This window comes from Pelecanus crispus, chromosome 18 (genome assembly GCF_030463565.1).
Source record: "Pelecanus crispus isolate bPelCri1 chromosome 18, bPelCri1.pri, whole genome shotgun sequence".
Taxonomy (NCBI): Eukaryota; Metazoa; Chordata; class Aves; order Pelecaniformes; family Pelecanidae; genus Pelecanus; species Pelecanus crispus.
The window spans coordinates 7869268-7938220 of NC_134660.1; the positions used below are offsets into that span (position 1 = coordinate 7869268).

The 68953-nt window shown below is 54.3% G+C and overlaps 4 protein-coding genes and 1 pseudogene across 5 annotated transcripts; all 5 read right to left on the reverse strand.

The window, feature by feature from the left end:
- Window positions 1-1484: 1484 nt before the first annotated feature.
- On the reverse strand, window positions 1485-1790 carry LOC142595183 (feather keratin Cos1-1/Cos1-3/Cos2-1-like). The gene has a single exon (XM_075722782.1). The coding sequence runs from the start codon at window positions 1788-1790 to the stop codon at window positions 1485-1487; it is 306 nt and encodes a 101-aa protein (XP_075578897.1).
- A 19132-nt stretch (window positions 1791-20922) lies between these two features.
- Window positions 20923-31929, reverse strand: LOC142595312 (feather keratin Cos1-1/Cos1-3/Cos2-1-like). Of its 2 annotated transcripts, none has more exons than XM_075723056.1 (2): window positions 31882-31929; window positions 20923-21249 (listed from the first exon to the last, which is right to left on the reverse strand). In XM_075723056.1, exon 2 carries the CDS (start codon window positions 21226-21228, stop codon window positions 20923-20925), a length of 306 nt encoding a protein of 101 aa, XP_075579171.1. In that variant the 5' UTR covers window positions 21229-21249; window positions 31882-31929. The 2 variants fall into 2 exon arrangements, with proteins under 2 accessions (XP_075579171.1, XP_075579169.1); XM_075723054.1 differs by lacking the exon at window positions 31882-31929 and adding an exon at window positions 21607-21685 and having other exon boundaries at window positions 20923-21230.
- Window positions 31930-38440: 6511 nt separating this feature from the next.
- On the reverse strand, window positions 38441-38746 carry LOC142595313 (feather keratin Cos1-1/Cos1-3/Cos2-1-like). Its single transcript, XM_075723057.1, has one exon. The coding sequence runs from the start codon at window positions 38744-38746 to the stop codon at window positions 38441-38443; it is 306 nt and encodes a 101-aa protein (XP_075579172.1).
- A 13657-nt stretch (window positions 38747-52403) lies between these two features.
- Window positions 52404-52709, reverse strand: LOC142595141 (feather keratin Cos1-1/Cos1-3/Cos2-1-like). Its single transcript, XM_075722627.1, has one exon. The coding sequence runs from the start codon at window positions 52707-52709 to the stop codon at window positions 52404-52406; it is 306 nt and encodes a 101-aa protein (XP_075578742.1).
- Window positions 52710-67601: 14892 nt separating this feature from the next.
- Window positions 67602-68454, reverse strand: LOC142595339 (feather keratin Cos1-1/Cos1-3/Cos2-1-like; annotated as a pseudogene).
- Between the last annotated feature and the right edge of the window lie 499 nt (window positions 68455-68953).

A 68953-nucleotide genomic window follows, 5' to 3' on the forward strand; every position in this document is an offset into this window, starting at 1 on the left:
CCAGCCAGATGCACACAGCCTGATGCAGGATGGCCCCATAGCACAGCGGGTTGCAGGTAGGCAAGCTGTGGCCATAGGACATGACAGTGTAGAGGGAGCAGTGCTCTCCGCCCAGCAGCTGGCAGTCCTCCAGCACCCTTGGAAGGAAGAGACCGGAGAAGAGTGACTGAAGCTTTTGGTCTTCAATTGTTCCGAGATATGCTTCATTAGTTTCTGTTAGCTTCATAATTCCCTCCGGGTGGAGGACATAGGTGTGGGGATTTCTGTTCTTCCACTTCTATACTTTTGTCAAGACATCTGGATTTTCATGCAGAAAATAGAATATGAGGCTATAGTGGCTGCCAAGAGGCATTTCCACTGATGAGAAAGGAGGAGATTTACATGGAAAACCAAATCCCTCCCCCCGAGAGCGGCAGCCAGTTCTGAGCACAGACTCTCTGGGGGGAGCAAGCAGTCAAGAGCTCTGAGCCCCCCTGCAGCTCTCTTGGGAAGTGTACCCAGTACCCTCGTCCTTGCTGATCTTCACATTCTCTTGCACGCTCTGTATCAGAGCAATTTGCTCTCCCTCAGAAATACACCATTTCACTGTCCCCATGTCTGTGCTGACTGCCCTCAGCTCCCAAATGTTTTACTCCAATTTCCAGCTTCGATGCAGTCCATGGCATGGGTGACTATTCCCTGCCAACGCCTGCTGGCTCGATTGGGTGGTGGAGGGGAGAGGAAGGTGGAACAGTAGCTGTGGTCCATCCCAAAGGCTGTTCCCTGCTTTACCATTTTTGACATTCTGCAAAGCAAATCGCCTGCTGGTGCTGCAAACCCAGCCCCTGCCACCGCAGTGCAGCTCAAACCTTAGCAAGAGGACATTCCTTCCTCAAGAGCTGACGGGGCTGCTGATCCCTCACCACCTCCTGCCTCTCTGGCCATTTGTGGGCAGAGGCACAGCAAGGCAAGGCCTGATGGCCACGAGCAGCCAAGGATGACTTCTTCAGCTCCCAGGGATGGTGCCCAAAAGAGGAGGCACTGCAGGGTGTCCCAACCTCCCAATCCTCTGTGAATGGAGAAGGGTCTCCTTGTGCCCTCACCTCCCTTCCACCCCTGAGCAACACCTTTTTCTTTTGGCACCTTGGGGAGTGTCGACAGAGAGAAAGACCACATGGAGGCCAGGCCTGAATGCAGCAGAACTTTAATGAGTTAAAAGAGGGGAACAAAGTCACTCTGAGTGGAGGACAGCAGCGCAGGGAGCCCCGGAGGCAGCCTAGAGTCTGCGGTCCTTGTCCATGGAGAGTTCTTGCATGACAGATGGTCCCCACCAAGCTGGCCTTGGTGGGACCTTGCTGCCAAGGGGATACAAAGCAAACAAAGAAGAGGGGGAAAAAAGGGAAAGCCATTCAGCTATACTGAAAACACCTCCGAAATCTCGATCCCGTGCCCAGCACCATGTTCTGACTTCCTCAAGGTGTGTTTCTATGGGTTTCCCAGCATCTTTAGCAGGGAGGGCACCTTCTGCCACAGTAGCGGTTGGTAATGCAGGAGAGGTCAAAGCCCCCAGAGGAGATGGGCACTCCCTCAGAGCTGAGGATGCTGCCAACAGCAGCAGAGGTGGAGGAGCCCACAACGGTGTTCTGCGGGAAGGAGCTGAGGATGGGTCCGGGCAGGGTCACCACCACAGGAGAGGGCTCAATGACGACGGTGGAGTTCTGGCACTGCCTGACGCAGGGCTCGTTGCAGCTGTTGGCCAGCGGGGTCGGGCCGCAGGGCCGGCAGGGCAGGCACTGGTCGTAGCAGGACATGTCTCAAAGTCAGAGGTGCACCTGGGAGAGAGGGCAGGGAGGAAGCAGAGCACAAGGGTGGGTGATGAGCAGCCTGGTTACACAATGACAAAGGAGGCAAGGCCACAATTCAGTGGTGAGAGGGATGCGCTAGGAGGAACACAGTCTTCATAGTCCTACAAAGAGCAGCCTGGCCCAGGGACACTCTCCTAATTCATGAGCCAAAAGCCCCCACAGCCACATCCCAGCCTCTCTCTAACCAGACCTTCTCCCCACTTCCCTCTCCCATGACCAGAAGATCTGAAATGCAGCAAAGAACAGAGCAATTTCAGCTGAGAGGTCCATCAGGGAGAGATCTCAGTTTGGAAGAGGAGGAGAAGGGGCTTCAGACTCACCTGGTTGCCAAGCAGAAGGAGGCAAGAGAAGTGGATGAGAGAGCAGGCACTTGCGCTGCCTTTTATACCTGCCCTTCATTGCCGCAGGACCAGAGGCACCCGCGGCAGAGGTAGCAATTCTCGGACAAGCTCATCTTGAATGCAAACCAGCGCAGCTAATGACATGGGCTGTGCTTTGGTTTCCTGCACTGATGCCTTTTCATTTCCAGATTTGTGCCATGCCCATTTCCCAGGAAAGAATTCTTCTGAGCAATTGGATGAAAGGCCGCGGCATTTGTAGGACAGGAATGCAGCAGTGCTGGCAGAAGTCTCAGCTCAATTGCTGGATGGGTCCAGAGCAAGCAGGTGACGTCAGCCTGGGTCACTGCAGTGGGGCTGTCTGCAGTGGTGTTCTGAGGAAGAAGGTCCAGCCACCCTCAGGTGAACACTGTGGGCTCCCATGCATGAGGACGTCCTATGTCCTTATCTTTCCCTCCCTCCTCACATCACCCCAATGCTCACTTGTTGTTGCCTCCCCAGGTGTGTGTGTTGTGCTCCTAGGTTTTGACCTCATCCTGCCTCACACTGCCCACTCCCCAGGGGACCTTAGCAGAGTCCATGGTTCGTTGTGTTCCTATGTGTGTTCTTTACTTGTGTCTACTGTCCATGTGTGTGTGTCCTTGTGTGCCCCTCATCAGGAGGGAATGTGCCGCTCATGGCAGGGACACTCTCCTCTGCCCTGTCCATGAGCACCACAGAGCAGCAGGTTCCCAGGGTCAGAAGGAGCCTGAGTGCAGCTGAGTGCTGATGGCAGCAGCCTGCTGGAGATCTGTCCAGGGAAGAGGCACGGAAATGCAACCCCTGCCTCCTGAGACCTCCTCTTCCTGCCCCTCCAAAGCTCACGCCCTGCTGCTGCCAATTTCAGGACACAACAACAACAGGTTCACTCCAGCTTGGATCCTGACTTTAGTTCAATGGTAACAGTATTGGGAGTGTCTCAGCGGAACTGGCAGTGCCCCCTCCCTGCCTCTCCAAGCCAGGACACCGCTGCCTTCCACAGGGCTAGAGAGTTCAAAAGGATGGGGATTGCTTCATGGGCAGGGAGAAAGGCTGAGGAATCCTGCCCACCTCGTGCTGGCCATCCCTCAGTGGATCTGCTTCCAATGCAGCGTCAGCGGTGCCTGGTGTGGGACACAGCCCCCTCTCACGTCCATGTCAATGCCAAATGTCCTTGTGCAGCCCTTCGACGTGCTGCTGTGTGAGGCAGGGGCTGAGACCTTGTCCTGAACAGGTACAGAATGAAAGGAACATGAAGCCTGATGTCGCTGTGCTGTGAGTGGAAGGACAGACCCTGTGGCTTGCGCAGGCAAAGCCAAAGACCTGAGGACTGCTTTGGGCTTCAGCCCACAAACACCTTCATGCCCTGCATTGGAATGTCAGTCTGAGTGCCCAGCAACTGCCCCTGGGAGGGAAGGGACGGGACATTGGGTTTGAGACCGCATCCCCCAAAGCCTGCTGCTCTCCCACAGCCATGTCCAGAACAGACCCTCTTTCTCACATGGGCTCTGCACACTGGGCAAATTTTCTAAGTGCATCTCCCCTCCGGAATATCTGTCAGCCTGAGCTCAGCTCCAGCTTGGGGGCACTGAGCTAAGGGCTTCCCCCGTTCCCTTGGGGACCTTAGTGAGCCAAGTGCCAGGGAGCTCTGCTGGGAGAGCTCAGCCAGGCCTGATTCCCCTCTCCATGGAGTCTCTTTTGAGCTGCAGCTCTACTGTTGCCCAAGGCCAATCTCATTGCTCATTCTCATGATGTGACAGGAAGTCTAGAGAAGAGGAAGGGCAGGGGACATGTGTGCACCTGAATTTTAGAAGGACCTTTGACTCCCTCTCCAGTACTTCCTGATGATGAATAGGTTCATTAAGAGGCTGATAAGGTGGGTGGAAAATGTGCTTGACTAGCAGGCTCCAAGGTTGTGACCATGAAGAAATGGTCTGGCTGGAACCTCATGAAGGCCAAAAAGAGCAAGGGCAAGGCTTTGCGTCTGGGCTAGAAACCACACCACGCACTCAGACACGTTGGGGACAGGCTGCCTAGGAAGCAGTTGCACAGAAAAGGATGTGTGGTTTTAGGAGACACTTAGCTGAACGTGAGACAGCAGCGTGCCCTTGCAGCAAAGAAGACCAACCACACCCTGAGCTGTGACAGCCAAAGTGTTGCCAGCAGGTGCAGGGAAGTGTCCCTGCCCCTCTGTCCCATTTGAGACCACCTCTGCAGTGCTGCTTCCAGACTGGGGCTCCCACATCAACGAAGGATAGCGACACAGCCATGCAAGTCCAACAAAGGCAACCCAGGGGTTAGGGCGCTGTCAAACATGACATGCGAGGAGAAGCTGAGAGAACCAGGCCTGCCTCTTTTGGAGAAGAGATGGCTCAGGGAAGACCTGCTTGCTTTCTACAACTACTTAATCAGAGGAGACAAAGACGGACCAACATACTGGAAGGTGTCAGTGATAGGAGTAGAGGCTGTGAAGAAGCAACTGGGACATGGGGAAAGCTGATTAAGCAATAGGCTAAAAGAAATAATGAGAAAAGGAAGGTGTTTCCCAATGAGGCTGTGCAATGTCCATCTGTCGTGGTTTAGACCCTGATGGGATGGGGGAGAGAATTGGAGGAGTAAGAGTGAGAAACACTCCTGGGTTGAGATAAGAACAGTTTAATAATCGAAATAAAATAAAATAGTAATGATAATAATAACAATATAATAATGATAATAATAATAATATTATACAAAGAAAGTGATGCACAATGCAATTGCTCACCACCCACCGACTGATACCCAGACAGTTCCCGAGCAGCGATCGCTGCTCCCCAGCCAGTCCCCCCCCACTTTCTATACTGAGCGTGACACCATATGGTATGGAATAGCCCTTTGGTCAGTTGGGATCAACTATTCTGGCTCTGCCCCCTCCCAGTTTCTTGTGCGCCTGGCAGAGCATAGGAAGCTGAAAAGTCCTTGACTGGCATAAGCAGTACTGAGCAACAACTAAAAATATCAGTGTGTTATCAACATTCTTCTCCTACTAAATCCAACACACGGCACTATGCCTGCTACTAGGAAGAAAATTAACTCTATCCCAGCCGCAACCAGGACACCATCCCAGGAGGTGTTCAAGGATGGACCGAATGTGAGTTTTGCCAAGCCAATCTGATTGGATCTATTTGAGCAGAGGGTTGAATCTAGATGACCTCTGGAGGTGCCTTCTCACCTGCATTCTGAGATTCACATCCTTTCCCAGCCCTCCCTGAGCCCTGCACACCCATGGGCTCACTTGTCCTCACACCCCCTCGGCCTCAGCAGAGCTGTCAGGCCTTGTGCCGGCACTGGGGAGAGGCAGCTGAAGGGAGGCTCTGCAGCCTGCTCCTTCCTTCCCCTGGGCAGGAAATGCGTGGCTGCTCTTTGCAGCCCCTGCGGTGGCAGGCAGCTCTGGGAAGCTGGTGCATGTGGCGGGTGAGGGCCCTGCAGCTGCCGCAGGCTGGAGCGGGCACTGGGCAGGCTTGTTGTTGGTGGGAGAGGACGGGCAGAGTGGGCTTCCAGGAGACAAAGTTGTGCCCGTGCAGAGCCGCTGAGCACTGGGAGCCCGGGCGAGCCCCCGAGCGGCGCCGGCGCAGGGCTCAGCCCCGGGGCGGAGCTGGCGGCAGCGGCGGCGAGGAGAGGAGAGGAGAGGAGAGGAGAGGAGAGGAGAGGAGAGGAGAGGAGAGGAGAGGAGAGGAGAGGAGAGGAGAGGAGAGGAGAGGAGAGGAGAGGAGAGGAGAGGAGAGGAGAGGAGAGGAGAGGAGAGGAGAGGAGAGGAGAGGAGAGGAGAGGAGAGGAGAGGAGAGGAGAGGAGAGGAGAGGAGAGGAGAGGAGAGGAGAGGAGAGGAGAGGAGAGGAGAGGAGAGGAGAGGAGAGGAGAGGAGAGGAGAGGAGAGGAGAGGAGAGGAGAGGAGAGGAGAGGAGAGGAGAGGAGAGGAGAGGAGAGGAGAGGAGAGGAGAGGAGAGGAGAGGAGAGGAGAGGAGAGGAGAGGAGAGGAGAGGAGAGGAGAGGAGAGGAGAGGAGAGGAGAGGAGAGGAGAGGAGAGGAGAGGAGAGGAGAGGAGAGGAGAGGAGAGGAGGCGGCGCGGCCGGAGCAGAGAGCCGGGGCTGGCGGCGGGCAGCGAGGCGCGGGCGGCGGAGCGGCGGGATGCGGCGGTGCCGGGGCGCAGGGCTGGCGGGGCTGGCCGCCGTGCTGCTGGGTGCGCGGGGCTGGCGGCGGTGGCGGGGGGGTAGGCTCTGTGCCCGGGCTGCTCCCCAGGGAGCCCAGCGCCAGCTCGGCCCTCTCCTTCTGCACCGTCTCTTTCCCCTCCCGGCCTCTCTGCCCTCTCTGCTCCCCCTTTCCCAGAGCTCTGCAGTCCCCCCTACGTAGCCTCCTTTGTTCCCATCATCTCTACCATCACAACTTGGCTGGCACGTGCGCCTGCTGCTCCGGGCACGCACTCTGGCCTCTGGTAATTCCGCACTTACTATTGCCCTGATTTCTGCCCTCCTTCACTGCAACACCCACTCTCGCTGGGTACTACTGTCTACTACTCTACTGTCTCTTCCTCTCTTCATCCGTGCATCCACCCCTCTTCTGAGCCATCTCTCCATGCATCTACCATCCCTAACCCCTCTTCCTACTCTGAGACCCCTCTCTCATCTCTCCCTCTGCTTCCTTCCTAGCTGTGGCAACAGGTTTGCTTTCCTGCACTGTGCCATACATCCTCTCATCCCCCTGTGCATTCAGCCTTTATTTCTGTTCTGAATTCAGCCCTCCTTCCTTCACTGGAACACACCCAACTCTCCCGTCGCCTCTCCCTCTCGCCGTCCGTCCATCCATCCATGCACCTGACTTTCTTCCCATCTCTGCATGCATCAGTTCCAAAATCCCTGCCAGCCTTTGTCCCTCGCTCCACACACCCACACCAGGATCACTCTCCATGCCAGCTGAACAGCTCTCCATCCGTTCCAGTTTGGCTCTGTCTCACTGCCACTCTTCACAACAGTTTCTGTGGGAAAATCAGAGCTGGGCGATCTTTGATGACCTTTGGGCTTCCCTTCTCCTTTCTGTGCAGTGGCTGTGGGCAGAGCCCAGGTGCAGCAGGACCCCTTGGCAGAGACCACCGAGGACACCGACATCAGCATCAACTGCTCACACCCCAACATGAACACCAACGACTTTATCCACTGGTACCGTCAGCTCCCGGGCCGAGGCCCCACATTCATCGCTTTCATTGTTAAAGACTCCAAGGTTGTGCAGGACCCTCCGGGGCGGCTGTCGGTGGCGGCAGACCGCCGGTCCAGCGCCCTGCGGCTCTCCCGGCCCCGGCGCGGGGACGCGGCGGTGTATTACTGCGGCGTGGGAGGCACGGGGAGAGGAGCCGGGGCTGCGGGCGGGCACGAACCGCGGCGGGCGGGGCCGGGCGTGTGTGTGGGGGGCGGGGGGACAGCCCCGGCCGGGACCGACAGGGGGCGCTGCCGCTCCGCCCCCTGGCACCGCCACCGCCGCCGGTACTGGGAACGGATTCGGCATCGACACCGGCACTGGTAGTGGCAAAAGCTTCAGCAGCATCACCAGCACCGGCACTGGTACTGGCAACGCCTTCAGCATCAACACCGGTACTGGCACCCGTCCTGGCAATGGCTTCAGCATCAACACTGGCACTGCCACCAGTTCTGGCACTGCCACTGGCAGCAGCCTCACACCTGAAGAGGCTCCACGGCCCCGGGATGTCCCCCAACGCAGCTCTGGAGCTGCCCACCAGGCAGAAACCTTCTCCCGCCCCTCAGCACCCAATCACCCCCACACTCCCACCTCTATGCAGACAGAAATCCCCTGCGACAGTGGTGGTGGCACGGGAGGAACCGCAACCGCAGCGGCCGTGGTGTCCCGCAGTGCCCGGGAAGGAGCGATTACAGCTGGCGGTGCCGCTGGCTCCCGGTGAAGAGCAGCGCCTTTCTGCTCTGTGCAGGGAGGCGGGCAGCAGAGATCCTCCTGCCCACGGGCAGCCGGCAGTCCTCGGGCCCACCACATGCACCGGCCACTGCTGACACGCAACACGCAGGGCCTCTTCTCGGGCTTCTGACTTTCCCCACTAGGACAGCCAAGGGAGCCCTGAGCAGGTGCTCTGCTCTGCGCTGCAAACACAGGGACTCCACGCGCCAGTTGCTAAGGCAGAACTTTCCTCGTGAAAGAGGAAGAAAGGGTTTCACATTTTGTTACTGTGTAAGAGCTCAGAAATACAATTAAACCCTTCACGCTGCAGGCTTTCAGGGAGCTTGCAGAACGTTCCTGCTAGTGCTACAAAGTCACCCCATGGAGTCAGGAGTTCAAGCTCCACACCGACCGGAGAAGGGGATGTTGAGGTGAGGGGCACGTTCAAGCGCTCCCCACAGTGGCTCAGTGTTGAGACTATGAGCTTGTTTGACAGGATTCAGAACCTTTGGAGCTGAGGCCCAGGAGACACGGCAAATGCTTGCACTGGCCACACGGACCCCAGCCTCAAGGGATGCCAGGTTCCTACTCGATGAGTGAGTCAGAAACAGATTTGCTGAGTTGCCCTAAGGGGCTGGAGGTGTGAGGTGAGTGAGAGCCGGAAGGAGGCCTCTGGGAAGAGACTGTGGCTCCAGCCAGTCCCCGGGGAACTCTGTGTGGCTCCAGTAGCTGCCACAGCTGTTCAAAGCCCATGGCCAGAGGCTTCAGAGGCACAGAGGGAAGGATCAGCCCTGCTCCCTGTCACAGCTGGACTTCATAGCTCTGTTTCCAGGGAACTCCTGGCAGCTGGACAAACATGGCAGAGCAACAGGCATGGCCAGGAGATCACATGGAGCAGCCACATGTTCACACGCCATCATCACCTTTTGTCACTGTCTCCACCTGTCTTCCTATGCTACTCCAGGCCAAAGCACCTTGATCTTTCCCTTTCCCTGCCTCTGCTGCTTCTCCTGGAGCTGAGAGGCAGCGCTTCTACAGCAGAGGGGTGTGTTTGAGAGGATGCTCGAGCACCTTCTCACTTGGAAGAAGCTATCAGCTCTTCAGCTGTGGCCTGTCTGCCCAAAGACAAGCCTCCCAGTGCTGAACGACCTCCTCTTGATCCTTGCAAACCTGGAACACGGTAAGGGTTGCGGTTTGGTGTCTTTCCTTGGGCTAAGTATTTTAATACCTCCCATTTGTTTCCCTACAGAGCCTCCTCGTGGCAGAGGTGTGGAGTCCCAAGCACACCTGACTCAGAAGACTCTCTTCTTCATGCCCCCCCATCAGCTGTTTACACACGTTGCCAAGATCCCCCAGGAGCCTTCTCTTCCCCAGGCTGAACACTGCCAGCCCTCTCAGCTGCTCCTCACAGGAAAGATGCTCCAGTCCCTGCACCATTTTGCTGGCCTTGCTTTGTCTGTATCTTTCCTGGGCTTTACCTTTCTTGTACTGGTGCACCCAGAACTGGACCCAGCACTCCAGAGGTGGCCTCACCAGCACTGAGTACAGAGGAAGGAGCAGGTCCCTTGTCCTGCTGGCAATGCTCTTCCTTCTGCAGCCCAGGATGCTGTTGGCCTTCCTTGCCACGAGGGTGCATTGCCAGAGCAGACTCAGGAAAGCACCTGAGCCACTGAAACTGAGTGGGACACAGCCGTGAGTATTCAGGAGAAGTAGCCCAGCTGCTTGTCCAGCTCTTACTCTTTCCTCAGCATCCATCAATGACCACTGTTGGAGAAGGGGGCTCTTGGTAGCAGACATGACTGCTCCTGTGGCTTTACCTCCTACTTAAAGAAGCCCAAGGAGGGAAAATGTCCTCCTAACCCTGCACCTGGGGATCAGCAAAAGCCTCAACATGTGACCAAGACCCATCAGACAGACACTGGACAAGATTCTCTGTTCAACCCCTTGAGCTGTCCCCCTGCTTTTCATGCCTCTCCTCCAGCTCTGGGGACTCACCAGTGCTTGGCTGGGAGGAGTCGCTGTGTCCCTGAGGCCCTGTGGATTCCCTGCCCAGCACAAAACTGCTGGTGGCTGCATTCCTGGGATGTGCGTTTCTGGGATCTAGTTTGTCCTCTGGGCAATCACCTCTTGTTATGCTACATCTGTTTTGGAAAGCAAAGAGCTGGCCCTGGAGAGGGGAAGCTCTGGGGAAAGCTGAGAAAAGCAGCCATGGTGGCAGGCCAACATGCTCTAATTCCTGGAGTGACGTCACCTCGGTAGGCCATGCCAGCAGGTGTTTGCAGTGAGGACTTCACAAAGGAAGTTCAGGCTTTGTGAAAGAGAGGGAGTGGGGAATACGTCCAAGGGAGACAAGGGCAGAGGGAAAGGGAAGGAGGCAAAGAGAGTGAGACAGCTGGAGAAAAGTGTCTCTGTGAGGTACCGGGAGGTGGATGAGAAGCCCCATTCCCACCTTGATGGGTAAGGAAACGATGGTCTGGAATTCAGGTCTGTCCTTGTGCTGTGCTTTACACAAAGACCTGTGAGAGAGGTTCCAGGGTCTTGCAGGAAACACAGGACAGCTGGGAGGGTAAACAAGAAATAGTTTGGAATATGGGGGTGCAAACTGTCTCATTCCAGACATTGTAAGTGACCTGGGTGCTTTTTTACACCCACCCATGTTACGTCTGCAACTGATTGCTCGTTTGGCCAATCTTTCCCTTTTTCTTCATGTTTGTAACTTCTCAGGTGTCCTGAAAAGTGACTGCCATGCTTTAGTGTTGCTGCAGGTGTTGCAGGGAGGCGCTTGAAAGAGTGAGCTCAACATGGGCTTTCCCCCTAGAGCATTTGTTACCTGTCATTTAGAATAACTCCCAAAACACACAAAGTATATTTAGAGAGGAGACGTTATTTTACTCTGCGCAGGGTGTATGGTGGAATATTTCCACAAATCAAGCACACCTGCTGAAGTTCATTTGACATTTATATGTGACCGTTAACACACCACGCCTTTCTAATACGGAATCATTGCACTGACTGAGCATCCTCTTCTTCCATGGGTCTGTACCTTTTCTGCTTAATTGTAAATCTACAGTATGATTTTTCTTCACTGCGCATGCTCAAAAGCAGTGGGGGGGTTAGTCTTTTCGTCCCTCAATTGAGTCAGTGGTGGCAATGTCCCCCAGCCGGAATTACCTTTCCCCCAGTGACCATGCTTCAGCAATTGCCCAGTTTCTCAGCATCTTCTGGGGCAAGATGTTCCTTTTATCACTGCTGACCCCACATTTGTGGCCTTCCCTTTACAACCTTCTTCGTAGGAGGATAGTTCCACTGTCAGTCCTTGAAGTTCTACAGGTTTGTATTCTTCTGAGAAGGTACGCGTTAGTGAGTCATGCATTGCTGATACCCTCTTATCTGGCCTAAGCATTATTTACTACCTTGAATATTCTAAAATTCTCATGTGTTAGTTCCCACTCTTCACTGTGATCCTTTCTTAACTACTAACTCCTGCACCATTTCCATTTCATCCAAGAGAAATATATACGTTTGAGGTAACACCTTGACTGAAGAGACACAATTTTCTCTGTGGACAGGAACCTTCCAGTGTCTTGAGGAACTCGCACGCCTGAGCAAGTTCAGCAGTGGTCACTGCAAAGGCTTGTGCAGGAAGGTGAGAGCTGATGGTTCACTAAGGCTGTCAGGTCAAGTCCCTTTTCCTTTCAAAGGGGGAACAAGTAAAAGGGAGAGTGACAAACAAAGCACACCATGACACCAATCTCTGAGTAAGTGATAAGGGAGGCAAGGAGGGAGACCAGAGCTCTGCAGCCTCTCACCCATGGGCCACTAGGAGACTGGGTGTGGCTCTGAAGTGGGTGAGGCTCAGCTTTGCAAGTGACAAGAAGTGACAAGAGGAACATGAGGACTATGGGTGTTTGAGGGTGGTCCTGTGGGACTAGGCAACACCTCTTCAGGCACCCTTAGGGGAAGGGTCAAAGGTGGGGGCAAAGAGGGCAGTGGGGAGGAGCAAGGGGAGGCAATAGAGAGGAGGAAGCTTAAAAGGAGGCACCTGCACCTTAGCAGGGGCTGGTCAGTGCACTTGTTGGGATGAGCCCTGTGCCTGACCACCACAGCTGCCGCCTTAAACCCTTTCCTAACCATCCTTCTGTGTCTCTTCACTCCCTTTCCCATGTGTGAGTGCTGCAAGGTCGGAGTGCCAACAGCTGGAGAGACTGGTGTGAGAGAGAGATCTGGGTGCCAGTAAGTGGGCAAACAACCAAAGGCCATAGGCATTGTAGGCCTGGGTGCCAGCAACTGGATGGACCGGGGTGTGTGCGGCAAGGTCTAAGTGCCAGCAAGTGGAGCAGGGGTCACTGGTCACAGGACCTGTCAGTCTCTGTGCCAGCAGCTGGAGCGACTCGGGTGTAAGCAAGGTCTGGGTGCCAGCAGCTGGAGAATGAAAAACATGTCACAGGCTGATATTACCAAGCCGTGGCAATGTTTGAGGGATCCAAGAGTGTGGGGGTGATTGTGAGAGGAGTGGGTGATTGCATGCATCTGTTTGGTAGTGAACATCAGGCTGGCCTAGCCAGAGAGAAGGAGGAGACCCAGGGGCTGGGGAAGAGGGCCCAGGCTCCAGGCAGGGCTATTAGATGGGCTGAAGGCTTGCGCAGACATTTGGTGGTGCACGAATGTGAGTGTGCTTGTGAGTGCCGAGGGTGGAGGTGTGTGCGTTTTCACTAGGGAACCGTATGTCACCGGCACACTGGAGACAGTCAGGCAAAGTGCCACTTAGATGATGAAGAGACTGGAGGTTCTCTCATACGGTGATCCCAGCTGAGGGAGCTGGGACTGTTCAGCACAGAGAAAAGTCTCAGGGAAGATCTTATCGATGTGTACAAATATCTCATGGGAGTCTGTGAAGAAGGTGCAGCCAGGCTCTTCTCCGTGGTGCCCAGTGACAGGACAAGAGGCCATGGGCACAATGTAAAACACAGGAGGCTCTGTCTGAACATCAGGAAATAACGTTTGACTGTGAGGGAGAGGAAGCACTGGTACAGGATGCCCAGAGATGTTGTGCCATCTCCATCCTTGGAGACATTCAAAAGCCAGACAACCAGCTCTAGGTGAGCGTTCCTGAGCAGGGGGTTGGACCAGGTGACCGCCACAGGTCCCTTCTAAATTTAACAGTTCTGTGTTTCTGTTACACAAGACATGAGGGGAGGCTGAGAGAAATTACCTTCTTCAGCCTTCATATGAGAAGCTAAAGGAAGAGTTTTCTAATCTACTAACACTTGACTGGAGGATGAAGAGAGGAGGGAGCCTCTGGAGACAAACTTGGAGGATGACTGGAGGAACCTAGAGGGAGTGAAACTCTTCCTGAGTGTAGTGATAGAAATTAAGGTAATGAACGCAGTCTGGAACAGGGGAAATTTATACTGGAAATTTGGAATTTATTTTGTTTTTATCCATGAGGTTGGAGCATGCGTGTAGATGGATCCCAGTAAGAATGTGTCACGAATGCAGGTTTGTGAATCCTGCTGATTGTGTCAATTCACTATGAATGAGTGACTTTACACAGTTTGATCTAGTAACAGTTAGAATTTACTTGTAGCAAATCGCAGAATTTGATTATAATATTTTTAATAGCACTCAATCATCAATGATTAATAAAGTGATTAGACAAAATTGATCAAAACCGTGACTTAGTTACAGATTCGCAGATGGCAAGGTTCACTCTATGACTACATAGAAGCACATAAAAGAGACTTAAATCACACTGAGTTAGAATGATTCATAAAGGGCTTGCGTGTATATGGAATAAGGGGGACCCTCCCGTTGAGTCACGAGGTTTAGACTAGACCCCCTTGCTTTCTAAACTCCTTCTCAGAGAGGAGCCTAGGTGCGGCTGGGTCTAGTCTTAGTCTCAGACTCGGTCAACAGTTTATATGGATAAGGATAATGTAATGTGTGTGTATATATGTATATATGTATATCTAGTACATAGGAAAAGTGCATAAAGGAAATTGTGTTATATGAGAGAGAGAGAGAGAAATTGTATGTAGGGGATACAGAAACCCTCCCGTTGGGTCACGAGGTTTAGACTAGACCCCCTTGCTTTCTAAAATCCTTCTCAGAGAGGAGCCTAGGTTAAGCTAGGTCTAGTCTCAGACTTGGTCAACGGTTTATATGGATAAGGATGATGTAATGTGTATATATATATATGTATATATGTATATCTAGTACTATATCTAGGATTGTGAGATGATTGACTTTAATCACCAGTAAATTTCCATCCGAGCCACAATTCGGGTGGGCTTGTTGTTGGAATTCCAGCAATGATGATACCACCCTGTTTCAAGGCTGTCCGGGGTAGCTGTTTGTTCTCGTTCCCCTCGTTAGCCATAATACGAATCTTGATAAGAACAGAGCCGCTCTCTGCTCCAGCCATGTACGAGTTTCTGGTACAATTAAGGGGCACTTAACTGACCAACTCGCTACACAAAAGCTGCGGCCTGGAATTCCTGAGATTGTAAAGCAGCCGAAGTGAAGGGGAAAAACAGAACAGAAAAACAGAGGGCTGGGGGGAGATGTACCACCACAGTCCCCCACAACATCCTTCTCTCTAAATTGGGGAGAAGTGGATATTATGGGTGCACTGTTCGGTGGGTAAGGAATTGGTTGGGTGGTCGCATCCAGAGGGTTGTGGTCAATGGCTCGATGTCCACATGGAGACCAGTGACAAGTGGAGTCCCTCAGGGATCTGTGCCGGGACCAGTGCTGTTTAATATCTTCCTCAATGACATAGACAGTGGGATTGAGTGCACCCTCAGCAAGTTTGCAGATGACACCAAGCTGAGTGGTGCAGTTGACACGCCAGAAGGACAAGATGTCATCCAAAGGGACCTGGACAAGCTGGAGAGGTGGGCCTGTGTGAACCTCATCAGGTTCAACAAGGCCAAGTGCAAGGCCCCGCACCTGGGATGGGGCAACCCCCAATATCAATACAGGGTGGGGGATGAAGGGATTGAGAGCAGCCCTGCCGAGAAGGCCTTGGGGGTCCTGGTGGATGAAAACCCGGACATGAGCCAACAATGTTTGCTTGCAGCCCAGAAAGCCAACCATATCCTGGGCTGCATCAAAAGCAGCGTGGCCAGCAGGTCAAGGGAGGTCATTCTGGCTCTCTGTTCTGCTCTGGTGAGACCTCACCTGGAGCCCTGCCTCCAGCTCTGGAGCCCTCAGCACAAGAAGGACATGGACCTGTTGGAGCAGGTCCAGAAGAGGGCCACAAAAATGATCCAAGGGGTGGAGCACCTCTCCTACAAGGCCAGGCTGAGGGAGTTGGGGTTGTTCATCCTGGAGAAGAGAAGGCTGTGAGGAGACCTTATTGCAGCCTTTCCGTACTTAAAGGGGGCCTACAGGAAAGATGGGGAGAATCTTTTTAGCAAGGCCTCTTGTGACAGCACAAGGAGGAATGGTTTTAAACTAAAGGAGGGTAGATTTAGGCTGGAATCAAATCCCACTGTCAGTGACATGACCCTGTGGAGCTGGGCATTATCTCCTCTCCCACAGCACCTTTCCAGAGCAGAGTTGCATTGCGGCACTTGTGGGTCTGTAGAGCTGCTGGGCCTCAGGAAAGCTGTGCTTGAGGCAGACAAGGCAGCACAGAGCAGCGCTGCATGTTCATGCAACAGTCACTGTCCTGGGCCTGCCTTCAGCCAAGGGGGTGTTGCGTTCCCAGGGACAGGGGAGTTTGTGAGACTGCTGACCTCCCCAGGGCCTCCCACATGCCCACAGTTCCTCTCTGGAGGACAACAGATTGCTGTTCATATGGCGTGCTCCAGGGCCAAGGGGGTAATTCTGAGCAGAGACGCAGCAAGGCAAGGACTGATGGCCATTGGCAGCGGAGTAACTAGGATTATCTTCCTCAGCTTCAAGAGGCAGTGCCTGGAAGGGGACTCGCTGCAGTGCGTCCCACCCTCCAATGCCTCGAGCAGTGATGAAGGGTTGCCCTGTGCCCCCACCTATTTCCTTCCACAAAGCAATGACTTTCCTCATCAGCACTCAGTATGCAGATGGACAGACCCCCTAAGGGACACAGGCAGGGTTGCAGCAAATTTTAATGAGTTTGGAGAGGGAAATGAGGTCCCTCCAAGTGGAGGCCCCCAGTGAGGGGAGCAGCAGGAGCAGCCAAGAAGCTGTTTCCCTTTTGCTGTGGCAGAGTTCCCACAGGGCATGTGGGGACCTGCCTGGCAAAGGGAGAGAGGCTAGCAGCTCCCTGCAGGCTGGTTTCTGGGGCCCTCACTGCAGGCTTTGAGAGGAGGACAAGACAACATAGAAAAGAAAGAAAAACGGTGAGTGGAATACAGGAAAGGTGGACATTGGCCATGTTTTCAGAGAGCCCAGGCTGGCCCCTTCCAGTCTGCCCTTGCAGGGCAAGTCAGACATGGTCAGCTGCTCTTAAAACAATGGCATGAAGTTTGATCCTGTGTCCAGCACCACGTTCTGAGTTCCTGGGGGTCCTTATCATGGTCGATTGCCAGCATCTTTAGCAGGGGGGGCATCTGCTGCCACAGTAGCGGCTGGTAATGCAGGAGAGGTCACAGCACCCGGAGGTGATGGGCACTCCGCCACAGCTGAGGATGCTGCCAACAGCAGCGGAGGTGGAGGAGCCAACAACGGTGTTCTGCGGGAAGGAGCTGAGGATGGGTCCGGGCAGGGTCACCACCACAGCAGGGGGTTCAATGACAACAGTGGAGTTCTGGCACTGCCTGACACAGGGCTCGTTGCAGCTGTTGGCCAGCGGGGTCGGGCCGCAGGGCTGGCAGGGCTGGCAGGGCTGGCACTGGTCGTAGCAGGACATGTCTTGGGGCCTGCGGGGCACCTGGGAGAGAGGGCAGGGAGGAAGCAAAACACGGGGATGCATGAGGAGCAGCCTGTCACCACACCATGAGGGAGCCAAAGACCATGCAGGACCGCGAGGTGGAGGCTGTGCAGAGATGTATGAGGGCTTCTTGGCCTCATCCTGACAGGGCCCAAAAAGACCCACCACCTCCTGTGCAGCTACTGCCCAGCCTCTTAGTCTAGAAGCCACCTCACTACAGTCCCAGCTTCCCTCCATGGCTAACTTTCTCACCACTTCCCTCTCCCACAACAAGCACCCACAAGATCGGGCACAGGACAAGGCTGGTGTCAGCTGAGAGGTCCATTGAGGTGAGACCTCCTTTTAGACAAAGCAGACAAGGAGAAGGGGATTCAGACTCACCTGACTCCCAAGGAGAAGGAAGCAAGAGAAGTGGATGAGAGAGCGAGGAGCTGGGCTGGCTTTTATCATGGACCTTTCCTGCCCCAGGCTGCCAGAGGCATCCCTCGTAGAGGTGTTTATTTTCTGACAAGCTCATCTTGAATGCAAGACATGCCAGCTGATGCTATGGGCTGTGTTTTGGCTTCCTCAATTGCAGCTTTTCATTTCCTGCTTTATGCCAGGCACATTCCCCAGTGAAGGCGTATTTTGCATGACAGGATGAGAGGCCCAAGCATTTCTGGTGCAAAATACATCAGCGTGGGCAGAGGACTCATCTCAACATGCCGGAAGAGTCCGGTGAAGGACACTGAAGACAGACTGAAAAACTGGCTTAGACAACACACATAAACACACACAGATCTAGACGTCCAGTCACCTGAGTTAATGGAGAAGACTCAAGGCACCCAAACAAAGGCTGTCTACACTGTCCAGGACCACTGCACAGTGTTGGACTTGAACAGAGTCCTCTTCTGCGTGTCCTTTTTGCAAGGGTTCAGCGTGGCTGAGGGAAGACTGCTCGGCACTGGGTGAGAGTGGGAGATGCAGGTGATGAGAGTAACGTGCCCAGCTTGAGCCCATCTGCCCACACCAAAGCCCTTTCCCTGCTCTCTGTCTGTCCCTGAGTACCATGGACATGGATGTGGGCTTTAGCCATGGGATGGAGGTGCTTGTAGGCTCTGGTAGGACAGCCTGTGGGTTCCCTTCTGATCGCGTGATGAAGCAAGCCATGCACACGTGACCAGGTAGGCAGGCCCTGCTGTGGGATTATGCCAGCTGGGGAGTGTAGAGGCCATGATCGCTCAGTTGCAGGATCAGTGTGTCCAGAAAGATGATTTGTCCCATTTACTGTGCACATCTGCTGTGGGATGGGATAAGTCCTGTGTGTGAATTGAAGAACAGGGCTCTGTTTTGGGGCCAGCCTTGTTTAATATCTTTATCAATGATGTGGATGAGGGGATTGAGTGCACCCTCAGGAAGTTTGCAGGCAACACCAAACTGGGTGGGAGTGTCAATCTGCTGGAGGGTAGGATGGCCCTGCAGAGGGACCTGGACAGGCTGGACCCATGGGCTGAGGCCAACTGTATGAGGTTTAACAAGGCCAAGTGCCGCGTCCTGCACTTCGGTCACAACAACCCCATGCAGCACTACAGGCTTGGGGAAGAGTGGCTGGAAAGCTGCCTGGCCGAAAAGGATCTGGGGGTGTTGGCTGACAGCCGGCTGAACATGAGCCAGCAGTGTGCCCAGGTGTCCAAGAAAACCAACAGCATCCTGGCTTGTGTCAGGAATAGTGTGGCCAGCAGGAGCAGGGAGGTGATTTTGTCCCTGTACTGGGCGCTGGTGAGGCCGCACCTGGAATACTGTGTCCGGTTTTGGGCCCCTCAATACAAGAAAGACATTGAGGTGCTGAAGTGTGTTCAGAGAAGGGCAAGGAAGCGGGTGAAGGGTCTGGAGCACAGGCCTTCTGAGGAGCGGCTGAGGGAACTGGGGTTGTTTAGCCTAGAGAAGAGGAGGCTGAGGGGAGACCTTATCGCTCTCTACAACTACCTGAAAGGAGGTTGTAGTGAGGTGGCTGTTGGTTTCTTCTCCCATGTAGTTAGTGATAGGACGAGAGGAAATGGGCTTAAGCTGCGCCAGGGGAGGTTTAGGTTGGAAATTAGGAAAAATTTCTTCATGGAAAGGGTGGTCAGGCATTGGAACAGGCTGCCCAGAGAGGTGGTGGAGTCACCTTCCCTGGAAGTGTTCAAACAACGGGTAGATGTGGCACTTTGGGACATGGTGTAGTCTAGTTTACCCTTGATTGGCTTAGAGTAGACTTGGTAGTGTAGGTTACTGGTTGGACTGGATGATCTTAAAGGTCGTTTCCAACCTAAACGATTCTATGATTCTATGATGTCTCTTCACTGACTGTGGGAAGAGTCTGTAGGGTATGTTAGAGCAGGTCCAGAGGAGGGCCACAAAAGTGAACAGGGGGTTGGAACACATCTCCTATGAAGAAAGTCTGAGAGAGGTTGGGGTTGTTGAGCCTGGAGAGGGAAGGGCTCTGGGGAGGCCTTCTTGAGGCCTTTCAGTACTTAAAGGGGGCTTATAAGAAAAAGAGAGAAAGATGTTTTGCCAGGGCCTGTAGTGACAGGACAAGGGCCAATGGCTTTAAATTGAAAGAGGGTAGATTTAGCTTGGGTATAAAGATGAAATATTTTCCAATGAAAGCGGTGAGACCCTGGAAGGTGTTGCCCAGACATGTTGTGGATGCCCCATCATTGGAAGTGTTCAAGGTCAGGTTAGATGGGGCTTTGAGCAAGCTGACCTAATGAGAGATTTCACTGCCCATGGTGCGGGAGTTAGACTAGATGTTCTTTCAGGGTCCCTTCCAACCCAAACCATTCTGTGATTTGATGAATTCTATGTATGGATACATATACTATACAGCTATTTCTATGAATTATGCCGGTAACAAAGATGGCTCTGAGGTTCTTCCCTGCAGGGCAGGGAGTCTGGGTGGAATAAGCTCCTACATGAAGATGTCTGGAATCTGAGCTGGTCCCACAGGGCTGGAAGGACATGTTCCCTGAAGGGATCTTGATCCATTTTGTTTACTAAGAGTGAGGTGTAAAGCACAGCACAGAAGTCAGAAGAGAATCCCTCTCCCTCGAGAGCTCATTTGGGCAGCGTGCATGGCAGGAGCGGGGTGAAATGGGAAGCACAGGTTGAGGCAGCTCTGTGCCTGCCTTCTGCACAGCAGAGCCACAGGATCACTCTTGCTCTGCGCCTGTAAGAAGTGAAGGCGGAGACGAAGCAGCGGAGGGCCACACTGCCAACACTGAAGATAATCACAGCCTTGTTTGCAGAAGTGCCAGCACAAGCCATGGCCAGCACGGCTGGCGGAACACTGAAGAAGTGGCAGATGTGCCTGTGGGCACAGAGAGACAACTGGGAAGTGAGTCTTGTATGCAGAGCAGGAGGCAGGGAACCGGCCAGCCATGTCCCTGCCACCAGCCAGATGCACACAGCCTGATGCAGGATGGCCCCATAGCACAGCGGGTTGCAGGTAGGCAAGCTGTGGCCATAGGACATGACAGTGTAGAGGGAGCAGTGGTCTCTGCCCAGCAGCTGGAAATCCTCCAGCACCCTTGGAAGGAAGACACCGCAGAAGGGCTTTTGGTCTTCAGTCCTTCTGAAAGAGAGCGGCCTCCTTGTGACCTCACCTTCCTTCCACCCCAGAGCAACACCCTTCTCCTGTGCACCTTGGGGAGTGTCCACAGAGGGAAGGACCACATGGAGGCCAGGCTTGAATGCACCAGAACTTTAATGAGACTGAAGAGGAGACAGACGATTCCTACGAGGCTTGCCTTGAGGGAACCTTGCTGCCACTGCAAACCAAAGCAAACAAAGAAAAGGGAGAGAAAGGCAAGGTCGGTCAGCTATGCTGAAAACAACATCCAAAAGATCAATCCTGTGCCCAGCACCATGTTCTGAGTTCCTCAAGGTGTCTCCCTGGGTTTTTCCCAAGCATCTTTAACAGGGGAGGCACCTTCTGCCACAGTAGCGGTTGGTAATGCAGGAGAGGTCAAAGCCCCCAGAGGAGATAGGCACTCCCTGAGAGCTGAGGATGCTGCCAACAGCAGCAGAGGTGGAGGAGCCCACAACAGTGTTCTGCGGGAAGGAGCTGAGGATGGGTCCGGGCAGGGTCACCACCACAGGAGAGGGCTCAATGACGACGGTGGAGTTCTGGCACTGCCTGACACAGGGCTCGTTGCAGCTGTTGGCCAGTGGGGTCGGGCCGCAGGGCTGGCAGGGCAGGCACGGGCTGTAGCAGGACATGTCTTGTGGCTGGAGATGCACCTGGGAGAGAGGGCAGGGGGGAAGCAGAACACAAGGATGGGTGAGAAGCAGCCTGGTTACACAGTGACAAAGGAGGCAAGGTACTACTAAGAAGGGAGCTGGACACTGTGCCAGCAGCCACATGGTCTCCATTGCCCTACAAAGAGCAGCCTGGCCCAGGGACACTCTCTCCTAATTCATGAGCCAAAAGCCCCCGCAGCCACATCCCAGCCTCTCTCTAACCAGACCTTCTCCCCACTTCTGCTCCTGTGGCAAGATGCTCCAAGCCCCAGCAAAGCACAGAGCCAATATCAGCTGAGAGGTCCATCAGGGAGAGATCCCAGTTTGGAAGAGGAGGAGAAGGGGCTTCAGACTCACCTGGTTGCCAAGCAGAAGGAGGCAAGAGAAGTGGATGAGAGAGCAGGCACTTGCGCTGCCTTTTATACCTGCCCTTCATTGCCGCAGGACCAGAGGCACCCGCGGCAGAGGTAGCAATTCTCGGACAAGCTCATCTTGAATGCAAACCAGCGCAGCTAATGACATGGGCTGTGCTTTGGTTTCCTGCACTGATGCCTTTTCATTTCCAGATTTGTGCCATGCCCATTTCCCAATGAAGGCTTCTTCTGAGCCCTCGGATGAGAGGCCCCAGCATTTGTAGGACAGGAATGCAGCAGTGCTGGCAGAAGTCTCAGCTCAGGTGCTGGATGAGTCCAGAGCAAGCAGGTGACGTCAGCCTGGGTCACTGTGGTGGGGCTGTCTGCAGTGGTGTTCTGAGGAAAAGGTCCAGCCACCCTCAGCTGAACACCATGGGCTCCCATGCATGAGGACGTCCTATGTCCTTATCTTTCCCTCCCTCCTCACATCACCCCAATGCTCACTTGTTGTTGCCTCCCCAGGTGTGTGCGTTGTGCTCCTAGGTTTTGACCCCATCCTGCCTAACACTGCCCTCAGGAAAAAATTCTGACCTGTTTTGACTCAGTCCCTCTCTGTGCAGTCTGTGAGCACACAGGTGATGCCATGGGCATGCCTGGGGCCTTGTCCTTGCCCACAATGCTCTAGCATTGCCACAGTTGTCCCCAGGTGTCCTCAGCAGAGTCCTGAGGGTTGGTTGTGTTCCTATGGGTGTTCCTGTCTTGTGTGCTTTTGTGTGCAGCTGTGTTTGCATGGATGGACATGGGAGCACAAATTTGTGCATGATTCCATGCAGGTGTGCGTGAGCCTGTGTGTTTGTGTGTTTACTTGCTGGAAGGAAGCTAGATTCCTAGCTGGTGGCAAACCTCATTGCTTTCTCCTGAGGTAACAGGTACTGTGGGCAAGGAAAAGGCAGCGGATGCATGCACCTAGAGTTTAGGAAGACCTTTGACAGCCTCTCTCGTACCTCCTTTATGATCAAACTGGAGATGAATGGATTCATGAAGATGCTGATAAGGTGGGTGCAACATTGGCTGGACTATCAGGCTCAAAGAGTAGTGCAAAGCCCAGCTACAAGACACTTAGTAGGACCAATACTCTTGAACATTTTCATGAACACCAGGAATAATGGGAAGGATGGCACTTCCTGCAAGTTTGGGGATAACACCCAACCACAGGAAACACACGCTACACTCATCTCTGTTAGCCAACTTGTTCCCAGCAGGTCCAGGAAGTACCTGTTTGAAAGGAAAGAGAGGAGATGGAGTAGGCCCTGGAAGTGCTTTGTGGCAGGAGTAGAGGCAATGAACAGCTGCTGGAACATGGGGAGTTCTGATAAGAAACAGGCTAAACAGGCAGCTGAAGGGAGGCTCTGCAGCCTGCTCCTTCCTTCCCCTGGGCAGGAAATGCGTGGCTGCTCTTTGCAGCCCCTGCGGTGGCAGGCAGCTCTGGGAAGCTGGTGCATGTGGCGGGTGAGGGCCCTGCAGCTGCCGCAGGCTGGAGCGGGCACTGGGCAGGCTTGTTGTTGGTGGGAGAGGACGGGCAGAGTGGGCTTGCAGGAGACAAAGTTGTGCCCGTGCAGAGCCGCTGAGCACTGGGAGCCCGGGCGAGCCCCCGAGCGGCGCCGGCGCAGGGCTCAGCCCCGGGGCGGAGCTGGCGGCAGCAGCGAGGAGAGGAGAGGAGAGGAGAGGAGAGGAGAGGAGAGGAGAGGAGAGGAGAGGAGAGGAGAGGAGAGGAGAGGAGAGGAGAGGAGAGGAGAGGAGAGGAGAGGAGAGGAGAGGAGAGGAGAGGAGAGGAGAGGAGAGGAGAGGAGAGGAGAGGAGAGGAGAGGAGAGGAGAGGAGAGGAGAGGAGAGGAGAGGAGAGGAGAGGAGAGGAGGCGGCGCGGCCGGAGCAGAGAGCCGGGGCTGGCGGCGGGCAGCGAGGCGCGGGCGGCGGAGCGGCGGGATGCGGCGGTGCCGGGGCGCAGGGCTGGCGGGGCTGGCCGCCGTGCTGCTGGGTGCGCGGGGCTGGCGGTGGTGGCTGGGGGGTAGGCTCTGTGCCCGGGCTGCTCCCCAGGGAGCCCAGCGCCAGCTCGGCCCTCTCCTTCTGCACCCTCTCTTTCCCCTCCCGGCCTCTCTGCCCTCTCTGCTCCCCCTTTCCCAGATCTCTGCAGTCCCCCCTACGTAGCCTCCTTTGTTCCCATCATCTCTACCATCACAACTTGGCTGGCATGTGCGCCCGCTTCTCCGGGCACGCACTCTTGCCTCTGGTAATTCCCCACTTACTATTGCCCTGATTTCAGCCCTCCTTCACTGCAACACCCACTCTCGCTGGCTACTCTTCCTCTCTCCATCCGTGCATCCACCCCTCTTCTGACCCATCTCTCCATGCAGCTACCATCCCTAACCGTCTTCCTGCTCTGAGACCCCTCTCTCATCTCTCCCTCTGCTTCCTTCCTAGCTGTGGGCACAGGTTTGCTTTCCTGCACCGCGCCATACATCCTCTCATCCCCACGTGCATTCAGCCTTTATTTCTGTTCTGAATTCAGCCCTCCTTCCTTCACTGGAACACACCCAACTCTCCCGTCACCTCTCCCTCTCGCCGTCCGTCCATCCATCCATGCACCTGATTTTCATCCCATCTCTGCATGCATCAGTTTCAAAATCCCTGCCAGCCTTTGTCCCTCACTCCACACACCCACACCAGGATCACTCCCCATCCCAGCTGAACAGCTCTCCAGCCGTTCCAGTCTGGCTCTGTCTCACTTCCATTCTTCACAACAGTTTGTCTGGGAGAATGAGAGCTGGGCGATCTTTGATGACCTTTGGGCTTCCCTTCTTCTTCTGCAGTGGCTGTGGGCAGAGCCCAGGTGCAGCAGGACCCCTCGGCAGAGACCACCGAGGGCACCAGCATCAGCATCAGCTGCTCACACCCCAACATAAACACCAACGACTTTATCCACTGGTACCGTCAGCTCCCGGGCCGAGGCCCCACATTCATCGTGGCCACTGTTAAAGACTCCAAGAATGTGCAGGACCCTCCGGGGCAGCTGTCGGTGGCGGCAGACCGCCGGTCCAGCGCCCTGCGGCTCTCCCGGCCCCGGCGCGGGGACGCGGCGGTGTATTACTGCGGCGTGGGAGGCACGGGGAGAGGAGCCGGGGCTGCGGGCGGGCACGAACCGCGGCGGGCGGGGCCGGGCGTGTGTGTGGGGGGCGGGGGGACAGCCCCGGCCGGGACCGACAGGGGGCGCTGCCGCTCCGCCCCCTGGCACCGCCACCGCCACCGGTACTGGGAAGGGCTTCAGCATCGACAGCGGCACCGGCATCCCCAGGTCCTCCTTGCAGTCAGTGCCTGGGCTCATGGGGTGGGCTGACCTTGGCTGGGCACCAGGTGCCCACCCAGCCGCTCCGTTCCTGCCCTCAACCAGCAGGACATGGTGCGGGGATGGAGGGGAATAAGATGGAAGAAACTCATGGGTCAAGATAAAGGCAGTTTTATAAAGCAAAAGCAAAGGTCGCGCACAGAAGCAAAGGAAAACAGAAGATATATCCTCTACTGCCGATTAGCAGGCAATGTCCAGCCACTGCCTGGGAAGTAGGGCTTCAGCACACATAACGGTCGTTCCAGAAGACAAACATCATAAGAACGGATCGCCCCCCTCCTCCTCCTTTCCATAGCTTTTATTGCTGAGCAGACATCATATGGTATGGAATATCCCTTTGATCACTTTGGGTCAGGCTGTGCCCCCTCCCCAGTTCTTACCCGCCCCCAGCCAGATGGGGGAATATTGGAGAGACAGCCTTGATGCTGTGGAGCACTGCTCAGCAGCAGCCAAAACACCGGTGTGTTGTCAACACCTTTCTTGCTACCAGTCCAAAGCACAGCACCATGAGGGCTGCTATGGGGAAAACTCACTCCATCTCAGCCACACCCAACAGAGCTCAGCACCTCTTCTCCGTGATGGTGGCTGCGGATCAGTGCTCCTGAAGGCAGCAAAGAGCCGCCCTCGCTCAGCGCTACCTGTGGAGACTGAGAGGCTCTGTGCAAGGCAGGGAGGGGAGTCGGGTGTTTCCCACAAGGCTCTCTTGCTTCCCCAGAAAGGGCTCAGAGTGTTCTGGGTTAACGTGGCACCTTCTGGCCTGCCAGCATCGTCTCAGAAATGTGTCACAGAGGGGACACTTTCCCAGTGGTTTTTCCCTTCCCAAGGACAGGCACCACCATCTCCACCCAAGGCTGTTATTACCGCTGACAGGCTCCTTGGACATTCAAAGTAAGCATTAAGAATGGGGCAATTATGAAACCCATGCACCCAGGCATTACCAGACATAGAATGAGTTGCAGCCGGAGTCAGCCCTTACATGGCAAAGGTCCATTGCAAGAAACCAGAAATGGCTTGGCTCTGCCAAGTTCTCTTTACTGTGGTCTACCACCTGCTCCTCAGCCCTGGCAGGTCGAGACTTTCATCTGGGGTAAAGTGGTTACCTTGCCTTGCAGCAGCGGTTGATTTTATTCTTCTGACACCGAGAGACACAAAAGATTTACCCCAGCACACCTTTGGTTCTTCCCTCTTGCCTGAGCAGCTGATTGCCTCTGGACATGAGAAAGCTGTTCCAAGCAGGGCAGTACATTGCCCTGAAGCAAACACAAAGGTAGTCAAGCACAGTGGCCTCCCCAGGTGGCACGTGGCCCTGCTTGTCTTTGCCTTCCCCATGTGTCTCTGAACCGTGGTGGGAACAGCCTCACCCTTGTCACTGTGGGGAGTGAGCAGTGGGCTCTCTGAGGATCCCGATGTAGTTCTTCCTTGGCAGGCTTTCCTCCTTGGAGATCTGCTGCACCACCACCATTGCCTTCAAAACACTGGAGAGTTTCCTTGCCACCAGGACTATCATTTGTGTTTCCTGCTGCCTGGCACAGTCATTTTTCCGCTTCTTCCTGGGCATGACTGAGTTCCTGACCCTCTCAGCCACGTCCTTTGATCATTATGTCACCATGTGCAAACTGCTCTACCGAAAACCACTGTCACGATGAAGAAAGTCTACTTCCTGCCAGCGCTGGGAGCATGGGCAGTGGGCTTTGTTGTCATCTTCTCCCAGTTGCCTCTGCTGCTGTGGCATCCTTTCTGCACCAGGAAGCTTGTTGACCTTTGATTTCTCCTGTGGTGCTGGGCCAGCATGAGCATAGCCTGTGCTGGGACAAGCGTGCTGCAAGCAGAGCAGTAGCTCGGCCTGGCTTGGAGGTGCTGGGTAGCTGGGTGCTGGTGGGAATGCTCCAGCATGTGCTCTGTGGTTGGGCTGATGAGTGCATATGCCACTGCGTCCCCAGGGCAGGAGTCCCCAGTCACCATCCCTGGAAGTGTTCAAAAAACAGGTAGATGTGGCACTCTGGGACGTGGTTTAGTGGGCATGGTGGTGTTGGGTTGATGACTGGACTGATGATCGTAGAGGTCCTTTCCATTCTATGATTCTGTTCTATGGTGCTTGTGCCCTAGGGCTGCCTGTGGGGCAGGGAGAGAGTGGAGAACTCTGGGGGTCCCAGGCAGGGTGAGGAGCTGGGTTGCCCAGATATTCACAATTCACCCCAGTGCCAAGAGTGCGGGGCTTGTGTGGGAGGAGGTGAGCGAGCCCTTGTTCTCTGGCTATGACAAGAACGTGTCCAGCGGCCAAAGAGATGGAGGGGATCAGTGGCCCTGCCCCAAGTCTCAAGCAGGAGGAAAGTGCAGGGCACCTCACCTGGCCTGCTGGGCCCTGCGTGCCTGAGCCCCTGTTTTGAGTTCAGCGGGCTGTGGGACCCTGGAGAGCCCAACTGTCTGTAGGGACCCGCTGTGCCACGCTGCCACTTGCCCTGTTACTCAGCAGCTGTAAACTGTGGAGGGATGGCTGAAAAGTGGGCATTTCCCACCGGGATGTGCCGGGGACAGACATTTTGTGGCACTGAGGCCTGCAGAGCTTGGCTTACAGAGTCCTCATTCACCTTGTTTGCAAGGGAGCTGGGGTCAGTGCCTTGACACCTCGGTCACCCTGCTTCAGCATTGGGCAGGCAGGCAAGAGGAGGGGATGTTGGCAAAGGACTTCACAACCTGATCCTCCAGAAGAAAAGGCTGTCTAATTCCCAGCTGCGGAAAGGGCAGTTGCCACAGGCCCCTTTGTGGATGGATGCATGCATGGATGCATGCATGGATGGATGGATGGTTGTGTTCTGTCCATCAGGCTCTTCCTGGCTGAGGCCTCTGGTGTGCTTTGGATCAAACCAGTGCCCAAGAGCATCAGTGGAAGCAAGAGGTACCCTCGTGAACACAAGCTGCCTGCCATAGACACCTCACAGGTAGCGCTGAGCGTGTCCCGTTGTCACCTTCACATCTCAAGGGGCCTGGGGTGAGAAAAGCTCCAGAGCTTTTCCGGAGCAGAGCTGGTCCTGACGTAGCAGGACCTTAGAGGTGCTGGGCCTGAGGAAAGCTGCTCCATCCATGCTTGGGGTGACGAGGCACCGCAGAGCAGCGATGGGGCTGTGGGCACTGGTTACTGTCCTTGGACTGCCCTGGCCCATGGGGCTGTTGGGCTCCCAGGGACTCTAGTGTGTGACCCAGTGTGGTTAATCCCAATACTGACTTGTGAATGATGTCAGCCCTGCATGCCTGCCAAAACGTGGGCCCTGCCAAGTGCTGTAGGCGTGGTGGTAGGGCTGCCTTGGGGGGCTGATCCCTGCTGCCCATGCCCATGTGTGCTGGCCACGGCTCTAGATGGGCAATGGTGGGGAGGAGAAGGTGGAGGTGAGGCCATGGGCCATCCCTGAGACTATTCCACCCATCGGCACTCCTGCTGTCCTTTGGGGACCTCTTCTGTCCTCTCCTCCTTCCCCAGCACAGCACTGACTAGAGCAAGAGGTGCCCCATTCCCTATAGAGCTTACAGGGTGGCTTGCCTCCATGGCCTCCCAGAGTCCTAGCTTCTCACTTGAGGAAAGCAGAGGTTGCGCTCCTTGTTTGCAGGCTCTGTGGGGCTAGAGCTGGGCAGAGCCACCGCAAGGCAAGGGCTGATGGCCACTTGCTCTGAGGTAGTCTGGGTGGTTTGGCATACTGCCAAGGGATAGTGCTGCCACGAGGACCCTCTGCAGTGTGTCCCAACCTGCCATTCTTCTGGGATTAGTGAAGGGTCTCCTCATACCCTCATCTCACCCCTGCCAAGAGCAAATCCATTCTCCCTGAGCAGCTTGGGAGGGCATACATGGAGGAAAGGACCACTTGGAGGCCCAGGCTGGGATGCAGAAATCTTTAATGAGTCTAAAGAGGGAATCGAGGTCACTCCAAGCAGAGCCCCTGCATGCAGGGGTCACCAGGGGCAAGTAAAAGACCGTACTCTCACCCTTGGCCACGGTGAAGTTCATGCAGGGCATCTGTCTGCCTTTCCTGCAGAGATCCTTGCAGCCCAGGGGAGCAGAAGAAAAGAATGAAAAGAGAAAGAAAGAGGTAGGTGGAAGCATGGGTGGAGAGACACAGCCCATGTTTCCAGCTAAACGCAGGCTGGCCCCTTCCTGCCAGCATTTGCAGGAGCAGTTCAGGATGGTGAATTCCTGTGAAAGCAATGGCCTGAAGATTCATTCTTTGTTCAGCGCTATGTCTGTAGTCCCTGGGGAGCCTTCCCAAGAGCTATGCCCATTAGCTTTCTCAGGGGAGGCACCTTCTGCCACAGTAGCGGTTGGTAATGCAGGAGAGGTCAAAGCCCCCCGAGGAGATGGGCACTCCCTCAGACCTGAGGATGCTGCCAACAGCAGCAGAGGTGGAGGAGCCCACAACGGTGTTCTGTGGGAAGGAGCTGAGGATGGGTCCGGGCAGGGTCACCACCACAGGAGAGGGCTCGATGACGACGGTGGAGTTCTGGCACTGCCTGACACAGGGCTCATTGCAGCTGTTGGCCAGTGGGGTCGGGCTGCAGGGCCGTCAGGGCTGGCATTGGTCGTAGCAGGACAACCCATGTCTCTGGGTTGGAGGTGAACCTGGGAGAGAAGCAGGGAGGAAGCAGAGCACAAGGTGAGTGAGAAGCTGCCTGGTTACACAGTGACAAAGGAGCCAAGACCACTACTGAGCAGGGAGCTGGACACTGTGCCAGCAGCCACACGGTCTTCATTGCCCTACAAAGAGCAGCCTGGCCCAGGGAGGCTCTCTCCTAATTTGTAAACCAAAAGCCCCCTCAGCCACATCACCACCTTAAAACACTTTTCCCACTGCATCCCATAATGAGGTCTGCCCCCATTGTAGACAGAAACACCCCTGAGTTTATAAGATGGTCCTCTCTTCTGAGATCGATAAGATGATCGATACAGTAGTGAAGAGCTGTCCCTGAAGAATAGCCACGAGCACGTCAAAAGCTTCTGGGTAAGAATCAGAGACGGAGGCAACAAAGGGAACCTTGTGCTTGGTGGAAAGATGGGGACAATCTTTTTAGCAAGGCCTCTTGTGACAGCACAAGGAGGAATGGTTTTAAACTAAAGGAGGGTAGATTTAGGCTGGAATCAAATCGCACTGTCAGTGACATGACCCTGTGGAGCTGGGAGTTATCTCCTCTCCCACAGCACCTTTCCAGAGCAGAGTTGCATTGCGGCACTTGTGGGTCTGTAGAGCTGCTGGGCCTCAGGAAAGCTGTGCTTGAGGCAGACAAGGCAGCACAGAGCAGCGCTGCATGTTCATGCAACAGTCACTGTCCTGGGCCTGCCTTCAGCCAAGGGGGTGTTGCGTTCCCAGGGACAGGGGAGTTTGTGAGACTGCTGACCTCCCCAGGGCCTCCCACATGCCCACAGTGCCTCTCTGGAGGACAACAGATTGCTGTTCATATGGCGTGCTCCAGGGCCAAGGGGGTAATTCTGAGCAGAGACGCAGCAAGGCAAGGACTGATTGCCATTACTCCAGCAGTGGAGTAACTAGTGCTGTCTTCCTCAGCTTCAAGAGGCAGTGCCTGGAAGGGGACTCGCTGCAGTGCGTCCCACCCTCCAACGCCTCGAGCAGTGATGAAGGGTTGCCCTGTGCCCCCACCTATTTCCTTCCACAAAGCAATGGCTTTCTTCGTCAGCACTCAGTATGCAGATGGACAGACCACCTAATGGACACAGGCAAGGTTGCAGCAAATTTTAATGAGTTTGGAGAGGGAAATGAGGTCCCTCCAAGTGGAGGCCCCCAGTGAGGGGAGCAGCAGGAGCAGCCAAGAAGCTGTTTCCCTTTTGCTGTGGCAGAGTTCCCACAGGGCATGTGGGGACCTGCCTGGCAAAGGGAGAGAGGCTAGCAGCTCCCTGCAGGCTGGTTTCTGGGGTCCTCACTGCAGGCTTTGATGGGAGCACAAGAGAACATAGAAAAGAGAGAAAAACGGTGAGTGGAATACAGGAAAGGTGGACATTGGCCATGTTTTCAGAGAGCCCAGGCTGGCCCCTTCCAGTCTGCCCTTGCAGGGCAAGTCAGACATGGTCAGCTGCTCTTAAAACAATGGCATGAAGTTTGATCCTGTGTCCAGCACCATATTCTGAGTTCCTGGGGGTCCTTATCAGGGTTCATTGCCAGCATCTTTAGCAGGGGGGGCATCTGCTGCCACAGTAGCGGCTGGTAATGCAGGAGAGGTCACAGCACCCAGAGGTGATGGGCACTCCGTCACAGCTGAGGATGCTGCCAACAGCAGCAGAGGTGGAGGAGCCCACAACGGTGTTCTGCGGGAAGGAGCTGAGGATGGGTCCGGGCAGGGTCACCACCACAGCAGGGGGTTCAATGACAACAGTGGAGTTCTGGCACTGCCTGACACAGGGCTCGTTGCAGCTGTTGGCCAGCGGGGTCGGGCCGCAGGGCTGGCAGGGCTGGCAGGGCTGGCACTGGTCGTAGCAGGACATGTCTTGGGGCCTGCGGGGCACCTGGGAGAGAGGGCAGGGAGGAAGCAAAACACGGGGATGCATGAGGAGCAGCCTGTCACCACACCATGAGGGAGCCAAAGACCATGCAGGACCGCGAGGTGGAGGCTGTGCAGAGATGTATGAGGGCTTCTTGGCCTCATCCTGACAGGGCCCAAAAAGACCCACCACCTCCTGTGCAGCTACTGCCCAGCCTCTTAGTCTAGAAGCCACCTCGCTACAGTCCCAGCTTCCCTCCATGGCTAACTTTCTCACCACTTCCCTCTCCCACAACAAGCACCCACAAGATCTGGCACAGGACAAGGCTGGTGTCAGCTGAGACGTTCATTGAGGTGAGACCTCCTTTTAGAGAAAACAGAGAAGGAGAAGGGGCTCAGACTCACCTGACTCCCAAGGAGAAGGAGGCAAGAGAAGTGGATGAGAGAGCGAGGAGCTGGGCTGGCTTTTATCATGGACCTTTCCTGCCCCAGGCTGCCAGAGGCATCCCTTGTAGAGGTGGTTATTTTCTGACAAGCTCATCTTGAATGCAAGACATGCCAGCTAATGCTATGGGCTGTGTTTTGGCTTCCTCGATTGCAGCTTTTCATTTCCTGCTTTATGCCAGGCACATTCCCCAGTGAAGGCGTATTTTGCATGACAGGATGAGAGGCCCAAGCATTTCCGGTGCAAAACACATCAGCGTGGGCAGAGGACTCATCTCAACATGCTGGAAGAGTCCGGTGAAGGACACTGAAGACAGACTGAAAAACTGGCTTAGACAACACACATAAACACACACAGATCTAGACGTCCAGTCACCTGAGTTAATGGAGAAGACTCAAGGCACCCAAACAAAGGCTGTCTACACTGTCCAGGACCACTGCACAGTGTTGGACTTGAACAGAGTCCTCTTCTGCGTGTCCTTTTTGCAAGGGTTCAGCGTGGCTGAGGGAAGACTGCTCGGCACTGGGTGAGAGTGGGAGATGCAGGTGATGAGAGTAACGTGCCCAGCTTGAGCCCATCTGCCCACACCAAAGCCCTTTCCCTGCTCTCTGTCTGTCCCTGAGTACCATGGACATGGATGTGGGCTTTAGCCATGGGATGGAGGTGCTTGTAGGCTCTGGTAGGACAGCCTGTGGGTTCCCTTCTGATCGCGTGATGAAGCAAGCCATGCACACGTGACCAGGTAGGCAGGCCCTGCTGTGGGATTATGCCAGCTGGGGAGTGTAGAGGCCATGATCGCTCAGTTGCAGGATCAGTGTGTCCAGAAAGATGATTTGTCCCATTTACTGTGCACCTCTGCTGTGGGATGGGATAAGTCCTGTGTGTGAGCTGAGGTCTCTTCACTGACTGTGGGAAGAGTCTGTAGAGACTGTTAGAGCAGGTCCAGAGGAGGGCCACGAAAACGATCAAGGGGTTGGAACACATCTGCTATGAAGAAAGAGTGAGAGAGATGGGGGTTGTTGAGCGTGGAGAGGGGAAAGTGTCTGGGGAGGCCTTCTTGTGGCCTTTCAATACTTAATGGGGCCTTATAAGAAAGAGAGAGAAAGATGTTTTGCCAGGCTCTGTAGTGACAGGACAAGGGGCAGTGGCTTTAAGCTGAAAGAGGGTAGATTTAGCTTGGGCATGAAGAAGAAATATTTTCCGATGAAAGTGGTGAGACCCTGGAAGGTGTTGCCCAGAGGTGTTGTGGATGCCCCATCATTGGCAGTGTTCAAGGTCAGGTTAGATGGGGCTTTGAGCAAGCTGACCAAATGAGAGATTTCCCTGCCCATGGTGGGGGAGTTAGACTAGATGTTCTTTCAGGGTCCCTTCCAACCCAAACCATTCTATGATTTGATGAATTCTATGTATAGATGTATATTCTATATATTTAATTCTATGAATTTTGTTGGTAACAAAGATGGCTCTGAGGTTCTTCCCTGCAGGGCAGGGAGTTTGGGTGGAATAAGCTCCTACATGAGGATGTCTGGAATCTGAGCTGGTCCCACAGGGCTGGAAGGACATGTTCCCTGAAGGGATCTTGATCCATTTTATTTACTAAGAGTGAGGTGTAAAGCACAGCACAGAAGTCAGAAGAGAATCCCTCTCCCTCGAGAGCTCATGTGGGCAGCGTGCATGGCAGGAGCGGGGTGTGGCAGCACTCAGCAGCTTTGGCTTCTGTCCCCAGGGGACCCCCTTGGAAGAGTGAGGACTGCTGGACAGGAGCGGAAAGGGTTTGGCAAGGTGAGGGCAAGAGTGTCTTTGCAAACAGCTGCTACCCTTGGAAGGAGGAGTTTAAAGTAGGTATGGAGGGGGAGGTGTGCCGTAGACTGAGGAACAGGGAGACCACAAGGGCTAGAAGAGGTGTGCATGGGGGACAGCATGCCAGGGGAGGCTCTGACACTACCGCTGTGACACAGGTGGTGGTGTAGTTACATGTCTGCTACACACCTCCTGCTCAAGAAGAGGAGGCAGATGATGCCTCCTGATGTCAGGCACTTGGGGAAAGCCTCACAGTCACAGGCCCTGCTACTCATGGCTGGCTTCTACCACCTCAGTATCTGCTGCAGGAGCAAAGTGGCTGGGCACAAGCAAAGCAGGACATGTCTAGGGCATCTGGAAGACAAATTTTTGATGCAGGCAATCCATGAAGGGACTAGAAGACAGACTCCGTTAGACCTGCTACTCACCAATGAGGAGAACTGTTGGATGATGTGAAGTTCCAGGGCAGCTTTCCCTGCAGTGACCATGAGGCTGTGCCTCTGAAGATCCTCAGAGACTGACCAAGACAAACAGGATGACTTCTGCCCCCAACTTCAGAAAGGCACATCTTAGTCTCAGCAGGGACCTACCTGCTTGGCAGGATGCCATGGGAAGCTGCCCTGGAGCACAGAGGGTCCCAGGAGAGCTGGCTAACCTCCAAGGACAGCGTCCTCAGAGCACAAGGATGGTCCTCTGCAATGTGCACAAAGGTGAGTCAGGAAAAGCCAAAGCTTTTCATGCAGTGGAAACGTGCAAGGCAGGTGAAGGGAATGTAGACAGGTACCTCTGAGCCTCTTGGCAGCAAAAGGAAGGCTGAGTAGATGAGGGCTCATTGCTGGCTGAGGAAGGGGACCTGGTGACAAATGATGGGGAAAAGGCTGATGTACTCGATGCCTATTTCTCCTCAGTTTTTCCTGGTATGGCTTCTCCACAGGTCTACCACAACCCTGATCCTCCTGCAGACTCTCTGGGAACGAAGCAGCACCCGCAGTAGAAGAAGAAATCACATCTCACCAACCTCCTTGCTTTCTCTGAGGAGGTGCCTGGCACTGTGGGGAAGGGGAGGAGCACTGGCTCTGGGGTACCTTGACTTTAGCAAGACCTTTGACATACCCTCATGGGTGCACACCTATACACACACACAGAGGTATGCACACTCACAGGCACGCACACACACAGACGTGTGTGCACACAGTCTCACACACATGGGCACAACCACACACGTGAGCTTGCACGCACCCAAACAGTAACTCGTGTGTGTGCACTTATGAAGAGGTGTGTGCACACAGGTTCCCAAAGGAGCCCATGTGCAGACACAGGCACAGCCACTCCCCATGCCAACATGTATGCACAGATATTCAAACACACATGCTTACACATATGCATGCTCTTGCACACGTGTATTTGCGTACAGTTATGAGTGCACGCTCAGGTACAGAGATGGACACACATAAAAGCACATATCCACCACATATGGCCACACACTTTCATATACACAGACCAATGTCTCACCCGTCCACGCTAAGCTGCATGAAGGCATGTGCATGTGATAAAAGACATACACATTCATCAACAGACGTGCCCAAACACACTGGCGCGCAACATTTGTGCACACTCACGCTTGCATGTGCATTACCACAAGCACTCACAGACACACGTATGTGCAAAAGCGCACATGAGCACAGCCAGGGGAACATGTACGTGAGCATGAACATGCACACACACCGCTGAGAACCAGGGCACTCAGGGCCAGCTCTCAGCCTCTCGGCATGACTCTAGGCAGGTCCTTCAGGCCCTACAGTTAAGGCAATGAATCCAATACCATCAGCTTTAGCGAGCTCAAGAGTTTGACTGAGGCTGTCAGCTCTTTTCTCAGTAGAAAACAGAGAGGAACCACAGCAGAGTGGAAGCTGTTGTGGCCTTTCTAGACATGGAGCCTCTCCCTGTCCCAAGTCTGTGGGTCAGGGGTAATGTACAAAGTAGAGAACATGCAAACTGCTGCAGCCACAAAGAATCCCCACATTACAATTGCAGAAACTCCTCCAGCCTTAGATGGTCCCAGCTGTCCCTAGTCTTCTCCTTGGGGGAGGTGTGCGGGTGTAGGACCAGCCCCTGCTCTGTAAAGGGACTGCTGCCTCAGGGATGTATTCACACAGCAGCAGGGAGTGGAGTGCCCGAGACAAGCCAGGCTCCCCACAGGCTGCAAACACTGAGGCCGGGGCACCGGAAATGACACTGAGAGCATGCCAGTAAGAGAGGCACTCAGCCTCTACAAAGCAGTCCTGAAAATGCCATTTCTTAGCACTAAGACGAGAAAGAGAGAGAGGACAATATAGATAACCTTGCATCCCTTCAGATGCTGAGGACCTTGAGCTGCTCAACATCAGCTGCTCTCACAGAATGAGAGAATCACAGAAGAGCTGAGGTTGGAAGGGACCCCTGGAAGTCATGGGGTCCACCCCCCCTGCTCAAGCAGGACCAGCTAGAGCCAGTTGCCCAGGCCTGTGTCTAGGTGGGGTTTTAATCTCTCTGAGGAGGGAGGCTCAGCAAACTCCCTGGCATACCTATGCCAGTGCTCAGTCACTCCCACAGCACAAGGAAAAAGTGTTGCCCACTTTCCAGGGCACAGGACCCTGTGCAGATCTGATCCACAGAATGGTTACCCCATTTTGGTAAGTTGAGCTTTAGAGCATTTTCTTCACATGGCAACAGATTGAGTCATCATTTCAGCTGTCAAACACTACAACCCTGCCAGTTGTGTATTGCATGTGAGCAAATACCAGCAGCTTTCCCATCCTTGTTTCTTAGGGTGTGTTAAAGGTGTTCAGCAGGGGAGTAAGAGCCGTGTAAAGAACAAGCAGTGCCCTGTCTAGTGACCCGTTTGAGGTCACTTCCCATGAAGACCCATGGGCCATAGGAACAGGCCACAGCAGTGAAATGGGAAGCACAGGTTGAGGCAGCTCTGTGCCTGCCTTCTGCACAGCAGAGCCACAGGATCGCTCTTGCTCTGCGCCTGTAAGAAGTGAAGGCGGAGAGGAAGCAGCTGAGGGCCACACTGCCAACACTGAAGATAATCACAGCCTTGTTTGCAGAAGTGCCAGCACAAGCCATGGTCAGCAGGGCTGGCGGAACACTGAAGAAGTGGCAGATGTGCCTGGGCCCACAGAGAGCCAACTGGGAGGTGAGTCTTGTATGCAGAGCAGGAGGCAGGGAACTGGCCAGCCATGTCTCTGCCACCAGCCAGATGCACACAGCCTGATGCAGGATGGCCCCATAGCACAGCGGGTTGCAGGTAGGCAAGCTGTGGCCATAGGACATGACAGTGTAGAGGGAGCAGTGCTCTCCGCCCAGCAGCTGGCAGTCCTCCAGCACCCTTGGAAGGAAGAGACCGGAGAAGAGTGACTGAAGCTTTTGGTCTTCAATTGTTCCGAGATATGCTTCATTAGTTTCTGTTAGCTTCATAATTCCCTCCGGGTGGAGGACATAGGTGTGGGGATTTCTGTTCTTCCACTTCTATACTTTTGTCAAGACATCTGGATTTTCATGCAGAAAATAGAATATGAGGCTATAGTGGCTGCCAAGAGGCATTTCCACTGATGAGAAAGGAGGAGATTTACATGGAAAACCAAATCCCTCCCCCCGAGAGCGGCAGCCAGTTCTGAGCACAGACTCTCTGGGGGGAGCAAGCAGTCAAGAGCTCTGAGCCCCCCTGCAGCTCTCTTGGGAAGTGTACCCAGTACCCTCGTCCTTGCTGATCTTCACATTCTCCTGCACGCTCTGTATCAGAGCAATTTGCTCTCCCTCAGAAATACACCATTTCACTGTCCCCATGTCTGTGCTGACTGCCCTCAGCTCCCAAATGTTTTACTCCAATTTCCAGCTTCGATGCAGTCCATGGCATGGGTGACTATTCCCTGCCAACGCCTGCTGGCTCGATTGGGTGGTGGAGGGGAGAGGAAGGTGGAACAGTAGCTGTGGTCCATCCCAAAGGCTGTTCCCTGCTTTACCATTTTTGACATTCTGCAAAGCAAATCGCCTGCTGGTGCTGCAAACCCAGCCCCTGCCACCGCAGTGCAGCTCAAACCTTAGCAAGAGGACATTCCTTCCTCAAGAGCTGACGGGGCTGCTGATCCCTCACCACCTCCTGCCTCTCTGGCCATTTGTGGGCAGAGGCACAGCAAGGCAAGGCCTGATGGCCACGAGCAGCCAAGGATGACTTCTTCAGCTCCCAGGGATGGTGCCCAAAAGAGGAGGCACTGCAGGGTGTCCCAACCTCCCAATCCTCTGTGAATGGAGAAGGGTCTCCTTGTGCCCTCACCTCCCTTCCACCCCTGAGCAACACCTTTTTCTTTTGGCACCTTGGGGAGTGTCGACAGAGAGAAAGACCACATGGAGGCCAGGCCTGAATGCAGCAGAACTTTAATGAGTTAAAAGAGGGGAACAAAGTCACTCTGAGTGGAGGACAGCAGCGCAGGGAGCCCCGGAGGCAGCCTAGAGTCTGCGGTCCTTGTCCATGGAGAGTTCTTGCATGACAGATGGTCCCCACCAAGCTGGCCTTGGTGGGACCTTGCTGCCAAGGGGATACAAAGCAAACAAAGAAGAGGGGAAAAAAGGGAAAGCCATTCAGCTATACTGAAAACACCTCCGAAATCTCGATCCCGTGCCCAGCACCATGTTCTGACTTCCTCAAGGTGTGTTTCTATGGGTTTCCCAGCATCTTTAGCAGGGAGGGCACCTTCTGCCACAGTAGCGGTTGGTAATGCAGGAGAGGTCAAAGCCCCCAGAGGAGATGGGCACTCCCTCAGAGCTGAGGATGCTGCCAACAGCAGCAGAGGTGGAGGAGCCCACAACGGTGTTCTGCGGGAAGGAGCTGAGGATGGGTCCGGGCAGGGTCACCACCACAGGAGAGGGCTCAATGACGACGGTGGAGTTCTGGCACTGCCTGACGCAGGGCTCGTTGCAGCTGTTGGCCAGCGGGGTCGGGCCGCAGGGCCGGCAGGGCAGGCACTGGTCGTAGCAGGACATGTCTCAAAGTCAGAGGTGCACCTGGGAGAGAGGGCAGGGAGGAAGCAGAGCACAAGGGTGGGTGATGAGCAGCCTTGGTTACACAATGACAAAGGAGGCAAGGCCACAATTCAGTGGCGAGAGGGATACGCTAGGAGGAACACAGTCTTCATAGTCCTACAAAGAGCAGCCTGGCCCAGGGACACTCTCTCCTAATTCATGAGCCAAAAGCCCCCGCAGCCACATCCCAGCCTCTCTCTAACCAGACCTTCTCCCCACTTCCCTCTCCCATGACCAGAAGATCTGAAATGCAGCAAAGAACAGAGCAATTTCAGCTGAGAGGTCCATCAGGGAGAGATCCCAGTTTGGAAGAGGAGGAGAAGGGGCTTCAGACTCACCTGGTTGCCAAGCAGAAGGAGGCAAGAGAAGTGGATGAGAGAGCAGGCACTTGCGCTGCCTTTTATACCTGCCCTTCATTGCCGCAGGACCAGAGGCACCCGCGGCAGAGGTAGCAATTCTCGGACAAGCTCATCTTGAATGCAAACCAGCGCAGCTAATGACATGGGCTGTGCTTTGGTTTCCTGCACTGATGCCTTTTCATTTCCAGATTTGTGCCATGCCCATTTCCCAGGAAAGAATTCTTCTGAGCAATTGGATGAAAGGCCGCGGCATTTGTAGGACAGGAATGCAGCAGTGCTGGCAGAAGTCTCAGCTCAAGTGCTGGATGGGTCCAGAGCAAGCAGGTGACGTCAGCCTGGGTCACTGCAGTGGGGCTGTCTGCAGTGGTGTTCTGAGGAAGAAGGTCCAGCTGTCCTCAGGTGAACACCGTGGGCTCCCATGCATGAGGACGTCCTATGTCCTTATCTTTCCCTCCCTCCTCACATCACCCCAATGCTCACTTGTTGTTGCCTCCCCAGGTGTGTGCGTTGTGCTCCTAGGTTTTGACCTCATCCTGCCTCACACTGCCCACTCCCCAGGGGACCTTAGCAGAGTCCATGGTTCGTTGTGTTCCTATGTGTGTTCTTTACTTGTGTCTACTGTCCATGTGTGTGTGTCCTTGTGTGCCCCTCATCAGGAGGGAATGTGCCGCTCATGGCAGGGACACTCTCCTCTGCTCTGTCCATGAGCACCACAGAGCAGCAGGTTCCCAGGGTCAGAAGGAGCCTGAGTGCAGCTGAGTGCTGATGGCAGCAGCCTGCTCGAGATCTGGCCAGGGAAGAGGCACGGAAATGCAACCCCTGCCTCCTGAGACCTCCTCTTCCTGCCCCTCCAAAGCTCACGCCCTGCTGCTGCCAATTTCAGGACACAACAACAACAGGTTCACTCCAGCTTGGATCCTGACTTTAGTTCAATGGTAACAGTATAGGGAGTGTCTCAGCGGAACTGGCAGTGCCCCCTCCCTGCCTCTCCAAGCCAGGACACCGCTGCCTTCCACAGGGCTAGAGAGTTCAAAAGGATGGGCAGGGAGAAAGGCTGAGGAATCCTGCCCACCTCGTGCTGGCCATCCCTCAGTGGATCTGCTTCCAATGCAGCATCAGCGGTGCCTGGTGTGGGACACAGCCCCCTCTCATGTCCATGTCAATGCCAAATGTCCTTGTGCAGCCCTTCGACGTGCTGCTGTGTGAGGCAGGGGCTGAGACCTTGTCCTGAACAGGTACAGAATGAAAGGAACATGAAGCCTGATGTCGCTGTGCTGTGAGTGGAAGGACAGACCCTGTGGCTTGCGCAGGGAAAGCCAAAGACCTGAGGACTGCTTTGGGCTTCAGCCCACAAACACCTTCATGCCCTGCATTGGAATGTCAGTCTGAGTGCCCAGCAACTGCCCCTGGGAGGGAAGGGACGGGACATTGGGTTTGAGACTGCATCCCCCAAAGCCTGCTGCTCTCCCACAGCCATGTCCAGAACAGACCCTCTTTCTCACATGGGCTCTGCACACTGGGCAAATTTTCTAAGTGCATCTCCCCTCCTGAATATCTGTCAGCCTGAGCTCAGCTCCAGCTTGGGGGCACTGAGCTAAGGGCTTCCCCCGTTCCCTCGGGGACCTTAGTGAGCCAAGTGCCAGGGAGCTCTGCTGGGAGAGCTCAGCCAGGCCTGATTCCCCTCTCCATGGAGTCTCTTTTGAGCTGCAGCTCTACTGTTGCCCAAGGCCAACCTCATTGCTTTCTCATGAGGTAATGGGTGCTGTGGAGAAGGGGAAGGGCAGGGGACGTGTGCACCTGGATTTTAGAAGGACCTTTGACTCCCTCTCCAGTATCATAGAATCATAGAATCGTTTAGGTTGGAAAAGAACTTTAAGATCATCCAGTCCAACCAGTAACCTACACTACCAAGTCTACTCTTAAACCAATCAAGGGTAGACTAGACTAAACCATGTCCCAAAGTGCCACATCTACCCGTTGTTTGAACACTTCCAGGGAAGGTGACTCCACCACCTCTCTGGGCAGCCTGTTCCAATGCCTGACCACCCTTTCCATGAAGAAATTTTTCCTAATTTCCAACCTAAACCTCCCCTGGCGCAGCTTGAGTCCATTTCCTCTCGTCCTATCACTAACTACATGGGAGAAGAGACCAACACCCACCTCACTACAACCTCCTTTCAGGGAGCTGTAGAGAGCGATAAGGTCTCCCCTCAGACTCCACTTCTCTAGGCTAAACAATCCCAGTTCCCTCAGCCGCTCCTCAGAAGGCCTGTGCTCCAGACCCTTCACCAGCTTCCTTGCCCTTCTCTGAACACACTTCAGCACCTCAATGTCTTTCTTGTATTGAGGGGCCCAAAACCGGACACAGTATTCCAGGTGCGGCCTCACCAGTGCCGAGTACAGGGACAAAATCACCTCCCTGCTCCTGCTGGCCACACTATTCCTGACACAAGCCAGGATGCTGTTGGTTTTCTTGGACACCTGGGCACACTGCTGGCTCATGTTCAGCCGGCTGTTGATCAACACCCCCAGGTCCTTTTCGGCCAGGCAGCTTTCCAGCCACTCTTCCCCAAGCCTGCAGCGTTGCATGGGGTTGTTTTGACCCAAGTGCAGGACGCGGCACTTGGCCTTGTTAAACCTCATACAGTTGGCCTCAGCCCATGGGTCCAGCCTGTCCAGGTCCCTCTGCTGGGCCATCCTACCCTCCAGCAGATTGACACTCCCACCCAGTTTGGTGTTGCCTGCAAACTTCCTGAGGGTGCACTCAATCCCCTCATCCAGATCATTGATAAAGATATGAAACAAGGCTGGCCCCAAAACAGAGCCCTGGGGAACACCGCTCGTGACTGGCTGCCAACTGCACTTAACTCCATTCACCACTACTCTCTGGGCTCGGCCACCCAACCAGTTTTTTACCCAGCAAAGACTACGCCCCTCCAAGGCATGAGCTTCCAGCTTGCCAAGGAGAATATTATGGGAGACGGTGGCAAAAGCTTTGCTAAAGTCCAGGTAAATGACAGCCACAGCCTTTCCTTCATCTACCAGGCAGCTCACCAGGTCATCAAAGGAGATCAGGTTGGTCAAGCGGGACCTGCCTTTCATGAACCCATGCTGGCTGGGCCTGATCCCCTTGCTGACCTGCACTTGCCTGTTGAGTTCACTCAAGATGAACCTCTCCATAATCTTTCCCGGCACCGAGGTCAGGCTGACAGGCCTGTAGTTTTTTGGGTCCTCCTTCCGGCCCTTTTTGTAGATGGGCGTCACACTGGCAAGCCTCCAGTCATCAGGGACCGCCCCTGTTAACCAGGACTGCTGATAGATGATGGAAAGTGGCTTGGCGAGCTCCTCCGCCAGTTCCCTCAGTACTCTTGGGTGGATCCCATCTGGCCCCATAGACTTGTGAACGTCCAGGTGGCGTAGCAGGTCATTAACTGCTTCCTCCTGGACTATGAGGGCTCCATTCTGGTCCCCATCCCTATCCTCTAGCTCAGGGGCCTGAGTACCCTGGGGATGACTGGTCTGGCTGTTAAACACAGAGGCAAAGGCGGCGTTAAGTACCTCAGCCTTTTCCTTGTCCTTGGTGACAATGTTCCCCCCCCCCGCATCCAGCAAAGGATGGAGATCCTCCTTGGCTCTCCTTTTATTGCTGATGTACTTATAAAAGCATTTTTTATTATCTTTTACAGCATTGGCCAGATTGAGTTCTAGCTGGGCTTTTGCCTTTCTAATGTCCTCCCTGCAGGACCTAACAAGATCCCTGTACTCCTCCTGAGTTGCCCGCCCCTTCTTCCAAAGGTGGTAGGCTCTCCTTTTTTCCCTGAGTCCCCACAAAAGCTCCCTGTTCAGCCAGGCCGGTCATTTTTCCTGCCGGTTGGTCTTACGGCACACGGGGACAGCCCACTCCTGCACCCTTAAGACTTCCTTCTTGAAGAAGGCCCAGCCTTCCTGGACCCCTTTGCCTTTCAGGACTGCCTCCCAAGGGACTTTCCCAACCAGCGTCCTGAACAGGCCAAAGTCTGCCCTCCGGAAGTCCATAGTAACACTTTTGCTGCCCCTCCGCTTGGCATCACCCAGAATCAAGAACTCTATCATATCATGGTCGCTAAGCCCGAGACGGCCTCCGACCTCGACATTTCCCACAAGCCCTTCTCTGTAAATAAACAGCAGGTCAAGTGAGGCACCTCTCCTGGTAGGCTCGCTTACCAGCTGCGTCAGAAAGTTATCCCCCACATGCTCTAGGAACTTCCAAGACTGCTGCCTCTCTGCTGTATGGTATTTCCAGCAGATGTCCGGCAAGTTGAAGTCCCCCACGAGAACAAGGGCTAGCTATTGCGACACTTCTGCCAGCCGCTTATCGAACACTTCACCTAGCTCTACATCCTGTTGGGTGGTCTACAGCAGACTCCCAACAGGACATCCGCCTTGCTGGCCTTTCCCCTCATCCTTACCCATAAGCACTCGACCTTGTCATCACCACTGTCGAGCTCTATGCAGTCAAAACACTCCCTAACACACAGAGCCACCCCACTGCCTCTCCTTCCTTGCGTATCCCTTCTGAAGAGCTTATAGCCCTCCAGTGCAGCACTCCAGTCATGAGAGTCATCCCACCACGTTTCTGTGATGGCAACTATGTCATAGCCATCCTGCTGCACAAGGGCTTCCAGCTCCTCCTGTTTGTTGCCCATGCTACGTGCATTGGTGTACATGCACTTGAGCCGGGCTATCGATTTCGCCCCCAACGTTGCCATGCCGCCCCTGGGCTCCTCACTAGCGAGCCTGTTTATATCCCCTTCCCCCTTCAAACCTAGTTTAAAGCCCTCTCAGTGAGTCCCGCCAACTCATGGGCGAGAATCCTTTTCCCCTTTGGAGACAGCCGATCTCCATCAGCCGCCAGCAGGCCCGGTGCCGTGTAAACCTCCCCGTGATCGAAAAACCCAAAGTTCCACTGGCGGCAATATCCTCTGAGCCACCTGTTCATCAGGTGAGTTTTCCCGTTGCTTTCAGCACTCTTAGCTGCCACTGACGGGATAGAGGAAAACACTACCTGCGCTCCCGATCCTGCGACCAATCGCCCCAGTGCCCTGAAGTCCCTCTTCATTGCCTTAGGACTTCTATATGCAATCTCATCACTGCCCACCTGTACAACCAGCAACGAGTAATAATGGGAGGGCCTCACGAGGTCGGGGAGTTTCCTAGTAACATCCCTAACCCGGGCCCCAGGGAGGCAGCAGACTTCCCTGTGGGATGGGTCCGGGCGGCAGATCGGGCCCTCAGTTCCCCGCAGGAGGGAATCACCCACCACAATTACCCTCCTTTTTTTCTTAACAGGGGCAGTTGTAATCCGTGGGGTTGACTGACTGGCCCTCGGCAACTCCCTGGCTGGACCTTCGCCTTCACCTCCCTCCCCGCTTGCCTGGCCCTCAACTTCCAGAGCCCTGTATCTGTTGTGTAGGGGCAGCTGGGAAGGGGAGGGAGGCCGGGAGGGGATTCTCATGCCACCCCAGGCAGGAACCTGTTTCCATTCCCCCCCGTCTCTTAGGTCCCCTCCTTCTGCTTGCCAGCAAGAGGGCAGGGGATCCTGCGCTCCTTGTGGGGCCTCCGCCTGCTGCCTTGGCCCCAGGGACGGGAGGGTGAGGCTCCACCAGTCTATCTCCCTCTCACACTCCCTGATACTCCTCAGCCTTTCCACCTCCTCCTTTAGCTCTGCCACCAGGCTGAGCAGATCATCTCCCTGCTCACAGCCAAGACATTTGCCGTCTCCACTTCCCTGCTGTACAAGTAACAGGCTCAGGCACTCCCCGCAGCCGGCGACCTGGACGGCTGCATGTCTGTGCGGGAGCTCCGTCTGGGTCCCCGCATTCCTTCTGGCAGAGGCTTTTGGGCGGGTGGTGACCATGGCTGCCAGGTGTTCTCCTGGGTGGATGGTGACCACTGCCTGAGTTTCCCTTTGGAACTAGGAGGGGGGTCACTTGGCCCTCCCCACCCGCCCTGCTCTCGCGAACTGCCGTGCAAACTGACGCGCCACGCCCTTCTGACACGCCACGCCCTGTTTGCCCGTCCTGTTCGCCGCGCTCCCTGGGGGCTGCTTTTATAGGTGTAGGGGTTTGGCCGCCCTCACTCCTGGCCCCGCCCACGCTGCGTCAGAGCTGCTGCACGTCAGCAGCTCGCCCTATCCCGCTCAAGGCTGGGGGCTGGGCTGCCCGCTCTTGCCCTGCGTTTTTTTGCCGCCTTAGCAAGGGTGCCCCGGTACGAGCGTCTGCTCCCAAGCCCTTCGCCTCGGTGACTCTCCTCAGCTGCCTCTCCTGCATGAAGGCACATGTGTGTGCTAAATCACATGCACACTCTGGTGGTGCATCCCCCCCCCCCCTTTTTTTTTTTTCTCTCTTCAACCGCTTTGCAACCTCAGGGATTCCTGCCAGACCGCGGCCTTGTGTAGTGAGCTGGTCGGTTAGGTGCCCTGTAATTGTACCAGAAACTGCTACATGGTTGAAGCGGAGAGTGGCCTTGTCCTTATCAGAAAGCTTTACGTGGTTGAAGTGGGGAGTGAGAACAGGGGAGTGAGAACAATCAGTTACCCCCTGACAGCTTTGAAACAGAGCAGTAATTACCGACTGAGAGCGTGGCTTGGATGGAGATTCACAGTGACTAAAGCAAATCATCTCACGATTTTATAAAACAGCAGTCCTAAGTGAGGCCCTTTGAGCTCTCCTGGACTGCAGCGGGCTGCACCAGCATCTCCCCCTGAGCAGGACTCCTCTCACAGCTAGCAGACTCAGTTTGCTACAATCGGAGGTCCATTGCTGACTGACAGTGGAGCCTGGGCTGAAACCCTTCACTCCTTGAGGCTCAACCCTCGCCCGTTGAGAAACGCCAAGACATTAGACCTGAGCATTTCACTGAACTCGAGGGGAATCTTTAAACTGGTATACCAGATCTTTTTATATAAGTATACATAGAATCATAGAATCGTTTAGGTTGGAAAAGACCTTCAAGATTATCCAGTCCAACCATCAACCTACACCACCAAGTCTACTCTAAGCCAATCAAGGGTAGACTAGACTAAACCATGTCCCAAAGTGCCACATCTACCCGTTTTTGTCTGTGTGTATGCATGCGTGAATCAGTTTAAGTAGTCTGTAGATGTATAATTTGATTTTAAAGTGAGTCTTACACTGCTGCATTATCCTTATTCCTATAAACCATTGACCAAGTCTGAGACTAAGATTGGACCCAGCCGCACCTAGACTCCTCTCTGAGAAGGAGTTTAGAAAGCAAGGGGGTCTATTCTGAACCTCATGACTCTGCGGGAGGGTCCTCCTTATCCCCTGCATACACAATCTCTTTGTGAATCGTTCCAACTCACTGTAATTTAATTTTCCTTGATGCATTTCCATGTAGTAATAGAGTGAACCTTGCCATCTTCCAATCTGTAACTAAGTCACTGTTTTGATCAATTTTGTCTAATCCCTTTATTAATCACTGATAACTGAGTGCTATTAAAATATTACAACAAAATCCTGCGATTTGTTACAGTAAAATCTAAACTGCTACTAAATCAAACTGTGTTAAGTCACTCATTCACAATAAATTCACATAATCAGCAGGAGTCACAAACCTGCATTTGTGACACACAATCGCGGACACAATTGCTCACACATAGAGAACATTTGTGCACAGCCACAGTTGCCATGAGTTTTACCAGAGGCACACACATGTACATGCGAATGCACACATGAGCACAGCCAGAAGAACATGTACATGAGCACGACCATGCACGCACACCACTGAGAACCAGGACGCCCAACACCAGCTCTCAGCCCCTCTGGACAGCTCCAGGCAAGTCCTTCAGACCCTACAGTCAAGGCAACAAATCAGTCCCTGGCCAGACCCATCAGCTTGAGTGACCTCAAGGGTCTCACAGTGGTTCACTCAGGTGTTTTTCTCACTGTGAGGCAGAGAGAAACCGCAGCAGAGTTGAAGCTGTCATGGCCTTTCCACACATTGAGCCTCTCCACGTCTCACATTTGTGTGTGAACAATAATATAAAAACTAGAGAACATGCCCATCGCCACAGCCCCACAAAGAATTCCCACATTCCAAGGAGAAGAATAAAAATCCTCCAGTGTTAGAAGCTCCCACCTGACCTGTGTGATCTCCAGGGACCAGCCCTTGCTCTTGCAAAGGGAGCCCTGCTACAGTGACACACTCAGGTGGCTGCAGAAGGCTGTGTCTGGGACAAGCCAGACTCCCCTCAGGCTACAGACGCTGAGGCTCGGACATCAGAAGTGATGTAGCAGTGAGCCTGGCTCTAGACTCACTGTAAGGCAAATACCCTCTCTTCAAAAGGCAGAGAAATGCAGAAGCAACACTAATTTACAGAGCAGCTGAAAAAGTGGTTTGGCCATCCTGTGAAAGTTCATGCATTCTTTTTGCTTTTCCCCAGTTCTAATTGATGTGCTGGCGTTTTTTCTTCTTGTGTTTTGCATGCAGGTGCACGTGGTGTAATTGCCTGTAGCGAGAGGGAGCTGCCTGCAGCCTCCTCTGTCACCATGAGCAGACTGAGTTTATCCTGCAGCCAAAGTTCTCACATACAAAACAGTTTCTGCACATAATAATACAAGAGTATTATTGTTATAAGGAAGGTTAAAGAAAGTATATCCCCCCCAAATGCCGACCTGGTATCAACAGGTGAGGAGAAGGCTGAGGCACTCAACAATTTCTTTCCCTCAGTCTTCACTGGCAACCTCTCTCCTCACCCCTCCCGAGCCGATAGACTGCAAGATGGGGACCAGGGGGGTAAAGCCCCTCCCACGGTAAGGGAAGATCAGGTTTGAGACCTCCTGAGGAACCTGAACGTACACAGGTATATGGGACCTCCAAGTCCTGAGGGAATTGGCTGATGTAGTTGCCAAGCCACTCTCCATGATATTTGAAAAGTCATGGCAGTCAGGTGAAGTCCCTGGTGACTGGAAGAAGGGAAACGTTGTGCCCATTTTTAACAAGGGAAGAAAGGAGGCCCCTGGGAACTACCCACCTGTCAGCCTCACCTCTGTGCCTGGGCAGATCATGGAACACATCTTCCTAGAAGCTATGCTAAAGCACGGGGAGGACAGGGAGGTGATTCGAGACAGCCAGCATGGCTTCACCAAGGCAAGTCCTGCCTGACTCAACCTAGTGTCTTTCTATGAAGGACTGACTGCATCAGTGGCCAAGGGAAAAGCAACAGATGTCATCTATGTGGACTTCTGTAAAGCCTTTGAGACAGTCCCCCGCAACATCCTTCCCTCTAAACTGGGGAGATAAGGATTTGATGGGTGGACTGTTTGGTGGGTAAGGAATTGGCTGGATGGTCATATCCAGAGGGTAGTGGTCAACGGCTCGATGTCCACACGGAGACCGGTGACACGTGGAGTCCCTCAGGGGTCCGCGCTGGGACCAGTGCTGTTTAATATCTTCCTCAATGACATAGACAGTGGGATTGAGTGCACCCTCAGCAAGTTTGCAGATGACACCAAGCTGAGTGGTGCAGTTGACACGCCAGAAGGACAAGATGTCATCCAAAGGGACCTGGACAAGCTGGAGAGGTGGGCCTGTGTGAACCTCATCAGGTTCAACAAGGCCAAGTGCAAAGTCCTGCACCTGGGATGGGGCAACCCCCAATATCAATACAGGGTGGGGGATGAAGGGATTGAGAGCAGCCCTGCCGAGAAGGCCTTGGGGGTCCTGGTGGATGAAAAGCTGGACATGAGCCAACAATGTGTGCTTGCAGCCCAGAAAGCCAACCGTATCCTGGGCTGCATCAAAAGCAGCATGGCCAGCAGGTCAAGGGAGGGGATTCTGCCCCTCTGCTCTGCTCTGGTGAGACCTCACCTGGAGCCCTGCCTCCAGCTCTGGAGGCCTCAGCACAAGAAGGACATGGACCTGTTGGAGCAGATCCAGAAGAGGGACACCAAAATGATCCGAGGGCTGGAGCACCTCTTGTACGAGGCCAGGCTGAGGGAGTTGGGGTTGTTCATCCTGGAGAAGAGAAGGCTGTGAGGAGACCTTATTGCAGGCTTTCTGTACTTTAAGGGGGCCTACAGGAAAGATGGGGAGAATCTTTTTAGCAAGGCCTGTTGTGACAGCACAAGGAGCAATGGTTTCAAACTAAAGGAGGCTAGACTTTAGACTGGATATAAGGAAGAAATTTTTTACAGTGAGGGTGGTGAAGCACTGGAATGGGTTGCCCAGAGAGGCAGTGGAGGCCCCATCCCTAGAAATATTCAAGGTCAGGTTGCATGGGGCTCTGAGCAACCTGATCTGGTTAAAGCTGTCCCTGCTCACAGCAGGGGGGTTGGGCTAGATGACCTCTAAAGGTCCCTTCCAACCCAAAGCATTCTATGATGCTATAAGGCCCCAGCATTTGTAGGACAGGAATGCAGCAGTGCTGGCAGAAGTCTCAGCACACCTTGAGACAGATCAGTGCCTGCCTTCCACACAGTGGAGCCACAGCACGATTTAAATCACCATCAGAAAAAACAACCTCTGGCAACAGTGCCCTTAGTTGGAAGTGTCAAACCTGCATGGATCCTGTGCCCTTTTCCTACCCTTCCAAATCTCCTCGGTTGCGCAGCCGAACTACAGGTCATGGCAAGAGCCAGTAGCAGTGCTCTGGCGGTGCTTTGGCCAAAGGGCTTACTCGTCTGTCAGAAGAAATGCCATCCCTTCCTCTTCTACAAGGACAATTGCAGATGGTATCATGACTGCGAAGGACCTGAGGTACTTCTGCTTGTTACAAGGTTTAGTGCAGTAGGGTTAGGAAGTCCAACTGTGCTGCTGGAGGTGATGGTTATTAATAGTATGATGAGGGAAAAAGGATGTCAGCCATGGAAATGAAAGGCCCTTATAAAGCTTTTGGCCTTCAGTCGTGCTGAGATACGCTTCATGAGCTGTAATTCCTTGTTGGTGAAGGACATCAGTGTGGGGATTTGCATTCTTCCACTTGTACACTTTTGTCAAGACATCTGGATTTTCATGCTGAAAATAGGATATGAGACTGTAGTAGCTGCCAAGACATTTCCACCCACCAGAAGGGATGAGATTTACATGGAAAAAAGTCCTCTCCCCTGAGAATGGCAGCCAATTCCTGAGCACAAACTCTTCGGGAGGACCAGTGAAGCCGTCAAGAGCTCTGAGCCCCCCTGCAGCTCTCTTGGGAAGTGCACCCAGTACCCTCGTGCTTGCTGATCTCACATTCTCCTGCACGCTCTGTATCAGAGCAATTTGCTCTCCCTCAGAAATACACCATTTCACTGTCCCTGTTTCTGTGCTGACTGCCCTCAGCTCCCACATGCTTAGATCCAATTTCCACCCTTGGTGCACTCAGCAGCATGGGTGACTTTTCCCTGCTCCTGCTGCCCATGTGTGCTGGCCATGACCCCTGGACTGGGTGGTGGAGGGGAGAGGAAGCTGGAGTAGCAGGTATGGGCAATCCCAAAGGCTGTTGTGTTCCATATATGTTCCCATAGCATTCTCCTTGGGAAGCTGGCAGCTCATGGCTTGGTCGGGCGTAGTCTTTGCTGGGTAAAAAAGTGGCTGGGTGGGCGAGCCCAGAGAGTAGTGGTGAATGGAGTTAAATCCAGTTGGTGGCCGGTCACGAGCGGTGTTCCCCAGGGCTCCGTTTTGGGGCCAGCCTTGTTTAATATCTTTATCGATGATCTGGATGAGGGCATTGAGTGCACCCTCAGTAAGGTTTCAGATGACACCAAGTGGCTGGAAAGCGGCCTGGCCGAAAAGGACCTGGGGGTGTTGGTCAACAGCCGGCTGAACATGAGCCAGCAGTGTGCCCAGGTGGCCAGGAAGGCCAAGAGCATCCTGGCTTGTATCAGGAATAGTGTGGCCAGCAGGAGCAGGGAGGTGATTGTGCCCCTGTACTGGGCGCTGGTGAGGCCGCACCTGGAATACTGTGTCCGGTTTTGGGCCCCTCAATACAAGAAAGACATTGAGGTGCTGGAGCGTGTTCAGAGAAGGGCAACGGAGCTGGTGAAGGGTCTGGAGCACAGGCCTTCTGAGGAGCGGCTGAGGGAACTGGGGTTGTTTAGCTTAGAGAAGAGGAGTCTGAGGGGAGACCTTATCGCTCTCTACAGCTCCCTGAAAGGAGGTTGTAGTGAGGTGGCTGTTGGTCTCTTCTCCCAAGTAGGTAGTGATAGGATGAGAGGAAATGGGCTCAAGCTGCGCCAGGGGAGGTTTGGATTGGATATTAGGAAAAATTTCTTCACGCAAAGGGTGGTGAATCATTGGAAGAGGCTGCCCAGAGAGGTGGTGGAGTCACCATCCCTGGAAGTGTTCAAACAACGGGTAGATGTGGCACTTTGGGACATGGTTTAGTCTAGTCTACCCTTAATTGGTTTAGTGTGGATGTGGTAATGATAGGTTACTGGTTGGACTGGATGATCTTAAAGGTCTTTTCCAACCTAAATGATTCCATGATTCTATGATTCTATGATTCTATGATTCTATGTTTCTTGCTTTGCCACTCTTGCTTTTCTGCAAAACAAATGGCCTTCTGGAGCCCACACCCACCCGCTGCTACCCCAGTACAGCTCCAGACACAGCAAGACCAAAGCCCTTCCTCAAGAGCTGACGGGGCTGCTGATGCCTCACCGCCTCCTGCCTCTCCGGCCACTTTTGGGCAGAGACACAGCAAGGCAAGGCCTGATGGTCACTGGCAGCAGAGCAGCCACGGATGACTTCCTCAGTTCCCAGGGACGGTGCCCAAAAGAGGAGCCACCACAGCGTGTGGTGTGCCATGCGTCCCATTCCTCTGTGAAAGGAGAAGGGTCTCCTTGTGCCCTCACCTGCTTCCACCCCAGAGCAAGACCCTTCCCCTTTGGCACCTTGGGGAGTGTCCACAGAGGGAAGGACCAGATGGAGGCCAGGCCTGAGTGCAGCAGAACTTTAATGAGGCTAAAGAGGGAAACAAAGTCACTCTGAGTGGAGGACAGCAGTGCAGGGAGCCTAGAGCCTGCAGTCCTTGTGCATGGAGAGTTCTTGCATGACGACCGTCTGCCTGTGCCATACAAGGGAGAGGAGCCAGATGGTCCCCACCAGGCTGGCTTTGGTGGGACCTTGCTGCCAAGGGGATACAAAGCAAACAAAGAAAAGGGGAAACAAGGCAAAACCATTCAGCTATACTGAAAACACCTCCGAAATCCCGATCCCCTGTGTATTACCATGTTCTGAGTTCCTCAAGGTGTGTTCCTGGGGCATTCCCAGCATCTTTAACAGGGGAGGCACCTTCTGCCACAGTAGCGGCTGGTAATGCCAGAGAGGCCAAAGCCCCCAGAGGAGATGGGCACTCCCTCAGAGCTGAGGATGCTGCCAACAGCAGCAGAGGTGGAGGAGCCCACAACGGTGTTCTGCGGGAAGGAGCTGAGGATGGGTCCGGGCAGGGTCACCACCACAGGAGAGGGCTCGATGACGACGGTGGAGTTCTGGCACTGCCGGACACAGGGCTCGTTGCAGCTGTTGGCCAGCGGGATCGGGCCGCAGGGCCGGCAGGGCAGGCACGGGCTGTAGCAGGACATGTCTCTGGGCTGGAGATGCACCTGGGAGAGAGGGCAGGGGGGAAGCAGAGCACAAGGGTGGGTGATGAGCAGCCTGGTTACACAGTGACAAAGGAGGCAAGGCCACAATTCAGTGGTGAGAGGGATACGCTAGGTGCCACATGGTCTCCATTACCCTACAAAGAGCAGCCTGGCCCAGGGACACTCTCTCCTAATTCATGAGCCAAAAGACCCCACAGCCACATCCCAGCCTCTCTCTAACCAGACCTTCTCCCCACTTCCCTCTCCCATGACCAGAAGATCTGAAATGCAGCAAAGCACAGAGCCAATATCAGCTGAGAGGTCCATCAGGGAGAGATCTCAGTTTGGAAGAGGAGGAGAAGGGGCTTCAGACTCACCTGGTTGCCAAGCAGAAGGAGGCAAGAGAAGTGGATGAGAGAGCAGGCACTTGCGCTGCCTTTTATACCTGCCCTTCATTGCCGCAGGACCAGAGGCACCCGCAGCAGAGGTAGCAATTCTTGGACAAGCTCATCTTGAATGCAAACCAGCGCAGCTAATGACATGGGCTGTGCTTTGGTTTCCTGCACTGATGCCTTTTCATTTCCAGATTTGTGCCATGCCCATTTCCCAGGAAAGAATTCTTCTGAGCACTTCGATGAAAGGCCGCGGCATTTGTAGGACAGGAATGCAGCAGTGCTGGCAGAAGTCTCAGCTCAAGTGCTGGATGAGTCCAGGGCAGGCAAGTGATGTCAGCCTGGGTCACTGCGGTGGGGCTGTTTGCAGTGGTGTTCTGAGGAAGAAGGTCCAGCTGTCCTCAGGTGAACACCGTGGGCTCCCATGCATGAGGACGTCCTATGTCCTTATCTTTCCCTCCCTCCTCACATCACCCCAATGCTCACTTGTTGTTGCCTCCCCAGGTGTGTGCGTTGTGCTCCTAGGTTTTGACCTCATCCTGCCTCACACTGCCCACTCCCCAGGGGACCTTAGCAGAGTCCATGGTTCGTTGTGTTCCTATGTGTGTTCTTTACTTGTGTCTACTGTCCATGTGTGTGTGTCCTTGTGTGCCCCTCATCAGGAGGGAATGTGCCGCTCATGGCAGGGACACTCTCCTCTGCCCTGTCCATGAGCACCACAGAGCAGCAGGTTCCCAGGGTCAGAAGGAGCCTGAGTGCAGCTGAGTGCTGATGGCAGCAGCCTGCTGGAGATCTGTCCAGGGAAGAGGCACGGAAATGCAACCCCTGCCTCCTGAGACCTCCTCTTCCTGCCCCTCCAAAGCTCACGCCCTGCTGCTGCCAATTTCAGGACACAACAACAACAGGTTCACTCCAGCTTGGATCCTGACTTTAGTTCAATGGTAACAGTATTGGGAGTGTCTCAGCGGAACTGGCAGTGCCCCCTCCCTGCCTCTCCAAGCCAGGACACCGCTGCCTTCCACAGGGCTAGAGAGTTCAAAAGGATGGGCAGGGAGAAAGGCTGAGGAATCCTGCCCACCTCGTGCTGGCCATCCCTCAGTGGATCTGCTTCCAATGCAGCGTCAGCGGTGCCTGGTGTGGGACACAGCCCCCTCTCATGTCCATGTCAATGCCAAATGTCCTTGTGCAGCCCTTCGACGTGCTGCTGTGTGAGGCAGGGGCTGAGACCTTGTCCTGAACAGGTACAGAATGAAAGGAACATGAAGCCTGATGTCGCTGTGCTGTGAGTGGAAGGACAGACCCTGTGGCTTGCGCAGGCAAAGCCAAAGACCTGAGGACTGCTTTGGGCTTCAGCCCACAAACACCTTCATGCCCTGCATTGGAATGTCAGTCTGAGTGCCCAGCAACTGCCCCTGGGAGGGAAGGGACGGGACATTGGGTTTGAGACCGCATCCCCCAAAGCCTGCTGCTCTCCCACAGCCATGTCCAGAACAGACCCTCTTTCTCACATGGGCTCTGCACACTGGGCAAATTTTCTAAGTGCATCTCCCCTCCGGAATATCTGTCAGCCTGAGCTCAGCTCCAGCTTGGAGGCACTGAGCTAAGGGCTTCCCCCGTTCCCTTGGGGACCTTAGTGAGCCAAGTGCCAGGGAGCTCTGCTGGGAGAGCTCAGCCAGGCCTGATTCCCCTCTCCATGGAGTCTCTTTTGAGCTGCAGCTCTACTGTTGCCCAAGGCCAACCTCATTGCTCATTCTCATGATGTGAGAGGAAGTCTAGAGAAGAGGAAGGGCAGGGGACATGTGTGCACCTGAATTTTAGAAGGACCTTTGACTCCCTCTCCAGTACTTCCTGATGATGAATAGGTTCATTAAGAGGCTGATAAGGTGGGTGGAAAATGTGCTCGACTAGCAGGCTCCAAGGTTGTGACCATGAAGAAATGGGCTGGCTGGAACCTCATGAAGGCCAAAAAGAGCAAGGGCAAGGCTTTGCGTCTGGGCTAGAAACCACACCACGCACTCAGACACGTTGGGGACAGGCTGCCTAGGAAGCAGTTGCACAGAAAAGGATGTGTGGTTTTAGGAGACACTTAGCTGAATGTGAGACAGCAGCGTGCCCTTGCAGCAAAGAAGACCAACCGCACCCTGAGCTGTGACAGCCAAAGTGTTGCCAGCAGGTGCAGGGAAGTGTCCCTGCCCCTCTGTCCCATTTGAGACCACCTCTGCAGTGCTGCTTCCAGACTGGGGCTCCCACATCAAGGAAGGATAGCGACACAGCCATGCAAGTCCAACAAAGGCAACCCAGGGGTTAGGGCACTGTCAAACATGACATGCGAGGAGAAGCTGAGAGAACCGGGCCTGCCTGTTTTGGAGAAGAGATGGCTCAGGGAAGACCTGCTTGCTTTCTACAATACTTAATCAGAGGAGACAAAGACGGACCAACATACTGGAAGGTGTCAGTGATAGGAGTAGAGGCTGTGAAGAAGCAACTGGGACATGGGGAAAGCTGATTAAGCAATAGGCTAAAAGAAATAATGAGAAAAGGAAGGTGTTTCCCAGTGAGGCTGTGCAATGTCCATCTGTCGTGGTTTAGACCCTGATGGGATGGGGGAGAGAATTGGAGGGATAAGAGTGAGAAACACTCCTGGGTTGAGATAAGAACAGTTTAATAATCGAAATAAAATAAAATAGTAATGATAATAATAACAATATAATAATGATAATAATAATAATATTATACAAAGTAAGTGATGCACAATGCAATTGCTCACCACCCACCGACTGATACCCAGACAGTTCCCGAGCAGCGATCGCTGCTCCCCGGCCAAACCCCCCCACTTTCTATACTGAGCGTGACACCATATGGTATGGAATAGCCCTTGGGTCAGTTGGGATCAACTATTCTGGCTCTGCCCCCTCCCAGTTTCTTGTGCGCCTGGCAGAACATAGGAAGCTGAAAAGTCCTTGACTGGCATAAGCAGTACTGAGCAACAACTAAAAATATCAGTGTGTTATCAACATTCTTCTCCTACTAAATCCAACACACGGCACTATGCCTGCTACTAGGAAGAAAATTAACTCTATCCCAGCCGCAACCAGGACACCATCCCAGGAGGTGTTCAAGGATGGACCGAATGTGAGTTTTGCCAAGCCAATCTGATTGGATCTATTTGAGCAGAGGGTTGAATCTAGATGACCTCTGGAGGTGCCTTCTCACCTGCATTCTGAGATTCCCATCCTTTCCCAGCCCTCCCTGAGCCCTGCACACCCATGGGCTCACTTGTCCTCACACCCCCTCGGCCTCAGCAGAGCTGTCAGGCCTTGTGCCGGCACTGGGGAGAGGCAGCTGAAGGGAGGCTCTGCAGCCTGCTCCTTCCTTCCCCTGGGCAGGAAATGCGTGGCTGCTCTTTGCAGCCCCTGCGGTGGCAGGCAGCTCTGGGAAGCTGGTGCGTGTGGCGGGTGAGGGCCCTGCAGCTGCCGCAGGCTGGAGCGGGCACTGGGCAGGCTTGTTGTTGGTGGGAGAGGACGGGCAGAGTGGGCTTCCAGGAGACAAAGTTGTGCCCGTGCAGAGCCGCTGAGCACTGGGAGCCCGGGCGAGCCCCCGAGCGGCGCCGGCGCAGGGCTCAGCCCCGGGGCGGAGCTGGCGGCGGAGGAGAGGAGAGGAGAGGAGAGGAGAGGAGAGGAGAGGAGAGGAGAGGAGAGGAGAGGAGAGGAGAGGAGAGGAGAGGAGAGGAGAGGAGAGGAGAGGAGAGGAGAGGAGAGGAGAGGAGAGGAGAGGAGAGGAGAGGAGAGGAGAGGAGAGGAGAGGAGAGGAGAGGAGAGGAGAGGAGAGGAGAGGAGAGGAGAGGAGAGGAGAGGAGAGGAGAGGAGAGGAGAGGAGAGGAGAGGAGAGGAGAGGAGAGGAGAGGAGAGGAGAGGAGAGGAGAGGAGAGGAGAGGAGAGGAGAGGAGAGGAGAGGAGAGGAGAGGAGAGGAGAGGAGAGGAGAGGAGAGGAGAGGAGAGGAGAGGAGAGGAGAGGAGAGGAGAGGAGAGGAGAGGAGAGGAGAGGAGAGGAGAGGAGAGGAGAGGAGAGGAGAGGAGAGGAGAGGAGAGGAGAGGAGAGGAGAGGAGAGGAGAGGAGAGGAGAGGAGAGGAGAGGAGAGGAGAGGAGGCGGCGCGGCCGGAGCAGAGAGCCGGGGCTGGCGGCGGGCAGCGAGGCGCGGGCGGCGGAGCGGCGGGATGCGGCGGTGCCGGGGCGCAGGGCTGGCGGGGCTGGCCGCCGTGCTGCTGGGTGCGCGGGGCTGGCGGCGGTGGCGGGGGGGTAGGCTCTGTGCCCGGGCTGCTCCCCAGGGAGCCCAGCGCCAGCTCGGGCCTCTCCTTCTGCACCGTCTCTTTCCCCTCCCGGCCTCTCTGCCCTCTCTGCTCCCCCTTTCCCAGATCTCTGCAGTACCCCCTACGTAGCCTCCTTTGTTCCCATCATCTCTACCATCACAACTTGGCTGGCACGTGCGCCTGCTGCTCCGGGCACGCACTCTTGCCTCTGGTAATTCCGCACTTACTATTGCCCTGATTTCAGCCCTCCTTCACTGCAACACCCACTCTCGCTGGGTACTACTGTCTACTACTCTACTGTCTCTTCCTCTCTTCATCCGTGCATCCACCCCTCTTCTGAGCCATCTCTCCATGCATCTACCATCCCTAACCCCTCTTCCTACTCTGAGACCCCTCTCTCATCTCTCCCTCTGCTTCCTTCCTAGCTGTGGCAACAGGTTTGCTTTCCTGCACTGTGCCATACATCCTCTCATCCCCCTGTGCATTCAGCCTTTATTTCTGTTCTGAATTCAGCCCTCCTTCCTTCACTGGAACACACCCAACTCTCCCGTCGCCTCTCCCTCTCGCCGTCCGTCCATCCATCCATGCACCTGACTTTCTTCCCATCTCTGCATGCACCAGTTCCAAAATCCCTGCCAGCCTTTGTCCCTCGCTCCACACACCCACACCAGGATCACTCTCCATGCCAGCTGAACAGCTCTCCATCCGTTCCAGTTTGGCTCTGTCTCACTGCCACTCTTCACAACAGTTTCTGTGGGAAAATCAGAGCTGGGCGATCTTTGATGACCTTTGGGCTTCCCTTCTCCTTTCTGTGCAGTGGCTGTGGGCAGAGCCCAGGTGCAGCAGGACCCCTTGGCAGAGACCACCGAGGACACCGACATCAGCATCAACTGCTCACACCCCAACATAAGGATCACCGACTTTATCCACTGGTACCGTCAGCTCCTGGTCCAAGGCCCCGCATTCATCGCGTTCATTGTTAAAGACTCCAAGGAAGTGCAGGACCCTCCGGGGCGGCTGTCGGTGGCGGCAGACCGCCGGTCCAGCGCCCTGCGGCTCTCCCGGCCCCGGCGCGGGGACGCGGCGGTGTATTACTGCGGCGTGGGAGGCACGGGGAGAGGAGCCGGGGCTGCGGGCGGGCACGAACCGCGGCGGGCGGGGCCGGGCGTGTGTGTGGGGGGCGGGGGGACAGCCCCGGCCGGGACCGACAGGGGGCGCTGCCGCTCCGCCCCCTGGCGCCGCCACCGCCGCCGGTACTGGGAACGGCTTCGGCACCGGCACTGGTAGTGGCAAAAGCTTCAGCAGCATCACCAGCACCGGCACTGGTACTGGCAACGCCTTCAGCATCAACACCGGTACTGGCACCCGTCCTGGCAATGGCTTCAGCATCAACACTGGCACTGCCACCAGTTCTGGCACTGCCACTGGCAGCAGCCTCACACCTGAAGAGGCCCCGCGGCCCCGGGAGGTCCCCCAACGCAGCTCCGGAGCTGCCCACCAGGCAGAAACCTTCTCCCGCCCCTCAGCACCCAATCACCCCCACACTCCCACCTCTACGCAGACAGAAATCCCCTGCGACAGTGGCGGTGGCACGGGAGGAACCGCAACCGCAGCGGCCGTGGTGTCCCGCAGTGCCCGGGAAGGAGCGATTACAGCTGGCGGTGCCGCTGGCTCCCGGTGAAGAGCAGCGCCTTTCTGCTCTGTGCAGGGAGGCGGGCAGCAGAGATCCTCCTGCCCACGGGCAGCCGGCAGTCCTCGGGCCCACCACATGCACCGGCCACTGCTGACACGCAACACGCAGGGCCTCTTCTCGGGCTTCTGACTTTCCCCACTAGGACAGCCAAGGGAGCCCTGAGCAGGTGCTCTGCTCTGCGCTGCAAACACAGGGACTCCACGCGCCAGTTGCTAAGGCAGAACTTTCCTCGTGAAAGAGGAAGAAAGGGTTTCACATTTTGTTACTGTGTAAGAGCTCAGAAATACAATTAAACCCTTCACGCTGCAGGCTTTCAGGGAGCTTGCAGAACGTTCCTGCTAGTGCTACAAAGTCACCCCATGGAGTCAGGAGTTCAAGCTCCACACCGACCGGAGAAGGGGATGTTGAGGTGAGGGGCACGTTCAAGCGCTCCCCACAGTGGCTCAGTGTTGAGACTATGAGCTTGTTTGACAGGATTCAGAACCTTTGGAGCTGAGGCCCAGGAGACACGGCAAATGCTTGCACTGGCCACACGGACCCCAGCCTCAAGGGATGCCAGGTTCCTACTCGATGAGTGAGTCAGAAACAGATTTGCTGAGTTGCCCTAAGGGGCTGGAGGTGTGAGGTGAGTGAGAGCCGGAAGGAGGCCTCTGGGAAGAGACTGTGGCTCCAGCCAGTCCCCGGGGAACTCTGTGTGGCTCCAGTAGCTGCCACAGCTGTTCAAAGCCCATGGCCAGAGGCTTCAGAGGCACAGAGGGAAGGATCAGCCCTGCTCCCTGTCACAGCTGGACTTCATAGCTCTGTTTCCAGGGAACTCCTGGCAGCTGGACAAACATGGCAGAGCATCAGGCATGGCCAGGAGATCACATGGAGCAGCCACATGTTCACACGCCATCATCACTTTTCGTCCCTGTCTCCACCTGTCTTCCTATGCTACTCCAGGCCAAAGCACCTTGATCTTTCCCTTTCCCTGCCTCTGCTGCTTCTCCTGGAGCTGAGAGGCAGCGCTTCTACAGCAGAGGGGTGCGTTTGAGAGGATGCTCGAGCACCTTCTCACTTGGAAGAAGCTATCAGCTCTTCAGCTGTGGCCTGTCTGCCCAAAGACAAGCCTCCCAGTGCTGAACGACCTCCTCTTGGTCCTTGCAAACCTGGAACACGGTAAGGGTTGCGGTTTGGTGTCTTTCCTTGGGCTAAGTATTTTAATACCTCCCATTTGTTTCCCTACAGAGCCTCCTCGTGGCAGAGGTGTGGAGTCCCAAGCACACCTGACTCAGAAGACTCTCTTCTTCATGCCCCCCCATCAGCTGTTTACACACGTTGCCAAGATCCCCCAGGAGCCTTCTCTTCCCCAGGCTGAACACTGCCAGCCCTCTCAGCTGCTCCTCACAGGAAAGATGCTCCAGTCCCTGCACCATTTTGCTGGCCTTGCTTTGTCTGTATCTTTCTCGGGCTTTACCTTTCTTGTACTGGTGCACCCAGAACTGGACCCAGCACTCCAGAGGTGGCCTCACCAGCACTGAGTAGAGAGGAAGGAGCAGGTCCCTTGTCCTGCTGGCAATGCTCTTCCTTCTGCAGCCCAGGATGCTGTTGGCCTTCCTTGCCACGAGGGTGCATTGCCAGAGCAGACTCAGGAAAGCACCTGAGCCACTGAAACTGAGTGGGACACAGCCGTGAGTATTCAGGAGAAGTAGCCCAGCTGCTTGTCCAGCTCTTACTCTTTCCTCAGCATCCATCAGTGACCACTGTTGGAGAAGGGGGCTCTTGGTAGCAGACATGACTGCTCCTGTGGCTTTACCTCCTACTTAAAGAAGCCCAAGGAGGGAAAATGTCCTCCTAACCCTGCACCTGGGGATCAGCAAAAGCCTCAACATGTGACCAAGACCCATCAGACAGACACTGGACAAGATTCTCTGTTCAACCCCTTGAGCTGTCCCCCTGCTTTTCATGCCTCTCCTCCAGCTCTGGGGACTCACCAGTGCTTGGCTGGGAGGAGTCGCTGTGTCCCTGAGGCCCTGTGGATTCCCTGCCCAGCACAAAACTGCTGGTGGCTGCATTCCTGGGATGTGCGTTTCTGGGATCTAGTTTGTCCCTCTGGGCAATCACCTCTTGTTATGCTATGTCTGTTTTGGAAAGCAAAGAGCTGGCCCTGGAGAGGGGAAGCTCTGGGGAAAGCTGAGAAAAGCAGCCATGGTGGCAGGCCAACATGCTCTAATTCCTGGAGTGACGTCACCTCGGTAGGCCATGCCAGCAGGTGTTTGCAGTGAGGACTTCACAAAGGAAGTTCAGGCTTTGTGAAAGAGAGGGAGTGGGGAATACATCCAAGGGAAACAAGGGCAGAGGGAAAGGGAAGGAGGCAAAGAGAGTGAGACAGCTGGAGAAAAGTGTCTCTGTGAGGTACCGGGAGGTGGATGAGAAGCCCCATTCCCACCTTGATGGGTAAGGAAACGATGGTCTGGAATTCAGGTCTGTCCTTGTGCTGTGCTTTGCACAAAGACCTGTGAGAGAGGTTCCAGGGTCTTGCAGGAAACACAGGACAGCTGGGAGGGTAAACAAGAAATAGTTTGGAATATGGGGGTGCAAACTGTCTCATTCCAGACATTGTAAGTGACCTGGGTGCTTTTTTACACCCACCCATGTTACATCTGCAACTGATTGCTCATTTGGCCAATCTTTCCCTTTTTCTTCATGTTTGTAACTTCTCAGGTGTCCTGAAAAGTGACTGCCATGCTTTAGTGTTGCTGCAGGTGTTGCAGGGAGGCGCTTGAAAGAGTGAGCTCAACATGGGCTTTCCCCCCAGAGCATTTGTTACCTGTCATTTAGAATAACTCCCAAAACACACAAAGTATATTTAGAGAGGAGACGTTGTTTTACTCTGCGCAGGGTGCATGGTGGAATATTTCCACAAATCAAACACACCTGCTGCAGTTCATTTGACATTTATATGTGACCGTTAACACACCACGCCTTTCTAATACGGAATCATTGCACTGACTGAGCATCCTCTTCTTCCATGGGTCTGTACCTTTTCTGCTTAATTGTAAATCTACAGTATGATTTTTCTTCACTGCGCATGCTCAAAAGCAGTGGGGGGGTTAGTCTTTTCGTCCCTCAATTGAGTCAGTGGTGGCAATGTCCCCCAGCCGGAATTACCTTTCCCCCAGTTACCATGCTTCAGCAATTGCCCAGTTTCTCAGCATCTTCTGGGGCAAGATGTTCCTTTTATCACTGCTGACCCCACATTTGTGGCCTTCCCTTTACAACCTTCTTCGTAGGAGGATAGTTCCACTGTCAGTCCTTGAAGTTCTACAGGTTTGTATTCTTCTGAGAAGGTACGCGTTAGTGAGGCATGCATTGCTGATACCCTCTTATCTGGCCTAAGCATTATTTACTACCTTGAATATTCTAAAATTCTCATGTGTTAGTTCCCACTCTTCACTGTGATCCTTTCTTAACTACTAACTCCTGCACCATTTCCATTTCATCCAAGAGAAATATATACATTTGAGGTAACACCTTGACTGAAGAGACACAATTTTCTCTGTGGACAGGGACCTTCCAGTGTCCTGAGGAACTCGCACGCCTGAGCAAGTTCAGCAGTGGTCACTGCAAAGGCTTGTGCAGGAAGGTGAGAGCTGATGGTTCACTAAGGCTGTCAGGTCAAGTCCCTTTTCCTTTCAAAGGGGGAACAAGTAAAAGGGAGAGTGACAAACAAAGCACACCATGACACCAATCTCTGAGTAAGTGATAAGGGAGGCAAGGAGGGAGACCAGAGCTCTGCAGCCTCTCACCCATGGGCCACTAGGAGACTGGGTGTGGCTCTGAAGTGGGTGAGGCTCAGCTTTGCAAGTGACAAGAAGTGACAAGAGGAACATGAGGACTATGGGTGTTTGAGGGTGGTCCTGCGGGACTAGGCAACACCTCTTCAGGCACCCTTAGGGGAAGGGTCAAAGGTGGGGGCAAAGAGGGCAGTGGGGAGGAGCAAGGGGAGGCAATAGAGAGGAGGAAGCTTAAAAGGAGGCACCTGCACCTAAGCAGGGGCTGGTCAGTGCACTTGTTGGGATGAGCCCTGTGCCTGACCACCACAGCTGCCGCCTTAAACCCTTTCCTAACCATCCTTCTGTGTCTCTTCACTCCCTTTCCCATGTGTGAGTGCTGCAAGGTCGGAGTGCCAACAGCTGGAGAGACTGGTGTGAGAGAGAGATCTGGGTGCCAGTAAGTGGGCAAACAACCAAAGGCCATAGGCATTGTAGGCCTGGGTGCCAGCAACTGGATGGACCGGGGTGTGTGCGGCAAGGTCTAAGTGCCAGCAAGTGGAGCAGGGGTCACTGGTCACAGGACCTGTCAGTCTCTGTGCCAGCAGCTGGAGCGACTCGGGTGTAAGCAAGGTCTGGGTGCCAGCAGCTGGAGAATGAAAAACATGTCACAGGCTGATATTACCAAGCCGTGGCAATGTTTGAGGGATCCAAGAGTGTGGGGGTGATTGTGAGAGGAGTGGGTGATTGCATGCATCTGTTTGGTAGTGAACATCAGGCTGGCCTAGCCAGAGAGAAGGAGGAGACCCAGGGGCTGGGGAAGAGGGCCCAGGCTCCAGGCAGGGCTATTAGATGGGCTGAAGGCTTGCGCAGACATTTGGTGGTGCACGAATGTGAGTGTGCTTGTGAGTGCCGAGGGTGGAGGTGTGTGCGTTTTCACTAGGGAACCGTATGTCACCGGCACACTGGAGACAGTCAGGCAAAGTGCCACTTAGATGATGAAGAGACTGGAGGTTCTCTCATACGGTGATCCCAGCTGAGGGAGCTGGGACTGTTCAGCACAGAGAAAAGTCTCAGGGAAGATCTTATCGATGTGTACAAATATCTCATGGGAGTCTGTGAAGAAGGTGCAGCCAGGCTCTTCTCCGTGGTGCCCAGTGACAGGACAAGAGGCCATGGGCACAATGTAAAACACAGGAGGCTCTGTCTGAACATCAGGAAATAACATTTGACTGTGAGGGAGAGGAAGCACTGGTACAGGATGCCCAGAGATGTTGTGCCATCTCCATCCTTGGAGACATTCAAAAGCCAGACAACCAGCTCTAGGTGAGCGTTCCTGAGCAGGGGGTTGGACCAGGTGACCGCCACAGGTCCCTTCTAAATTTAACAGTTCTGTGTTTCTGTTACACAAGACACGAGGAGAGGCTGAGAGAAATTACCTTCTTCAGCCTTCAGATGAGAAGCTAAAGGAAGAGTTTTCTAATCTACTAACACTTGACTGGAGGATGAAGAGAGGAGGGAGCCTCTGGAGACAAACTTGGAGGATGACTGGAGGAACCTAGAGGGAGTGAAACTCTTCCTGAGTGTAGTGATAGAAATTAAGGTAATGAACGCAGTCTGGAACAGGGGAAATTTATACTGGAAATTTGGAATTTATTTTGTTTTTATCCATGAGGTTGGAGCATGCGTGTAGATGGATCCCAGTAAGAATGTGTCACGAATGCAGGTTTGTGAATCCTGCTGATTGTGTCAATTCACTATGAATGAGTGACTTTACACAGTTTGATCTAGTAACAGTTAGAATTTACTTGTAGCAAATCGCAGAATTTGATTATAATATTTTTAATAGCACTCAATCATCAATGATTAATAAAGTGATTAGACAAAATTGATCAAAACCGTGACTTAGTTACAGATTCGCAGATGGCAAGGTTCACTCTATGACTACATAGAAGCACATAAAAGAGACTTAAATCACACTGAGTTAGAATGATTGATAAAGGGCTTGCGTGTATATGGAATAAGGGGGACCCTCCCGTTGAGTCACGAGGTTTAGACTAGACCCCCTTGCTTTCTAAACTCCTTCTCAGAGAGGAGCCTAGGTGCAGCTGGGTCTAGTCTTAGTCTCAGACTCGGTCAACAGTTTATATGGATAAGGATAATGTAATGTGTGTGTATATATGTATATATGTATATCTAGTACATAGGAAAAGTGCATAAAGGAAATTGTGTTATATGAGAGAGAGAGAGAGAAATTGTATGTAGGGGATACAGAAACCCTCCCATTGGGTCACGAGGTTTAGACTAGACCCCCTTGCTTTCTAAAATCCTTCTCAGAGAGGAGCCTAGGTTAAGCTAGGTCTAGTCTCAGACTTGGTCAACGGTTTATATGGATAAGGATGATGTAATGTGTGTATATATATATGTATATATGTATATCTAGTACTATATCTAGGATTGTGAGATGATTGACTTTAATCACCAGTAAATTTCCATCCGAGCCACAATTCGGGTGGGCTTGTTGTTGGAATTCCAGCAATGATGATACCACCCTGTTTCAAGGCTGTCCGGGGTAGCTGTTTGTTCTCGTTCCCCTCGTTAGCCATAATACGAATCTTGATAAGAACAGAGCCGCTCTCTGCTCCAGCCATGTACGAGTTTCTGGTACAATTAAGGGGCACTTAACTGACCAACTCGCTACACAAAAGCTGCGGCCTGGAATTCCTGAGATTGTAAAGCAGCCGAAGTGAAGGGGAAAAACAGAACAGAAAAACAGAGGGCTGGGGGGAGATGTACCACCACAGTCCCCCACAACATCCTTCTCTCTAAACTGGGGAGAAGTGGATATGATGGGTGCACTGTTCGGTGGGTAAGGAATTGGTTGGGTGGTCGCATCCAGAGGGTTGTGGTCAATGGCTCGATGTCCACATGGAGACCGATGACAAGTGGAGTCCCTCAGGGGTCTGTGCCAGGACCAGTGGTGTTTAATATCTTCCTCAATGACATAGACAGTGGGATTGAGTGCACCCTCAGCAAGTTTGCAGATGACACCAAGCTGAGTGGTACAGTTGACACGCCAGAAGGACAAGATGTCATCCAAAGGGACCTGGACAAGCTGGAGAGGTGGGCCTGTGTGAACCTCATGAGGTTCAACAAGGCCAAGTGCAAGGTCCTGCACCTGGGATGGGGCAACCCCCAATATCAATACAGGGTGGGGGATGAAGGGATTGAGAGCAGCCCTGCCGAGAAGGCCTTGGGGGTCCTGGTGGATGAAAACCCGGACATGAGCCAACAATGTTTGCTTGCAGCCCAGAAAGCCAACCATATCCTGGGCTGCATCAAAAGCAGCGTGGCCAGCAGGTCAAGGGAGGTCATTCTGGCTCTCTGTTCTGCTCTGGTGAGACCTCACCTGGAGCCCTGCCTCCAGCTCTGGAGCCCTCAGCACAAGAAGGACATGGACCTGTTGGAGTGGGTCCAAAGGAGGGCCACAAAAATGATCCGAGGGCTGGAGCCCCTCTCCTACAAGGCCAGGCTGAGGGAGTTGGGGTTGTTCATCCTGGAGAAGAGAAGGCTGTGAGGAGACCTTATTGCAGCCTTTCCGTACTTAAAGGGGGCCTACAGGAAAGATGGGGAGAATCTTTTTAGCAAGGCCTCTTGTGACAGCACAAGGAGGAATGGTTTTAAACTAAAGGAGGGTAGATTTAGGCTGGAATCAAATCCCACTGTCAGTGACATGACCCTGTGGAGCTGGGCGTTATCTCCTCTCCCACAGCACCTTTCCAGAGCAGAGTTGCATTGCGGCACTTGTGGGTCTGTAGAGCTGCTGGGCCTCAGGAAAGCTGTGCTTGAGGCAGACAAGGCAGCACAGAGCAGCGCTGCATGTTCATGCAACAGTCACTGTCCTGGGCCTGCCTTCAGCCAAGGGGGTGTTGCGTTCCCAGGGACAGGGGAGTTTGTGAGACTGCTGACCTCCCCAGGGCCTCCCACATGCCCACAGTGCCTCTCTGGAGGACAACAGATTGCTGTTCATATGGCGTGCTCCAGGGCCAAGGGGGTAATTCTGAGCAGAGACGCAGCAAGGCAAGGACTGATGGCCATTGGCAGCGGAGTAACTAGGATTATCTTCCTCAGCTTCAAGAGGCGGTGCCTGGAAGAGGAATCGCTGCAGTGCGTCCCACCCTCCAATGCCTCGAGCAGTGATGAAGGGTTGCCCTGTGCCCCCACCTATTTCCTTCCACAAAGCAATGGCTTTCCTCATCAGCACTCAGTATGCAGATGGTCAGACCACCTAATGGACACAGGCAGGGTTGCAGCAAATTTTAATGAGTTTGGAGAGGGAAATGAGGTCCCTCCAAGTGGAGGCCCCCAGTGAGGGGAGCAGCAGGAGCAGCCAAGAAGCTGTTTCCCTTTTGCTGTGGCAGAGTTCCCACAGGGCATGTGGGGACCTGCCTGGCAAAGGGAGAGAGGCTAGCAGCTCCCTGCAGGCTGGTTTCTGGGGTCCTCACTGCAGGCTTTGAGAGGAGGACAAGACAACATAGAAAAGAAAGAAAAACGGTGAGTGGAATACAGGAAAGGTGGACATTGGCCATGTTTTCAGAGAGCCCAGGCTGGCCCCTTCCAGTCTGCCCTTGCAGGGCAAGTCAGACATGGTCAGCTGCTCTTAAAACAATGGCATGAAGTTTGATCCTGTGTCCAGCACCACGTTCTGAGTTCCTGGGGGTCCTTATCATGGTCGATTGCCAGCATCTTTAGCAGGGGGGGCATCTGCTGCCACAGTAGCGGCTGGTAATGCAGGAGAGGTCACAGCACCCGGAGGTGATGGGCACTCCGTCACAGCTGAGGATGCTGCCAACAGCAGCGGAGGTGGAGGAGCCCACAACGGTGTTCTGCGGGAAGGAGCTGAGGATGGGTCCGGGCAGGGTCACCACCACAGCAGGGGGTTCAATGACAACAGTGGAGTTCTGGCACTGCCTGACACAGGGCTCGTTGCAGCTGTTGGCCAGCGGGGTCGGGCCGCAGGGCTGGCAGGGCTGGCAGGGCTGGCACTGGTCGTAGCAGGACATGTCTTGGGGCCTGAGGGGCACCTGGGAGAGAGGGCAGGGAGGAAGCAAAACACGGGGATGCATGAGGAGCAGCCTGTCACCACACCATGAGGGAGCCAAAGCCCATGCAGGACCGGGAGTTGGGGGCTGTGCAGAGATGTATGAGGGCTTCTTGGCCTCATCCTGACAGGGCCCAAAAAGACCCACCACCTCCTGTGCAGCTACTGCCCAGCCTCTTAGTCTAGAAGCCACCTCACTACAGTCCCAGCTTCCCTCCATGGCTAACTTTCTCACCACTTCCCTCTCCCACAACAAGCACCCACAAGATCGGGCACAGGACAAGGCTGGTGTCAGCTGAGAGGTCCATTGAGGTGAGACCTCCTTTTAGACAAAGCAGACAAGGAGAAGGGGCTTCAGACTCACCTGACTCCCAAGGAGAAGGAAGCAAGAGAAGTGGATGAGAGAGCGAGGAGCTGGGCTGGCTTTTATCATGGACCTTTCCTGCCCCAGGCTGCCAGAGGCATCCCTCGTAGAGGTGGTTATTTTCTGACAAGCTCATCTTGAATGCAAGACATGCCAGCTGATTCTATGGGCTGTGTTTTGGCTTCCTCAATTGCTGCTTTTCATTTCCTGCTTTATGCCAGGCACATTCCCCAGTGAAGGCGTATTTTGCATGACAGGATGAGAGGCCCAAGCATTTCCGGTGCAAAATACATCAGCGTGGGCAGAGGACTCATCTCAACATGCCAGAAGAGTCCGGTGAAGTACACTGAAGATAGACTGAAAAACTGTCTTAGACAACACACATACACACACACAGATCTAGACGTCCAGTCACCTGAGTTAATGGAGAAGACTCAAGGCACCCAAACAAAGGCTGTCTACACTGTCCAGGACCACTGCACAGTGTTGGACTTGAACAGAGTCCTCTTCTGCGTGTCCTTTTTGCAAGGGTTCAGTGTGGCTGAGGGAAGACTGCTCCGTACTGGGTGAGAGTGGGAGATGCAGGTGATGAGAGTAACGTGCCCAGCTTGAGCCCATCTGCCCACACCAAAGCC

Bases quoted from the DNA above. Each gene is read 5' to 3' on its own strand.
- LOC142595183 (XM_075722782.1), bottom strand. From the start codon at position 1,790: ATGTCCTGCTACGACCAGTGCCTGCCCTGCCGGCCCTGCGGCCCGACC.
- LOC142595312 (XM_075723054.1), bottom strand. From the start codon at position 21,685: ATGAAGGGCAGGTATAAAAGGCAGCGCAAGTGCCTGCTCTCTCATCCA. The intron at 21,231-21,606 runs GTGAGTCTGAAG...TCCAGCCACAAG, and splicing joins TCCTTCTGCTTGGCAACCAG to ACATGTCCTGCTACAGCCCG.
- LOC142595141 (XM_075722627.1), bottom strand. From the start codon at position 52,709: ATGTCCTGCTACAGCCCGTGCCTGCCCTGCCGGCCCTGCGGCCCGATC.
- LOC142595313 (XM_075723057.1), bottom strand. From the start codon at position 38,746: ATGTCCTGCTACGACCAGTGCCTGCCCTGCCGGCCCTGCGGCCCGACC.